At 43.5% G+C, this 72089-nt stretch overlaps 2 long non-coding RNA genes across 2 annotated transcripts; one reads left to right on the top strand and one right to left on the bottom strand.

The window, feature by feature from the left end:
• Nucleotides 1–17534: 17534 nt before the first annotated feature.
• Nucleotides 17535–50388, bottom strand: LOC138851711 (uncharacterized). The gene is made up of 5 exons (XR_011391361.1): nt 50244–50388; nt 49533–49714; nt 46032–46224; nt 23263–23337; nt 17535–18787 (listed from the first exon to the last, which is right to left on the bottom strand). It is a non-coding gene; the product is annotated as an uncharacterized lncRNA (long non-coding RNA).
• LOC138851712 (uncharacterized) lies at nt 23097–46250 on the top strand. The gene is made up of 2 exons (XR_011391362.1): nt 23097–24471; nt 46088–46250. It is a non-coding gene; the product is annotated as an uncharacterized lncRNA (long non-coding RNA).
• Nucleotides 50389–72089: the final 21701 nt, after the last annotated feature.

The following is a 72089-nucleotide window of genomic DNA, read 5'->3' as shown; positions in this document are numbered from 1 at the left end:
TGGTGATGTGGAGGAGTTAGTGGAGGAGCACAGGGAAGAGCTGACCACTGAGGAGTTACAGGAACTTGAGAAGGAGGAGCACAAGTCTAAGATGGATGCACTCTCTTCAGGCTCAGAAGAGGAGATAGAGGAAGTACCTACTTCATTAATCAAGGAAATCTTTGCCAAATAGATGGACGTCAAAAACTTTGCAGAGAAGTACCACCCCAACAAATCCCAAACAAGCCATAATAGCATTGTCTGGAATGATCACTCCCCTCAAGGGAGGTTCCTTGATGCTGGTGAGGGGCTCTTGATCTAGGGAATTGGATCTGTGCTCCAGTTCCCTGAATTGAGCCTGAATACCTTCCATCCCCCCACATGCGCTGTATAATCCTATGGGTTTAGCGCTCCTGTCATTATAATAATAATAATAATAATGGAATGACCAGACTATGTCACATTTCCAAAACATCCTGAGGAGAAGGCAGAAGCAAAGTTCTTTGGTGAGCTTCAACCAGGTCGAAATAGGGAAAAGAGAAGGGGACTCTCCTTCCAAACAATAACATTTCCTCCTCCCTTCTCAGCACTATCCTGGTAGGCACTCGACTCTTTTCAGCAAAATAAAGTGAGGTTAAATTTGCATTTATTTCATCTAATTCTTTTGTATTTACATATTTTAGTATTAAGCAGTGTTTAAATTATTTTTACAACCCCATCATTGTATAATATGCCAATAACAATAGGATTTTTTTCATGGGAAATGATTAATCATTTTCCCTATACAATGGAACCTCGGCTTATGAATGCCCCACCATGCGAACTTTTCAGGATACGAACCGTCATTCAGTCGATTTTTTGCTTCTGGATACGAATGAAATTTGAAGGTGTGTACTTCCTCCTCAAGGGAGGTTCCTTAAATGAATAAATAAATAAAATATTTATTTCCCTGCAAAGGTTACAATGTGTGTTTACATATAACATGATTGGAGCAAAGAAAGCCACTATCATGCCGAGGCATTTCAGGCAGACTTAACCTAATACTTATAGACTACTTAAGTCTAGACAGGTGAAAAGTAGTGGTTACCAATGTTTTGCTGATGGTGGTGCCAAGTACTGGCAGCCTTTTATTATTATTATTAGTAGTAGTAGTAGTACGTACATGGTGAGGGGCTCTTGATCTATGGAATTGGATCTGTGTTCCAGTTCCCTAAATTAAGCCTGAATCAATATAATAATAATACGTACATAATAATAATGTACTATAATAATAATTTTAAGACGGCTTCAAAAGGCCGTCACTAGATGGCAGTGAATACCACAACAATGCGGGAGCAGTTATAGCCGCCTCCACTTGTCACATAATGACATATTTTATTCTAGAGTATATATCAGGTTTCTATGTTATTTATATTGTTTATTATGTCATATTAGAGCAATTGTGATAGATAAATAAGCTGTAGAGTTGATATTAGCTCTATATTTAAGTGTATTTTTCCTCCCTCTGAGAGCAGGAATTCCACTGGAAAGGATTAATGGCTTTTCAGTTAATTTAAATGAAGAAAACTGACTCAGCATACGAACAAATCAGGATACGAACAAGGTCACGGAATGGATTAAGTTCATAAGCCGAGGTTTCACTGCATTTGAAAGTGCTCGTATAATGATAATAATCTTTGGCAGTTTTCTATTAGTTTTATATTCCATTTTTTGTGACTTTTTTTTTTGTATTGTGGTCTTTATGAGTAACAATGTTAAAGTTATATAATACAGGTACTCCTCATATAACAACCTACCTGTTTAAAGATCACTCAGACTTATGACCAGCTCTCCAACCAGTCAGTATTGTAAGCTGTACCGGAAGTTTAGTCGTGGAAACGGCAAAGCATCTCAGTATCAAGCATCTCATTTCTCATTGACCCTTAGTCGGTCAGTACTCACTAACTATAGTTAGTCAAGTCAGTAAGTCACTTAGTCCAGTCAGTAAGTCAAGTCACTATAGTCAGTCAGTCCCATCCCTGGCAACACCCCTCCCCCCCACTCTTCATAGATCTAAACTTACTCCCTGTTCAGAACATCCACATTTACTACTGTGCAATCTAAATCTACAGGACCTTAAATTCCAATATTAACCTTGACCTAAAACCCTTTCTTGATAGTTGTGACAGGACCCACAGGCATAACACCAGACACAAACATCTCTATGACATTCCCCGTGTCCGACTAAACCTTTACAAAAATTCAGTGTATGTCAAAGGCCTTAAAATCTGGAAAACACTACCTGAAAACTCTAGAACTGCAGACACATTCATCACCTTCAAAACTACCATTAGAAAACATAAGTGTCTCAATTCTTCAACTTGTCGGTTTTCTAAACCATTCATCACAACTGCATGTAGTTAATAAACACATAACTGACACTACTGTCACTGACAGTAGTGTCAGTGTAGGTTACTGAGCAGTGGACGTGGAAAGGAATTTAAGCAGAGGTGGCTCATGCGGGGGTTCTGCAGCACCCCCTATTTTCTTTAACTCTTTGATTATATAATGTACAAGTATAAAGAAAGATTTAAAGGAAAAAAAAAAAGACATATTTAATGTTAGCGATAATACTGAGTGAAAATAGTGGGTGCTGCAGTTCCACAGCACCCTCGTATGAGCCGCCACTGAATTTAAGCCTGACATCTCTTTCAGTATAAATGTTACAAACCTCGACTTTTATTCACTATGCACACACACACACACATCTTTACTTTCCTTGGTCCAGGTTTAATGCTTAGTTTGACAATATTATTATTACAGGAGGTCCCTGTTTTCATAGCTGTTATGTTCCTGACCCTCACTGATAAGTGATAGTTGTTGGCGAGTGGAAAAGTTTTTTTTTTATCGAAAGGGTCAATATCGAAAGGGTCCGAAATGCCCGATAACATGTTTACACTATAATATATTAAGTGCTCAGTACAGCTTGGCATAAAAAAATCACATACAAAAGTAAAATAAATACAAAATACATATAATACTTAAAACATGACACCGGTAACTCTTCCCTGACACAACTGTTGTGCAAAGAAGCAGAAAAAGCACCAAACAATAACTAAATTGAAAACTGCTGAAAAATTGAGAGCAGTAAAGAGGGGGCAGAAAACACAGGGCTTTCCTATATTACTTTCCTTTGTGTTTTGTAATACATAGTTCTTAATCCTGTAATATTTCCTTTCCTACCTAAGAGGCCTGGTCTGTGACCGAGCCCAGGGGGAGCCTAGGAGGCCTGGTCTGTGACCGAGCCCAGGGGGAGCCTAGGAGGCCTGGTCTGTGACCGAGCCCAGGGGGAGCCTAGGAGGCCTGGTCTGTGACCGAGCCCAGGGGGAGCCTAGGAGGCCTGGTCTGTGACCGAGCCCAGGGGGAGCCTAGGAGGCCTGGTCTGTGACCGAGCCCAGGGGGAGCCTAGGAGGCCTGGTCTGTGACCGAGCCCAGGGGGAGCCTAGGAGGCCTGGTCTGTGACCGAGCCCAGGGGGAGCCTAGGAGGCCTGGTCTGTGACCGAGCCCAGGGGGAGCCTAGGAGGCCTGGTCTGTGACCGAGCCCAGGGGGAGCCTAGGAGGCCTGGTCTGTGACCGAGCCCAGGGGGAGCCTGGCCCTGGTCTGTGACCGAGCCCAGGGGGAGCCTAGGAGGCCTGGTCTGTGACCGAGCCCAGGGGGAGCCTAGGAGCCTAGGAGGCCTGGTCTGTGACCGAGCCCAGGGGGAGCCTAGGAGGCCTGGTCTGTGACCGAGCCCAGGGGGAGCCTGTGACCGGCCCAGGCCAGGTCTGTGACCGAGCCCAGGGGGAGCCTAGGAGGCCTGGTCTGTGACCGAGCCCAGGGGGAGCCTAGGAGGCCTGGTCTGTGACCGAGCCCAGGGGGAGCCTAGGAGGCCTGGTCTGTGACCGAGCCCAGGGGGAGCCTAGGAGGCCTGGTCTGTGACCAAGCCCAGGGGGAGCCTAGGAGGCCTGGTCTGTGACCAAGCCCAGGGGGAGCCTAGGAGGCCTGGTCTGTAACCAAGCCCAGGGGGAGCCTAGGAGGCCTCCTGGAGGCCTGGTCTGTGACCAAGCCCAGGGGGAGCCTAGGAGGCCTGGTCTGTGACTGAGCCCAGCCTAGGAGGCCTGGTGGTGTGACTGGTGACCGAGCCCAGGGGGAGCCTAGGAGGCCTGGTCTGTGACTGTGACCGGGCTAGGTGTCCCAGGGGGAGCCTAGGAGGCCTGGTCTGTGACCAAGCCCAGGGGGAGATAATCTCCACAACCACCGAATAATTTCCAACTTTTTTTTATTCAATTTTAGTGAATAATTAATGAGGCTTCCAGGCATTTTTGACATTGAAAGTCATCACAGGACACAACTTTAGATGTAATATTGATGGTAGAATTACCAACAGTATGTTAGATAAATGGACACAAGTGCAACTAATGTGACATTTTATTGTGGCAACATTTTGCTCTCCAGGAGCTTTGTCAAACCCATTACAAACAATACATGGACACAGAGAGTATATATAGGTATATTGTGAGGTGCAAAGCATAATATAATCATTGTAGGTGGTGGTAGTAGTTGTACTATTACTACCACAAATACTACTGCTATTACCTACAATGATTGTATTATGCTTTGCACCTCACACTATACCTATATATACTCTGTGTCCTTGTTTGTAATGTCTTAACAAAGTTCCTGCAGAGTGAATTGTTGCTACAATAAAATGTTGCATTAGTTGCACTTGTGTCCTTATATCAAACACAACCTTAGACCTGTCCACTACATTATGTGGTTGTCACTTGACTTCATAGGTTACCTGATGCTGTCTCTTACCTCACTGTCATGTCATCACCTTTCTTGCCAGTATGTGTTGTTCTCAAACCTGTGTTTGTTAGGATCATAGTCCCAGAACACAAATATTTTCTAGATATTCACATTTGCTCGTGTCTCTTTCTCGACCACTTTCCTGCGTCTACTGAAGTTGATGCTAGTGTTGGGCACTTGATGCAAGGAATTGGACTTTTTCCTCTCTTAGATCCTCTCAAGGAAGGTTCCTTGATGCTGGTGAGGGGCTCTTGATCTAGGGAATTGGATCTGTGCTCCAGTTCCCTGAATTGAGCCTGAATACCTTCAGTCCTCCCCCCTACATGCGCTGTATAATTCTATGAGTTTAGCGCTCCCCCTTAATTGTAATAATCCTCTCTTGGATTGAATTGGCCTGCCTCTCATTGACCCTTGTGGATTTAGCTCTTAGTTATGATTATAACTAGCGCTGTATAGCCCTTGTGGCTTAGCGCTTCTTTTTTATTATAATAATATAATTGCCTCCCATTTCCCAGGCACACTATGACCTCTGTGGGTTTTGTGCTTCACCCTCGGTAACAGAAAAAGTAAAAGTTAATGAAAATGGCACCAGGCTGCCATCTACTGTAGGGAGAATAAATTAGTTAATTTTTTGCATAATAGATGGCACTAAAAATTTATAAAAATGACACTGATGCCATCTATTGTTGGAATAGCTGTATAGTCCTTGTGGCTTAGCACTTCTTTTTTTATTGTAATAATAATAACCCTTAAACTGTCCAAACAGATCCATGTTCACATGCGTAGTGCTCCAAAAGTAGATCTACATTTTTTTTACATATTTTCCAGTATAAAAAAATGTAGATCAAAGTTTTTTTTTTTTTTACACATTTTCAAATGTAAAAAAAGATTACTTTTTTTACAGTGAAATGTTGAAAAAACGTAGATCTACGTTTGGACAGTTTAAAGGTTAAATTAGTTCATTTTTTGCTTAATAGATGGTACTATAAGTTAATGATGGCTTAGCGCTTCTTTTTTTTTTATTATAAGTTAATGAAAATGGGAGGAGAGAGTAAATATTTTTTTTTTTTGCACACTAGATGGCACTGAAGATGAGAAGGGCACTTGGATGCCATCTATTGTTGGAATTAACTAAATCTTTAGTTCATTTTTTGCATAATAGATGGCACTAAGTTAATGAAAATGGGAGGATAAATTAGGGGAAACTGAACTAAATATTTTTTAGTTCACTTTTTGCTCAATAGATGGCAAAAAAAAAAATTTGAAAATGGGAGGATTAATTAGGGGAGACTAAACAAAATATTTTTAGTTCATAATTCTCTCACTAGATGGCATCCAAGTGCCATTTTCATTAGTAATTTTCAGTGCCATCTATTATGCAAAAAATGAACTAAAAATTTAGTTCATAATTCTCACAATAGATGGCGTCAAAGTGCCATTCCCATTATTAATTTTCAGCGCCATCTGTTGAGCAAAAAATGAACTAAAAATATTTAGTTTAGTCTTCCCTAGTTTATCATCCCATTTTCTAATTTTTTTTTCGCCATCTATTGAGCAAAAAGTGAACTAAAAAAAATTTAGTTTAGTCTCCCCTAGTTTATCATCCCATTTTCTAATTTTTTTTTCGCCATCTATTGAGCAAAAAGTGAACTAAAAAAAATTTAGTTTAGTCTCCCCTAGTTTATCATCCCATTTTCTAATTTTTTTTTCGCCATCTATTGAGCAAAAAGTGAACTAAAAAAAAATTTAGTTTAGTCTCTAGTTTATCTTCCCATTTTCAATAACTTACAGCGCCATCTATTAATCAAAAACTGAACTAGATTTAGTAAACAATTCCAACAATAGATGGCATCCAACTGCTATTTTCATTAGTAATTTTTAGTGCCATCTATTGTGCAAAAAAATTAACTAATTTAGTTTAATCTCTCTTCAATAGATGGCAGCCTAGTGCCATTTTTCATTAACTTTTAGTGCCATTAGCAAAACTAAGTGCTAAACCCACCTGGGTCACACAGGGCTGTCTCCCTGCACTAGATGGCACCCCAAATGCAGTGTAGTGACTTAATGACTCCAAGCACTATTTTCCTTATACAAGATGGCACCAAAGTGCAATGTTATAGGTGCCATTTGTAGTACTATTATAATCAAGGGGAAGCGCTAAACCTGTAGGACTATACAGCGCCTGTGGGGGATGTGGAAGGTATTCAGGCTTAATTCAGGGAACTAGAGGTCAAATCCAATTCCCTAGATCAAGAGCCCCTCACCAGCATCAAGGAACCTTCCTTGAGGGGATCTGTAGTTGTAGACACACAGACAGTAACTAACTTTATTAAGACAATAATCTTGTATCAGAATTTGTGATGGATCATATCTGGTATACCTGGAGAGTGTTCTGGGGGTCAACGCCCCCATGACCCGGTCTGTGACCAGGCCTCATGGTGGATCGGGCCTGATCAACCAGGCTGCTACTGCTGGCCACACGCAATCCAACGTACGAACCACAGCCCGGCTGGTCAGGTACTGACTTTAGGTGCCTGTCCAGTGCCTGCTTGAAGACAGCCAGGGGTCTATTGGCAATCCCCCTGATGTATGCTGGGATGTAGTTGAACAGTCTTGGGCCCCTGACACTTACTGTGTTCTCTCTTATAGTGCTAGTGACACCCCTGCTTGTCATTGGGGGGATGTTGCACTGTCTGCCGAGTCTATTGCCTTCATAGGGAGTGATTTTCATGTGCAAGTTTGGTACTAGTCCCTCTAGGATTTTCCAGGTGTATATAATCATGTATCTCTCCCTCCTACATTCTAGGGAGTACAGGTTTAGGAACTTCAAGTGTTCCCACAGTTTATAGGCTCGTGCCCACAGTTTATAGGCTGGAGAAACATATAAATATTAGAGAAATATGGCAGTAGGCCTACTGGCCCATGCTAGGGTAAATCTTGAGGCACATTAACATGTTAGGTAGTGATGGTAGTAGATAATGGTGGTAATGGTAGTTACTGGTAGTGTATCTGTTTCAATATTTATATTACGTATTTGTATTGTGCAGTGAAGAGTATTATTATTATAATCAAAAAGAAGCGCTAAGCCACAAGGAATGATATACAGCGCTGCAGGGCAGGAAGGAAGCGAGGGTTATCAGGTGGCAAAAGGGAGATGGATGAGGGAAGCTAGGTTACGGATAACAGCGGGGCAGTGGATGGTGAAAGGGGGTAAAGGGCAGCAAGAGACTGAACAGAGAAAGGGCTGAGGGGAGTGCGAAAAGGGCTATCATCAGAGTTTGTGGAGTAAATCAGTCGTTGTCAAGAAGTCAATGAGAGAGTCAGGATTAAAGGAGGGTCCATCAGCAAGAAGGGAAGGTAAAGAGAGAGTAGTAGAACGAAGACGACGTTGGAGGTAAATTCTGCGTGCTCGTTGATAGAGAGGGCAGTCTAACAGAATGTGGCTAATCGATACTGGAACTTGACACTGCTCACAGAGAGGAACAGGGTGCCTCTCCATGAGATACCCATGAGTAAGACGAGTGTGGCCAATGCGAAGGCGGGAGAGAGTGGTCTCCCAACCTCGGCACTGATGACAAGAAGACGGCCAGTAACCTATGCTCGGTTTAATAGAATGAAGTTTGTTACCGAGCAGAGTTGACCAACGTTGTTGCCAACGGGTGCGAAGGTGGGTAGCTATTGCAGCAAAATAGTCCAGAAATGGAACACCTCGATAGGAAATTGGTAGGTCATGTACTGCTGACCGCGCAGCAGTGTCTGCCTGTTCATTGCCCTGTACGTCGACATGACCAGGGACCCAACAAAAAACAATATCTTTATGTTTGGTAGAGATACGGCGTAGCCAAAGTTGGATACGGAGAACTAGGGGATGAGATGTATCAAATTTTCGTATAGCCTGTAGAGCACTAAGGGAGTCTGAGACTACTACAAATGATGACACAGGCATAGATGCGATACGAATAAGTGCTGCAAGAATGGCATACAGTTCAGCAGTAAAAATGCTAGCTGAAGATAGTAAATGCCCTCGTACGACGCTGTCCGGAAACACTGCTGCGAATCCGACGCCGTCTGAAGACTTAGAGCCATCTGTGTACACAGCGGTGGCATGAGAATGGGAGTGGAAGTGATCAAGAAAAAGAGAGCGGGAAGCCACCGTAGGCAGTTGAGCTTTCGAGCAAGGGAGTGAGAAAGAACAGACCCGAACAGCTGGAACTTCCCAGGGGGGTAGGGAAAAGTGAGATGCTACATGAACATATAAAGGTGGTAACTGAAGGGAAGACAAGAGTGAATGTAGGCGAAGAGAAAAGGGACGGAGCAAACAGGGGCGGCGAACGAATAAAGAATGTCTACTAATATCGGTGACCATTCTATAAATGGAAGGATTGTGTAGATCGTGAGAGCGTACATAGTAGCGAAGGCAATGGGCATCACGGCGATCAGACAAGGATGGAACATTCGCTTCTGTATAGAGGCTCTCAACAGGGGAAGAGCGAAAAGCACCAAGGCACAAACGTAATCCTTGGTGATGGATAGAGTTAAGGCTAGAGAGAGTAGCAGGAGAGGCCGCGGAATAAATCTGGTCACCATAATCGAGTTTCGATAAAACGAGGGCTGAATGTAGGCGAAGCAGAGTTCGACGATCAGCTCCCCAGGAAAGATGAGCAAGGGTTTTAAGAAGGTTTAGCCGGCTGTGACAAGTTGCCTTCAGAGAGGTAATGTGAGGTTTCCAGGATAACCGACGGTCAAAGAGAAGGCCTAGAAACCTGACTGTATCACGTTCGGGGATACGGGAGCCATAGAGATACAAAGGATGATCGGAGATAACAGAGCGTCTAGTGAAAGTAATTTGGTGAGTTTTGGTACTTGAAAATTTAAACCCCTGTGTGGTGGCCCAAGTGGAAACACGGTCGACCGCATGCTGGAGAGAAACTGCAATAAGGTGACAGTCAGCGCCTGCACAAGCAATAGCGAAGTCATCAACATAGAGTGATGACCAAATATTGGGTGGAAGAACAGAGGCCAAATCATTTATAGCAAGGAGAAAAAGTGTTGTGCTTAGAACACATCCCTGAGGGACACCTTCAGCTTGGACGAAGTCCGGGGAAAGAACATTATTGACTCGAACACGGAAATGTCTGTCAGTTAAAAAGTTCTTAAGGAAGGATGGTAGATTGCCTCGGAGGCCTAAGGAATGGGCCTGGGCCAAAATATTATACCTCCAAGTTGTGTCATATGCCTTCTCAAGGTCAAAAAATATGGCAATAACTGAGTGATTATTCGCAAAGGCATTACGAACATACGTATCCAAGCGTAGTAAGGGGTCTATGGTAGAACGACCCTTACGAAAGCCATATTGACTAGCGGAGAGACTGTTGTGTGTCTCTAAATACCACATTAAACGTCGATTTACGAGGCGTTCCATCACTTTGCAAACTGCACTAGTAAGAGCGATGGGGCGATAGTGGGAGGCATCATGTCCTGTAGTACCCGGTTTGCGGAAAGGGAGAACAATGGCAGATTTCCACAGCTGGGGAAGAACTCCTTGTGCCCAAATAAGATTGAAGAGGTGTAAGAGGACTACAAGGGCTGACCGATGTAAATGTTGTAACATACGAATATGAATGTCATCAGGCCCAGCTGCCGATGATCGGCAAGCTGAGAGCGTTGCCTCCAGTTCTTGAAGTGTAAAAGGCACATTATACTGTTCTTCTCTGAGAGAAGAAAAGTCCAAGGGTACTAACTCTCTGGCAGACTTTGAGGAAAGAAACGAGGGGCATAGATGGAGCCCTCGGGAAATACGGACTAGATGTGTGCCAAGTTCAATGGCAACGTCGAGAGGGTGTGTTATATCAACACCAGCGACCCGTAGAACAGGAGCCGGGTCAGGAGAGTATTTACCACTCAATTTCCTCACTTTTTTCCAGACTGCACTCATAGAAGAAGCAGAGGTGATGGTGGAAACATAGTCTCGCCAACAAGTGCGTTTAGCTTCACGGATGACACGGCGAGCGATCGCACGCTTCTGCTTAAAATCAAGAAGTCTCTCAGCGGTTCTATTGTACCGGTACCTGCCCCATGCAGCACGTTTCAAACGTACTGCACGAGCACAAGCAGGAGACCACCAAGGCACGCACTTCTGAGAATGCCTGCCTGAGGTTTGGGGTATAGAATGAGAAGCTGCGGTATAAACTGACGTCGAGAAGATGTGTAGGAGCTCATCAATGGAGGATGAAGAAGGAACCTCACTAAAAGCAGTGAGGTGTGAGTAAAGATCCCAATTTGCCCGATCAAATTGCCAGCGAGGGCTACGGAAAGGTGGTGAATAGGAAGGAGAAGTAAGAATGATCGGAAAATGATCGCTGTCATGTAAGTCTGGTAGAACAGACCAGGTGAAGTCTAGTGCAGTGGAGGAAGAGCAGACTGATAGATCGATGCAAGAGAGAGTATGAGTACGAGGATCAAAATGGGTGGGAGTACCCGTATTTAAAACATGGAGGGGGTGAGAGGCAAGAAAAGCCTCCAACTGAATGCCACGTGAGTCACAATGAGACCCCCCCCAGAGGAAATGGTGGGCATTAAAATCACCAAGTAACAGAAGTGGTGGTGGTAAGGATGAAACAAGAAAGGCAAAGTCTGGGATAGAAAATGCTCGAGAAGGAGAGAGATATAAAGAACATATTGTAAACCACTTATTCAAGTGGATACGGGCTGCAGTGTAATGCAGCGAGGTATGGACAAATAGTTGACAGTACGGAATATCATTGCGTAGAAGAAGGGCACTTTCATTAAAGGTCCCATCTGAGAAAGGATCCGAAGAATACAATAAATTATAGCCTGAGATAGGTTGGAAAACAGCCGAGTGTAATTTTGGTTCTTGTAAGCAAGCACCAACAGGGGAAAACCTGGAAAGCAACATCTGAAGCTCACCCCGATTACCCCTGAGGCCGCGGATATTCCACTGTAAATAGGCCATGATTGGCGATGAAGAAAATATCAGGAATCTGTAGGTAAAGGCACCTACGGACGAGAGGGGTTAGAAAAGTCAACGTGTGGTGGCATTGGAAGATGTTCAAGTAGCGAAGGAACGGAGCGTTGCGAAGAATGGGGTTGTGAAGATGGAGGAGAGGGAAGAGAAGGAACAGGAAGTGAATCAGTGTCCATTGAAGGTTTAGTCTCTGCAATATATTCTGAAATGGCTTCAAGTGTTTCTGAATTCAAAGATGTATGGGAGACCATATTGGAGATAGGAGGAGGAGGGTGAGTAAAGATTGGGACAGTAATGGACTGTACCAAAGTAGAGGGGGAGGGAAAAGTGTAAGGGACTGGAGATGAAGTGTGGGGGGGGACAGAAGAGGCAGAAACCTGGGAGGTGACAGAAGAGGGAGAAACTTGGGAGGGGACGGGGGTGGAAGGCATAGTACGAGGAGGAGGGTGAATCTCCACACTTGTAATAGAGCCAGAGAGAGGGGAAGAACTAGGTACAGAGACTGGAAAGGTAAAGTGTGGAGGTGGAAGAAGGGAAGGAAGGGGCAAAGAAGATTTGAGCAATGTGGATTTTTTGGACTTCTGAGTAGAGGGGCGATTGGTATTAGGTGTCGTACGAGGTCTTGTCGATACTGGGGCTTGTGAGGAAGGACGCGAAGATGTGAGAACAGACTGAGTTGTAGTCGGGACGTCAGAGCCAAGGACAGCAAAAGGATTAGATGCCGTAGTGGCTATGGGAGGGGTAACAACAGAGGAGGCTGCAGAAGATGGGACCCCAGAAGTGGGGGGATGTTTGGAAACACGAGAATAAGAAACACGGGGTAGTCTCCCTTGGAGGCGGAGATGAGTAACTGCCATAGCATAAGGGAGACCTTCTGCCTCTTTGAGGCAACGGATTTCACGTTCATTTAAGTAGACCTGGCAACGGCGGGAGTACGAAGGGTGAGCTTCATTACAATTAAGGCAAGATGGAGGTTGACTGCAAGATGTATTAGAATGGTCGTCGGCACCACAGACTGGGCATTCGGCCATAGATCTGCAATATTTCGCTGGGTGACCAAAACGCCAGCAATTTCTACATTGTTGCGGTGTAGGTATCACCTTTCGAACTTGTAACCGATGTCCCGCGACATATACAGAGGACGGGAGTTCTCGGCTGTCAAAAGTTAAACGAGCCACATTGCAAGGGTAACGTCTCCGCCCCCGGGCAGGAAGGACATAAGTGTCTACTTTGAGGATTGGGAGATCCTGGAGTTCCAGCTGTTCAAAAATGTCATTGCCACATGACTGGAAATTCTGTTGGACTATGGTATGGGGCAGAATGACAGTACCACTACAAGAATTGAGAGAAAGATGTTTTTCAATAGTGATAGGAGTAGTATCGATATTCGAAAGGAGAGAAAGATCATGAGCTTGGGTAGCATTCTGGACAGTGACGATGCGCGTACCGCTCTTGAGAGCGTGAAATGAAATATCTCTGCCAACATGACGCAGGAGCGCTTTGGCAATACTATGGTCAGAAAGGTAGGCAGAAGAAGAAGTTGGTCTTAAAGTAAAGAATTTAGTCCATTGTGTGGTCCGAAACTGAGCGTGGAGAGGGAGTGCTTGACGTGTCGGTCGTTTCCGAGTAGAATGGGAAGGTAACGACGGAGCATCATCAGGAGATTGACGTTGGCGTTTAGGAGTAGGACCGGAGTTGGTCCGGCATGAAATGGGTGGGCGATTCGAAAATTGCCGTACCGTAGAGGGAGAAGCCGGAAGCATAGTCAAAGGAGAGCGGAGTTCAGACAAATCGAAGGAGTCAGTCGAAGCCCCGGTACCTGAAGCGGGTGAGGAAACAGCACCAGCAAGAGGTACAGGGGCATCAGGAGTGTCCGAAGAGTGGTCTAAACACAAGGCAGGGTCAGAATGGGGTGCGGTATCAAGAAGGGGCCCGGGGGTAGTGGTTTCATGGACTAGGGCTGCCATGGTTAGGTTACTCCTTTGCTTTTTGTTTTTAAGAAAAAAAAAGAAAGAAGAAAAGAAAATAAAAACAAAAAAAAGAATAAAAAAAGGGGGGAGCGGGGAGGAATAGTTCCCAGGAGGAATGAAAGGGCCGGAAATCTCCCTCCGCGCCCAAGAGGACTCGACACCGCTAGTAGCGCAGATGCAGCATGGAACCCGTGCCATACCCTACCCTTCATGCCAGTAAACCAGCAATCCGGGATAGCAACCTCACATCTGCCGAGCTACCTCGGTGGACAAAAGAGAGGGCGGCCGGATATCCGCCACAAAGCATACCTCCTTCAGCCACCACCCCCGGAATCCGAAAGGTGGCTTCCAGAGATACACCCGTCGCCCAAAAGACACCCAAAGCTACTCCGGGATACCGGAGAGGGATCGGGACATCCCCAGGCAATCCAGATTCCACGGCAAACTACGCCACCGCCAAGAAACCTCAACGGAATGGGATGGACCCCGGTGTCCTTTCCCCTACCTAGGAACTAGCGCGCCTGTGGGAGAAATCACGAAGGCCAAAAAGAGGAAGGGCAAAAGGGAGGGGTGAGGAGGAGGAGGAGGAATGGAAAAAGGGGAGGATGGGGAGGATGGGATAGGGGAGGGGAGAATGGGGGGTAATTAGGTTCGGTCTGAGGAAGAAGACCGACAGGGCTAATTCCTCAGACCAAGAGCCTCTTCACCACGCCAAGGAGCCCCCCTTGAAGAGGAATCTGAGGAATCAGCCTTTTGAGAGAGGAAAACTTGCACTAGAACATAAAGAGAATAAACTGACTTTTTAAATGACATCAAAGGTGATGAGGGAATCAAATTTAAAAGAAAATGGATATCACACTAGGTGAAAATCTAATTTTCAGATATCTCGAGTAACTTATCCATGCATACCTCATAACAAGGTAACCCTTGAAGGGTGGGTGGTCATCTTATCCAAAAAGAGCCAGTGGATTATTATTATTATAATCAAAAAGAAGCGCTAAGCCACAAGGACTATACAGCGCTGCAGGGCAGGAAGGAAGCGAGGGCATCAGGTGGCAAAAGGGAGATGGATGAGTAATAGGTTACGGATAACAGCGGGGCAGTGGATGGTGAAAGGGTAAAGGGCAGCAAGAGACTGAACTAGAAAGGGCTGAGGGGAGTGCGAAAAGTATCATCAGAGTTTGTGGAGTAAATCAGTCGTTGTCAAGAAGTCAATGAGAGAGTCAGGATTAAAGGAGGGTCCATCAGCAAGAAGGGAAGGTAAAGAGAGAGTAGTAGAACGAAGACGACGTTGGAGGTAAATTCTGCGTGCTCGTTGATAGAGAGGGCAGTCTAACAGAATGTGGCTAATCGATACTGGAACTTGACACTGCTCACAGAGAGGAACAGGGTGCCTCTCCATGAGATACCCATGAGTAAGACGAGTGTGGCCAATGCGAAGGCGGGAGAGAGTGGTCTCCCAACCTCGGCACTGATGACAAGAAGACGGCCAGTAACCTATGCTCGGTTTAATAGAATGAAGTTTGTTACCGAGCAGAGTTGACCAACGTTGTTGCCAACGGGTGCGAAGGTGGGTAGCTATTGCAGCAAAATAGTCCAGAAATGGAACACCTCGATAGGAAATTGGTAGGTCATGTACTGCTGACCGCGCAGCAGTGTCTGCCTGTTCATTGCCCTGTACGTCGACATGACCAGGGACCCAACAAAAAACAATATCTTTATGTTTGGTAGAGATACGGCGTAGCCAAAGTTGGATACGGAGAACTAGGGGATGAGATGTATCAAATTTTCGTATAGCCTGTAGAGCACTAAGGGAGTCTGAGACTACTACAAATGATGACACAGGCATAGATGCGATACGAATAAGTGCTGCAAGAATGGCATACAGTTCAGCAGTAAAAATGCTAGCTGAAGATAGTAAATGCCCTCGTACGACGCTGTCCGGAAACACTGCTGCGAATCCGACGCCGTCTGAAGACTTAGAGCCATCTGTGTACACAGCGGTGGCATGAGAATGAGAGTGGAAGTGATCAAGAAAAAGAGAGCGGGAAGCCACCGTAGGCAGTTGAGCTTTCGAGCAAGGGAGTGAGAAAGAACAGACCCGAACAGCTGGAACTTCCCAGGGGGGTAGGGAAAAGTGAGATGCTACATGAACATATAAAGGTGGTAACTGAAGGGAAGACAAGAGTGAATGTAGGCGAAGAGAAAAGGGACGGAGCAAACAGGGGCGGCGAACGAATAAAGAATGTCTACTAATATCGGTGACCATTCTATAAATGGAAGGATTGTGTAGATCGTGAGAGCGTACATAGTAGCGAAGGCAATGGGCATCACGGCGATCAGACAAGGATGGAACATTCGCTTCTGTATAGAGGCTCTCAACAGGGGAAGAGCGAAAAGCACCAAGGCACAAACGTAATCCTTGGTGATGGATAGAGTTAAGGCTAGAGAGAGTAGCAGGAGAGGCCGCGGAATAAATCTGGTCACCATAATCGAGTTTCGATAAAACGAGGGCTGAATGTAGGCGAAGCAGAGTTCGACGATCAGCTCCCCAGGAAAGATGAGCAAGGGTTTTAAGAAGGTTTAGCCGGCTGTGACAAGTTGCCTTCAGAGAGGTAATGTGAGGTTTCCAGGATAACCGACGGTCAAAGAGAAGGCCTAGAAACCTGACTGTATCACGTTCGGGGATACGGGAGCCATAGAGATACAAAGGATGATCGGAGATAACAGAGCGTCTAGTGAAAGTAATTTGGTGAGTTTTGGTACTTGAAAATTTAAACCCATGTGTGGTGGCCCAAGTGGAAACACGGTCGACCGCATGCTGGAGAGAAACTGCAATAAGGTGACAGTCAGCGCCTGCACAAGCAATAGCGAAGTCATCAACATAGAGTGATGACCAAATATTGGGTGGAAGAACAGAGGCCAAATCATTTATAGCAAGGAGAAAAAGTGTTGTGCTTAGAACACATCCCTGAGGGACACCTTCAGCTTGGACGAAGTCCGGGGAAAGAACATTATTGACTCGAACACGGAAATGTCTGTCAGTTAAAAAGTTCTTAAGGAAGGATGGTAGATTGCCTCGGAGGCCTAAGGAATGGGCCTGGGCCAAAATATTATACCTCCAAGTTGTGTCATATGCCTTCTCAAGGTCAAAAAATATGGCAATAACTGAGTGATTATTCGCAAAGGCATTACGAACATACGTATCCAAGCGTAGTAAGGGGTCTATGGTAGAACGACCCTTACGAAAGCCATATTGACTAGCGGAGAGACTGTTGTGAGTCTCTAAATACCACATTAAACGTCGATTTACGAGACGTTCCATCACTTTGCAAACTGCACTAGTAAGAGCGATGGGGCGATAGTGGGAGGCATCATGTCCTGTAGTACCCGGTTTGCGGAAAGGGAGAACAATGGCAGATTTCCACAGCTGGGGAAGAACTCCTTGTGCCCAAATAAGATTGAAGAGGTGTAAGAGGACTACAAGGGCTGACCGATGTAAATGTTGTAACATACGAATATGAATGTCGTCAGGCCCAGCTGCCGATGATCGGCAAGCTGAGAGCGTTGCCTCCAGTTCTTGAAGTGTAAAAGGCACATTATACTCTTCTTCTCTGAGAGAAAAATACACTATATTATTTTATTCTACTGTGGGTGTATTCATCATGATTATTATAATCGTGGGGAGAGGAGTAAACCCAGAGGATTATAAAGCCCCTCTGGGGAAGGTTGGTACAAAGTATTCAGGTAACCAGACCATAAATCCAATGTCTCTTGAAGGATATAAACATTTATTATATAATTTTCACAAAAAATACCATACATACATTAATCAAAATGTCTATATTAACGTTTAATGTGCCTATTCTATTATCATTAATATGGCATCTTCAAAATTAATAAACCACTATTACTGATTTTAACTTGTACCTGCATGCCAGCACATTTTATTAAAGTACAATTACAGACAGACAACTATAGTTATCATAGTATACATCAGATATGACATTTTCGAGAAGCTTCCAAACATAATGCAGAGTCGTCCTCACCGTTAACAAACTAAACAGACATGTTAAAACATATCAATTTTTGTTCATAATTTCAAGTATCCATATTCTCTACAGGCTTCAACAAATTATTTCTCTCTAAACATAACATGAAATACAACTAACAATACTCCATTGCAAATCCTTTCAGTAAAGCACTTTCTCCAAAAATATAATTAATACTAATTTAAATAAATTCATTTAATGAAATTATTTGTCAATGTCTGCATGGTTGTTTAATACATTTATAGATAAAATTATAAAACAAACAAACAAGTCAATGCTGCTATACAAGGTGTCGGCGACAGGGATGCGATTAAAACTATGGGCAATAAAATACTACTGGCAACACACACACACTCACACACACTCACACACTCACACTTACACTTACACTCACACTCATATTTCTCTTAATTTATTCTAATGTGGATGTATTTATCATGGGGGAGCATGGGCCAGGAGGCTTTCTGCAGTGTTCCTTCTTTCTTATGTTGTTCCTAGTAATACAATGTTTACAGCTTTCAAAGAAAGTCCCTTGTATATCAAGCACTTGGCCCTTACTACAAATACTTCAGGATCTTGTCTGAAGAGGCAAGTGTTATCAGATCCTGCCATAACAGTTGCAGATCTCGAGTAAAAAACAGGTGGGACTGAGGCAGCTGCTGCTTTCCCGAGGTTGTAAATTGCCATGCTCGTCACCTTCAGGTCTGCAGCTATGCGTATCACAGACACGCCTTGCTCTAACAGGGTAAGTGCACGGGTCTTCTCTGCAACCGAAAGTTTAGTTTGACCCATTCTGACCACTTGGAGCGGAGGTATAGCGTGGCAAATTTCATGGTCGAGTGAAAAAAGGGGCAATGAGGAACAACATAGCAGGCCTCCTTCCTCACCCAACTCTGGCAGAGCACTGACGCGTGCCATGGAGGAGAACGATGGAGGAAGACGGGCTCCAGTACACTACGTCGTCACACTTTTCCTATGGCGGAAACGCAAGTGAAATGTACCAATATTTTTGTGTACATATTTTTTTTGTGTTGGACATCTACAGATTTTTTTGGCATGCACTGTACAATGAATATTTACAATATTACAATTATTTATACTTAACAAAACATGGAAATTATTCACACAGTTTGACTTCACTGGGTTATACACCTAGTGTGCTTTGTGGCTGAGTTCCACTGATTTTTTTTTTTTTTTTTTCAACAAGTCGGCCGTCTCCCACCGAGGCAGGGTGACCCAAAAAAAGAAAAAAAATCCTCAAAAAGAAAATACTTTCATCATTCAACACTTTCACCACACTCACACATTTTTTTATTATCACACTGGCCGATTCCCACCAAGGCAGGGTGGCCCGAAAAAGAAAAACTTTCACCATCATTCACTCCATCACTGTCTTGCCAGAAGGGTGCTTTACACTACAGTTTTTAAACTGCAACATTAACACCCCTCCTTCAGAGTGCAGGCACTGTACTTCCCATCTCCAGGACTCAAGTCCGGCCTGCCGGTTTCCCTGAACCCCTTCATAAATGTTACTTTGCTCACACTCCAACAGCACGTCAAGTATTAAAAACCATTTGTCTCCATTCACTCCTATCAAACACGCTCACGCATGCCTGCTGGAAGTCCAAGCCCCTCGCACACAAAACCTCCTTTACCCCCTCCCTCCAACCTTTCCTAGGCCGACCCCTACCCCGCCTTCCTTCCACTACAGACTGATACACTCTTGAAGTCACTCTGTTTCGCTCCATTCTCTCTACATGTCCGAACCACCTCAACAACCCTTCCTCAGCCCTCTGGACAACAGTTTTGGTAATCCCGCACCTCCTCCTAACTTCCAAACTACGAATTCTCTGCATTATATTCACACCACACATTGCCCTCAGACATGACATCTCCACTGCCTCCAGCCTTCTCCTCGCTGCAACATTCATCACCCATGCTTCACACCCATATAAGAGCGTTGGTAAAACTATACTCTCATACATTCCCCTCTTTGCCTCCAAGGACAAAGTTCTTTGTCTCCACAGACTCCTAAGTGCACCACTCACCCTTTTCCCCTCATCAATTCTATGATTCACCTCATCTTTCATAGACCCATCCGCTGACACGTCCACTCCCAAATATCTGAATACATTCACCTCCTCCATACTCTCTCCCTCCAATCTGATATCCAATCTTTCATCACCTAATCTTTTTGTTATCCTCATAACCTTACTCTTTCCTGTATTCACTTTTAATTTTCTTCTTTTGCACACCCTACCAAATTCATCCACCAATCTCTGCAACTTCTCTTCAGAATCTCCCAAGAGCACAGTGTCATCAGCAAAGAGCAACTGTGACAACTCCCACTTTATGTGTGATTCTTTATCTTTTAACTCCACACCTCTTGCCAAGACCCTCGCATTTACTTCTCTTACAACCCCATCTATAAATATATTAAACAACCACGGTGACATCACACATCCTTGTCTAAGGCCTACTTTTACTGGGAAATAATTTCCCTCTTTCCTACATACTCTAACTTGAGCCTCACTATCCTCATAAAAACTCTTCACTGCTTTCAGTAACCTACCTCCTACACCATACACCTGCAACATCTGCCACATTGCCCCCCTATCCACCCTGTCATACGCCTTTTCCAAATCCATAAATGCCACAAAGACCTCTTTAGCCTTATCTAAATACTGTTCACTTATATGTTTCACTGTAAACACCTGGTCCACACACCCCCTACCTTTCCTAAAGCCTCCTTGTTCATCTGCTATCCTATTCTCCGTCTTACTCTTAATTCTTTCAATAATAACTCTACCATACACTTTACCAGGTATACTCAACAGACTTATCCCCCTATAATTTTTGCACTCTCTTTTGTCCCCTTTGCCTTTATACAAAGGAACTATGCATGCTCTCTGCCAATCCCTAGGTACCTTACCCTCTTCCATACATTTATTAAATAATTGCACCAACCACTCCAAAACTATATCCCCACCTGCTTTTAACATTTCTATCTTTATCCCATCAATCCCAGCTGCCTTACCCCCTTTCATTTTACCTACTGCCTCACGAACTTCCCCCACACTCACAACTGGCTCTTCCTCACTCCTACAAGATGTTATTCCTCCTTGCCCTATACACGAAATCACAGCTTCCCTATCTTCATCAACATTTAACAATTCCTCAAAATATTCCCTCCATCTTCCCAATACCTCTAACTCTCCATTTAATAACTCTCCTCTCCTATTTTTAACTGACAAATCCATTTGTTCTCTAGGCTTCCTTAACTTGTTAATCTCACTCCAAAACTTTTTCTTATTTTCAACAAAATTTGTTGATAACATCTCACCCACTCTCTCATTTGCTCTCTTTTTACATTGCTTCACCACTCTCTTAACCTCTCTCTTTTTCTCCATATACTCTTCCCTCCTTGCATCACTTCTACTTTGTAAAAACTTCTCATATGCTAACTTTTTCTCCCTTACTACTCTCTTTACATCATCATTCCACCAATCGCTCCTCTTCCCTCCCGCACCCACTTTCCTGTAACCACAAACTTCTGCTGAACACTCTAACACTACATTTTTAAACCTACCCCATACCTCTTCGACCCCATTTCCTATGCTCTCATTAGCCCATCTATCCTCCAATAGCTGTTTATATCTTACCCTAACTGCCTCCTCTTTTAGTTTATAAACCTTCACCTCTCTCTTCCCTGATGCTTCTATTCTCCTTGTATCCCATCTACCTTTTACTCTCAGTGTAGCTACAACTAGAAAGTGATCTGATATATCTGTGGCCCCTCTATAAACATGTACATCCTGAAGTCTACTCAACAGTCTTTTATCTACCAATACATAATCCAACAAACTACTGTCATTTCGCCCTACATCATATCTTGTATACTTATTTATCCTCTTTTTCTTAAAATATGTATTACCTATAACTAAACCCCTTTCTATACAAAGTTCAATCAAAGGGCTCCCATTATCATTTACACCTGGCACCCCAAACTTACCTACCACACCCTCTCTAAAAGTTTCTCCTACTTTAGCATTCAGATCCCCTACCACAATGACTCTCTCACTTGGTTCAAAGGCTCCTATACATTCACTTAACATCTCCCAAAATCTCTCTCTCTCCTCTACATTCCTCTCTTCTCCAGGTGCATACACGCTTATTATGACCCACTTTTCGCATCCAACCTTTACTTTAATCCACATAATTCTTGAATTTACACATTCATATTCTCTTTTCTCCTTCCATAACTGATCCTTCAACATTACTGCTACCCCTTCCTTTGCTCTAACTCTCTCAGATACTCCAGATTTAATCCCATTTATTTCCCCCCACCGAAACTCCCCTACCCCCTTCAGCTTTGTTTCGCTTAGGGCCAGGACATCCAACTTCTTTTCATTCATAACATCAGCAATCATCTGTTTCTTGTCATCCGCACTACATCCACGCACATTCAAGCATCCCAGTTTTATAAAGTTTTTCTTCTTCTCTTTTTTAGTAAATGTCTACAGGAGAAGGGGTTACTAGCCCATTGCTCCCGGCATTTTAGTCGCCTCATACGACACGCATGGCTTACGGAGGAAAGATTCTTTTCCACTTCCCCATGGACAATAGAAGAAATAAGGAAGAACAAGAGCTATTTAGAAAAAGGGAGAAAAACCTAGATGTATGTATATATATATGCATGTGCGTGTCTGTGAAGTGTGACCAAAGTGTAAGTAGGAGTAGCAAGATATCCCTGTTATCTAGCGTGTTTATGAGACAGAAAAAGAAACCAGCAATCCTACCATCATGCAAAACAGTTACAGGTTTCTGTTTCACAGTCATCTGGCAGGACGGTAGTACTTCCCTGGGTGGTTGCTGTCTACCAACCTACTCTGAAAAAAACCATACCCCCGGCCGGGATTGAACCCGCGGTCATAGAGTCTCAAAACTCCAGCCCGTCGTGTTAGCCACTAGACCAGCTAGCCATAATAAGATTCATCCAACTAGGTATATTTCTACACCATAGGAAGGTTAGCATAGGCACACCACTGTGACCACTAAATGCAAGTTTTGCCGTCACATGACGGCAGTGAAGGGACTTGAGCTAGAGTTCGTCACGGCCACTCTAGCTGGAGATTCGTCTGTAAAAACTTGCATTTGTGGTCACAGTGGTGCCTGTGTTAACCTTCCTATGGTGTAGAAATATACCTAGTTGGATGAATCTTATTGTGGCTAGCTGGTCTAGTGGCTAACGCGACGGGCTGGAGTTTTGAGACTATGACCGCGGGTTCAATCCCAGCCGGGGGTATGGTTTGCAATCGTGTCATTACGGTTTCTTGAGTCAGTTACAATGTCTGCACTTTAGAAGAGAGGTTTGGGATATTTGCTGTTTAGAGTGACATCTCACTGTCATATCTGCAGGCTTCTGCAAAGATAGTATAGGTGACTCACCAGCACAATCCTGGGCAACATAGATGCAGATTTTGTAAACCAGGAATGTACTTGGAGCCCATTTCAACAGCATCTCTGAAAGGCAAAAAAATCATTCAATTTATTTGGCATTACTTTTTATGCCTCTAATGTATTTCTTGGTTTTTATCCATTTCTCCTTTCTTCATCCACTAACCCCTTCCACTCTTTCATCATCCACTGTCACCCCTTCCACTCTTTCTTCATCCACTGTCACCCCTTCCACTCTTTCATCTATAGTTCAGCATTTTTAAACATTTTTGGGAATATTTTCAAAATTTCTTATAATACCCCACGGGTAATATTTTTATGCTGATTAAGAACATACACTTAAAAACATAAAAAGAGAAACATAGTTTTTAACATGATACATGGCTTTTTTTTCCCTTGTGATTTCTTCAATGTCATACCATCCTCTGTTCACTCTCACTCTCTCTCACTTCTTCCTCCTGGGATTCACACATTATCTGTAAATTGTTACACATTTTGTAAATTGTTGTTATGATTCTCACTATTTCATCTTGTGTAAGTTACCTTATTAATGTCTTATAAGGTCTAGGGGGAATACTGTACTTACATTCATGATTAGTCCTTCACAGTCTCTGAAACCCTGTTCATCCATCCTCACAGTCAACATGCTATTTAAACCAATATTACAAAAATAACATTATACGTATTCTAAAGTTAGGTAATTACAATTTATACACGTTCAGCATTCTGGCACAGTCTTCCCATTCATAGCAAGAGATACCTACTCTGGTCTGAGCCTGACCAGTACAATACATGGTACCTATTTACATGGTCTAATTTGAAACAATTATTACTCCAATCTCCTTTGTGGCCTTAACCCAGAATGTTCACAACCTGTAGCCACTTTGGATATAATGGTTACAACATCAAATATTAATTAATCACAAATGTTAGCTCCTGGACACACTCAAGAGGTAGAGTGAGGCACTTCCTTCCAGCCTGAATACACAACAGTGAGCCAGGCTCTCTCCTGCTTGTATACCCATAACAAACCATCACCATGCACAGTTCCTTAGCTACTACCATAGTTTTTCCCATTACTACACCTTATTTTACTTTTCAAATACTGTCTTTATAATCTACTTATTGTAACTTTCTTTTACAGGAGTGGACCCATCTGCCCTGTCTACATAAGTGATCAGTTCTCAGGACAGAATTAAGGTATTTGTGCATCCCAGCACTTTATAATAATTAGGAACTTCAAATAATGAGTCTAACTGCAACTTAGTTTCATATACATTTTGGGTCCTATAACCACAAACTAAACAACCTTCACATATATCAGCTTTTGTTTTAATCTTATCCATTACCTTTATTCTTATTTCTTTATCAAGTGTTGATCTTTTCAAAAATATTTTTTAAACAACATTCAATTACTGTATCATTTTATAATTGTGTACGCCTATCTTTGTGTAGGCCTATCTGTCAAGAACACCCAGCAAATAGGCAAAACTGGATTGAAGTTCATACTTTTTTTTCAACAAACCGTTAGTCTCCCACTAAGGCAGGATACCCCAAAAAGAAGAAGAAACACTTTCACCATCACTCACTCCATCTTCCCAGAGGTGTGCCTACACTACACTTCCCTCCTTCAGAGGTGTGGCTGCACTACACTTCCCTCCTTCACAGGTGTGGCTACACTACACTTCCCTCCTTCAGAGGTGTGCCTACACTACACTTCCCTCCTTCAGAGGTGTGGCTGCACTACACTTCCCTCCTTCAGAGGTGTGGCTACACTACACTTCCCTCCTTCAGAGGTGTGCCTACACTACACTTCCCTCCTTCAGAGGTGTGCCTACACTATATTTGCACCACCAATACACTGTAGCACAAGTTATGTTTGTCTCTTAGAGAAAGTTTTTTTTAGTTGTGCCTGGAAAAAGCTCTTAAGAGTGAAAGAATGTGCACATGAAGGAGTTCTAGGAGGAGCATTTATCACTTGTCATAACACTTTCTCTCAACAGTCGGCATCTCAACTTTAACCTCATTTTATTTCATTATCATGATCATATTCGAGCTATATGATACTGATGTATACTATGATAACATTTTATATATAGTACATGTATTATTATTACAGGCTGAGTATCCCTTATCCAAAATTCAAAAAGCTTCATCAAACTGCTTTCTTGACCCCACAAAAGGAAAATTCAAGTAGGTTGTGGGGAGGTTCCCAGGCACTATGAAGGTCACTGTGTACCCAGACACTTGCAAGTGTGACCTTACATACCCTGGGTCACCCTCTGATGCCCTCTTTGTGCCAGTTTGTTATAGTTATCACTGTCAGACCTTAGTACAATACAGCCTCTCCTCACTTAGTGACGTACTCATTTACTGACGTCTCGGACGTGATAACAAATACAGTGGACCCCCGCATAACGGACGCCTTGCATAGCGGACAATCCGCATAGCGGACGCTTTGTTCGCTAAAATTTTGCCCCGCATAGTGGACAAAAACCCGCTCAGCGGCCTTCGTCCGAGACGCGTCCAATGTGCGCCCTCAGCCAGCCTCACATGTGCCGCCCGTGCCATTGTTTACCAGCCAGCCTCCGCGGTAACATTCAAGCATACACTCGGAATATTTCGTATTATTACAGTGTTTTCGGTGCTGTTTCTGGAAAATAAGTGACCATGGGCCCCAAGAAAGCTTCTAGTTCCAACCCTACAGCAATAAGGGTTAGAATTCCCATTGAAATGAAGAAAGAGATCATTGATAAGTATGAAAGTGGAGTGCGTATCACCGACCTGGTCAGGTTGTACAAGAAACCCAAATCAACCATCTCTTCTATTGTGGGCAAGAAAACGGCAATCAAGGAAGCTGTTGTTGCCAAAGGTTTAACTGTGTTTTCGAAACAAAGATCGCAAGTGATGGAAGATGTTGAGAGACTCTTATTGGTGTGGATAAATGAAAAACAGCTAGCAGGAGATAGCGTCTCTCAAGCGATCATATGTGAAAAGGCTAGGAAGTTGCATGAGGATTTAATTAAAAAAATGCCTGCAACTAGTGATGATGTGAGTGAATTTAAGGCCAGCAAAGGTTGGTTTGAGAGATTTAAGAAGCGTAGTGGCATACATAGTGTGATACGGCATGGTGAGGCTGCCAGTTCGGACCACAAAGCGGCTGAAAAATATGTGCATGAATTCAAGGAGTACATAGAAACTGAAGGACTGAAACCTGAACAAGTGTTTAATTGTGATGAAACAGGCCTGTTCTGGAAGAAAATGCCAAGCAGGACCTACATTACTCAGGAGGAAAAGGCACTCCCAGGACATAAGCCTATGAAAGACAGGCTTACTTTGTTGATGTGTGCCAATGCTAGTGGTGATTGCAAAGTTAAGCCTTTATTAGTGTATCACTCTGAAACTCCCAGAGCGTTCAGGCAAAAGAATGTCCTCAAGGATAATTTGTGTGTGCTGTGGAGGGCAAACAGTAAGGCATGGGTCACTAGGGAATTTTTCTATAACTGGTTACACCATGCATTTGCCCCCAATGTGAAAGATTACCTAACTGAAAAGAAATTAGAACTTAAGTGCCTCCTGGTGTTAGACAATGCCCCTGGTCATCCTACAGACGTGGCAGAGCGACTTTATGGGGACATGAGCTTCATTAAGGTGAAGTTTTTGCCTCCTAATACCACTCCTCTCCTGCAGCCCATGGACCAGCAGGTCATTTCCAACTTCAAGAAACTGTACACAAAAGCTCTGTTTCAAAAGTGCTTTGAAGTGACCACAGACACTCGATTGACTCTAAAAGAGTTTTGGAAGGATCACTTTAATATCCTCAATTGTGTAAACCTTATAGGTAAGGCTTGGGAGGGAGTGACTAAGAGAACCTTGAACTCTGCTTGGAAGAAACTGTGGCCAGAATGTGTAGACAAAAGGGATTTTGAAGGGTTTGAGGCTAACCCTGAGAGGAGTATACCAGTTGAGGAATCAATTGTGGCATTGGGGAAGTCCTTGGGGTTGGAGGTTAGTGGGGAGGATGTGGAAGAGTTGGTGGAGGAGGACAATGAAGAACTAACCACTGATGAGCTGATAGATCAACTTCAAGAGCAAGAGGCCAGACCTGGGGAAACTGGTTCAAAGGAGGGGAGAGAGAAATTGAAGGAATTGCCTACTTCAAAGATTAAGGAAATGTGTGCAAAATGGCTTGAAGTGCAAACCTTTTTTGATGAAAATCACCCTCACACAGCTATTGCAAGCCGTGCTGGTGACTGTTACAATGACACTGTTGTGAACCACTTTAGACAAATCATAAAGGAACGAGAGGTACAGGCCACTATGGACAGATATGTTGTGCGAAAGAAGTCCAGTGACTCTGAAGCTGGTCCTAGTGGCATTAAAAGAAGAAGGGAAGTAACCCCAGAAAAGGACTTGCTACCTCAAGTCCTAATGGAAGGGGATTCCCCTTCTAAACACTAACACTCTCTCTCCCCTCCTCCCATCCCATCAATCATCACCAGATCTTCAATAAAAGTAAGTGTCATGTAATTGTGCATGCCTTTTTCAGTTTGTGTGTACTAAAATTAACATTTTTTTGTGGTAAAAAAAATTTTTTTTCATACTTTTGGGTGTCTTGCACGGATTAATTTTATTTCCATTATTTCTTATGGGGAAAATTAATTCGCATAGCGAACATTTCGCATAACGGCCAGCCCTCTTGCACGGATTAAGTTCGCTATGCGGGGGTCCACTGTACTACATTGTAAAACTACCGTATTTTGCGGCTTATGAAATGTCTCCAAAAATCAGCCTGCGTCGTATAAACTGAAGGTCAGTGATGGGAGTTACAAGTCTAGGGTTTGGGGTGGGCTGTAGCTCTCCCAGTTACGTCTGATGCTGAGCCACTCAAACTAAAACGAGTGTAGTATTTCGCGTCTTATAAGCTGCAAAATACGTTATGTGCTTTCAGGACGTGTGTAATAACCTGGATTTTTTTTTTTTATTAAGACACCTGCCATCTCCCATCGAGGTCGGGTGACCTAACAAGAAAAATGCAAGTTTTCCTTTTTACTTTTAGTAATAACCTGCATATAAAGTATAAATGGGTTTAGTCTTTAGACTTGTGTTCCATCCCCAAGTTATTTCATTATATTACAAAATCCAAAACATTTCAAAATCATACGCACTTTTTGAAAAAACCATTTTGAACAAGGGATTCTCAACCTGTATTGTTATTATCATGTTATTGTTATATTGAAGAGGTGGAGTAATACATCACCAGGGCCATATAACATTACCAGGGCCATACATCACTAGAACCATACATCACCAGAGCCATACATCACTAGAACCATACATCACCAGGGCCATACAACACTAGACCCATACATCATCACCAGGGCCATACATCACTAGAACCATACATCACCAGGGGCTTTCTGCATGCTCAACCAAGTGTCACCCATCACTGTACATTCTATCATGTGGAAATAAATCAATGACTGAGTATTGGGAATTAACTTCATTCAATGTAAGACAAGAATACCTTGAATGTCTTCCAGAATTACTCACTCTCATAAACATGCCTCCTCATCCCTTAATTTTTTTTTAACAAATCAGCTGTTTCCCACAGAGGCAGGGTGACCCAAAAAATAAAAAACATTTTCATAATCCCTCACTGCCTTGCCAAAGACATGCCTACACTACAATTCAAAAACTGCAACATATCTCCATCCCTTCTTCAGAGTGCAGGCACTGTACCTCCCATTTCCAAGACAAGTCCAGCAAACCAGTTTCCCCAAATCTCTTCATAAATGTTACCCTGCTCACACTCCAACAGCATGTCAAATATAAGACCATTTGCCTCCACTCTCTCCTAACACACTCAGGAGTGGAGGAAATGGTTTTTATGACTTGATATGCTGTTGGAGTGTGAGCAAGGTAACATTTATGAAGGGATTCAGGGATACACTATTATATGTGTAACTAAATACCTATCATCAACTATTATATTACTGAAGGGGGTAGGGGAGTTTTGGTGGGGGAAAATAAATGGGATTAAACCGAAGTGGCTAGTTTATTGTGCACCCCATATCCATCCTGTGGACGGTAGCGCGAGAGCATATGGATACACAAAAGGCCTAGGAACTAGGCCCCAAAGGGTTAACAGGAATACATATGGATTTATATCTACATATCTATAGTTCACTTATCTGTTACAAGCAAATTTAGGAAATTTGCTTAGTATATCTGGTATCTTATTTTCATTAATAAGATATCTTGACATGTCACATAGGTTATTATACTGTCTGTCTCTGTATTCCTCAATAAGTGGACAATTAAGCACATAGTGTTCAAGAGAGTGACCATATGCCTGATCACATAATTTACATTTAGTTTGATCATCATCTGTGTGTCTCCCAAACTGCCAGAAGTACTTGTAACCAAGCCTAAGCCTGGCCACTACAACATCAGTCAGTCTGTTCACATTGCAAGTTGCTCCATAAACATACTTATCTACGTTCATGTTATCATAGTGGGTTATAGATCTACTCAGGCTTCTAACTGCATTCCTATAACAATCATTTTCATTATTTACTTCTCTCCTAATATTATTCCTAATGCTAGACACAGTTATACCAAAGTTATATTCTACATTCTCCTTCTGGATACTCTTCTTGGCTAACATATCAACTTTATCATGAAGGAGTAATCCAATGTGTGATGGGATCCATAGCAATTGTACATTAATTCCTTTGTCCCTAATTTTTGAGTATCTATACCTGGCTTCCCCAATGAGCATGTTGTTGGAGTCATTATATGAGTCAAGAGCCTTCAATGATGACATAGAATCAGTAATGATGATAGAGTCAAGCTCAGTGTCATAGGTTAGCTTTAGCGCCATTAGGATTGCAAACAATTCAGTTTGCAGTGTAGACGCCCAGTTGTTAATTCTTATGCCTAACTCAACAAATTTATTATCGTTCTTAACTAGGGAGGTGGCAACAAGAGCAGATGCAGCCCTGCCAGAAGACTCCTGTTTAGATCCATCAGTGTATATAACTTGTGATAACTTATTACTACCAGCTAGGTGAGAAATTTCTTCTTGAGCAGTTGCTCTAACAAGAGATTTAAGGAAGGGATTACTAGCAATGAGCTTCTTGGGAGGGACTTGTAGGTATGTGATATTAAATGAACACATCTTCCATGGAGGGGTGAAATGCTCTTGTTGCCTACAGTGATACAGTTCATGCAGGTTATAAAACTTAATGCAATTGCATTTTCACAATCCATTTAGATCTGTGTGTATTTACCTCTAGACACTTGGTAAGATTCACTGTGACAGTGTCTGGTTCGTTTCTCAACATTCTAATACCGAGTACAGTGTTAATTTCAAATCCTATCACTGATACTAGAAATACCAGCGAACTTTTGTAGATCTGGGACAGCCAAGAATAGTCTATTATTATTATTATAATCAAAAAGAAGCGCTAAGCCACAAGGGCTATACAGCGCTGCAGGGTAGGGAAGGAAGCAAGGGAATTGGATGGCAGAAGGGAGGGGGGATGATCAGCAGGTTACAGAAAACAGCGGGGCAGGGGATAGTACGGGGGTAGAGGGTAGCAAGAGATTCAAGTAGAAAGGGCTGAAAGTATCAGAATTTGTGAAGTAAGTCAGTCGTTGTCAAAAAGTCAATGAGAGAGTCCGGATGAAAGGTGGGTCCATCAGCGAGAAGGGAAGGTAAAGAGAGAGCAGCGGGGCGAAGACGACGACAGAGGTAAATTCTGCGTGCTCGTTGATAAAGTGGGCAGTCCAACAGAATGTGGCTGACTGATAATGGAGCTTGGCAATTCTCACAGAGAGGAGCAAGACGCCTCTCCATGAGATATCCATGAGTAAGACGAGTATGGCCAATGCGAAGACGGGAGAGAGTAGTCTCCCAACCTCGACACTGGTGATAAGAAGACGGCCAGTAACCTATACTCGGTTTAATAGACTGAAGTTTGTTGCCGAGCATAGTAGACCAACGTTGTTGCCAACGGGTGTGAAGGTGGGAAGATATTACAGCAAAATAGTCCGTACATGGAATACCTCTATAAGAAACTGGTAGGTCATGTACTGCTGACCGCGCAGCAGTGTCTGCCTGTTCATTGCCCTGTACGTCAACATGACCAGGGACCCAACAAAAAACAATATCTTTATGCTTAGTAAAGATGCGGCGTAGCCAAAGTTGGATACGGAGGACTAAGGGGTGAGGTGTATCAAATTTTTGTATAGCCTGTAAAGCACTAAGGGAGTCTGAGACAACCACAAATGATGACACAGGCATAGATGCAATACGGATAAGTGCTGTAAGGATGGCATATAATTCAGCAGTAAAAATACTAGCTGAAGATAGTAAATGCCCTTGTACGACGCTGTCCGGAAACACTGCTGCGAATCCTACGCCGTCAGAAGACTTAGAGCCATCTGTGTACACAGCAATGGCATGAGAATGAGAGTGAAAGTGGTCAAGAAAAAGAGAGCGGGAAGCGACCGTAGACAGTTGGGCTTTCGAGCAAGGGAGGGAGAAAGAACAGACTCGAACAGCTGGAACTTCCCAGGGGGGTAGGGAAAAGTGAGATGCTACATGTACATAGAAAGGTGGTAGTTGAAGAGAAGACAAGAGCGAATGAAGGCGAAGAGAGAAGGGACGGAGTAAGCAGGGGCGGCGAACAAATAAAGAATGTCTACTAATATCAGTGACCATTCTATAAATGGAAGGATTGCGGAGATCATGAGAGCGTACATAGTAGCGCAGGCAATGGGCATCACGGCGATCGGATAAGGATGGAACGTTCGCTTCTGCATAGAGGCTTTCGACAGGGGAAGAGCGAAAAGCACCAAGGCATAAACGTAATCCTTGGTGATGAATGGGGTTAAGGCTAGAGAGAGTAGCAGGAGATGCCGCTGAATAGATCTGGTCACCATAATCAAGTTTCGATAAAATAAGGGTGGAATGTAGGTGAAGGAGGGTTCGACGATCAGCTCCCCACGAAAGATGAGCAAGGGTTTTAAGAAGGTTCAGCCGGCTGTGACAAGTTGCCTTCAGAGAGGTAATGTGAGGTTTCCAGGATAACCTACGATCAAAGAGGAGGCCCAGAAACTTGACTGTATCACGTTCAGGGATACGGGAGCCATAGAGGTACAAAGGATGATCGGAGATGACAGAGCGTCTAGTGAAAGTGATTTGGTGGGTTTTAGTGCTGGAAAATTTAAACCCATGTGTGGTGGCCCAATTGGAAACACGGTCGACTGCATGCTGGAGAGAAACTGTAAGGAGGTGACAGTCAGCGCCTGCACAGGCAATAGCGAAGTCATCAACATAGAGTGATGACCAAATATTTGATGGAAGACTAGAGGCCAAATCATTAATAGCAAGGAGAAAAAGTGTTGTGCTCAGAACACATCCCTGGGGGACACCTTCAGCTTGGATAAAGTCCGGGGAGAGCACATTATTAACCCGAACACGGAAATGCCTGTCAGTTAAAAAGTTCTTAAGGAAGGATGGTAGATTGCCTCGAAGGCCTAAGGAGTGGGCTTGGGCTAAAATATTATACCTCCAAGTTGTGTCATATGCCTTCTCAAGGTCAAAAAATATGGCAATAACTGAGTGGTTATTCGCAAAGGCATTACGAACATACGTATCCAAGCGCAGTAAGGGGTCTATGGTAGAACGTCCCTTACGAAAGCCATATTGACGAGTGGAGAGACTGTTGTGTGTCTCTAAATACCACACTAAACGTCTATTTACTAGACGTTCCATTACTTTGCAAACTGCACTGGTAAGAGCAATGGGACGATAGTGGGAGGTTTCATGTCCCGTAGTGCCTGGTTTGCGGAAAGGGAGAACAATGGCGGATTTCCACAGCTGTGGAAGAACTCCTTGTGACCAAATAAGATTGTAAAGGCGTAATAGGACTGCAAGGGCTGACTGATGTAAATGTTGTAGCATACGAATATGAATGTCGTCGGGCCCAGCTGCCGATGATCGACAAGCTGAGAGTGTTGCCTCCAGTTCTTGAAGTGTAAAAGGCACATTATACTGTTCTTCTCTGAGAGAAGAAAAGTCCAAGGGTGCTAACTCTCTGGCAGACTTTGAGGAAAGAAATGAGGGGCATAGATGGAGTCCCTGAGAAATACGGACCAGATGATTGCCAATTTCATTGGCAACATCTAGTGGGTTTGCTATATCAACACCGGCAACCCGCAGAACAGGAGCCGGGTCAGGAGAATATTTACCACTCAGTTTTCGTACTTTTTTCCAGACTGCACTCATAGAGGAAGCAGAGGTGATGGTGGAGACATAATCTCGCCAGCAAGTGCGTTTAGCGTCACGGATGACACGGCGAGCGATCGCACGCTTCTGTTTAAAATCAAGGAGTCGCTCTGTGGTTCTATTGTACCGGTACCTGCCCCATGCAGCGCGTTTCAAACGTACTGCACGAGCACAAGCAGGAGACCACCAAGGCACGCATTTCTGAGAATGCCTGCCCGAAGTTTGGGGTATAGAATGAGAAGCTGCGGTGAAAACGGAGGACGAGAAGAGGTGTAAAAGCTCATCGATGGAGGACGAAGAAGGAACCTCTTTAAAAACAGTCAGGTGTGAGTAAAGGTTCCAATTTGCCCGATTAAATTGCCAGCGTGGGGTGCGAAGAGGTGGCGAATATGAAGGGGAAGTAAGAATGATTGGGAAATGATCACTGTCATGTAAGTCCGGGAGAACAGACCAAGTGAAGTCTAATGCGGCGGAGGAAGAGCAAACTGAGAGATCGATGCAAGAGAGAGTATGAGTCCGAGGATCAAAATGGGTGTGAGTACCTGTATTTAAAACATGGAGGGGGTGGGTGGCAAGAAAAGCCTCTAACTGAATTCCACGGGAATCACAGTGAGACCCCCCCCAGAGGAAATGGTGGGCATTAAAATCACCAAGTAACAGAATCGGTGGCGGTAATGACGAAACAAGGAAGGCAAAATCCGGAATAGATAATGCCCGAGAAGGAGAGAGATATAAAGAACAGAGCGTATACCACCTATGTAAGTGGATACGGGCTGCTGTGTAATGCAGCGAAGTATGAACAAATAGCTGATGGTACGGAATATCAGTGCGGAGAAGAAGGGCACTTTCATTAAAGGTCCCATCAGGAAAAGGATCTGAAGAATACAATAAATTATAGCCTGAGATGTGAGAAATAACAGCAGAGTGTAATTTTGGTTCCTGTAAGCAAACACCAACAGGGGCAAACTGGGAGAGTAACATCTGAAGCTCACCCCGATTACCCCTGAGGCCGCGTATATTCCACTGTAAAAAGGCCATGATTGGCAATGATAAAGATACTTGAAATCCGCAGGTAAGGGTTCCTACGGACTAGAAGGGTTAGAAAAGTCCACATGCGGAGGCAGTGGAAAATGTTCAAGCAGCGAAGGAACGGTGCGCTGTGAAGAAAGGAGTTGCGCAGATGGAGCAGAGGAGAGAGAAAGAGCGGAAGGTGGATCAGTGTCCATTGATGGTTTGGTCTCTGCAATATATTCAGAGATTGCTTCAAGTGTTTCGGAATTCAGAGATGTCGTATGGGAGACAATATTGGGAATGGTAGGGGGAGGATGAGTAAAGATTGGAACTGTATTGGACTGTACCAAGGTAGGGGGGGGCGAAAGGGTGGAGGGAACTGGAGAAGCGTGGCAGGGGACAGAAGAGACAGGAACCTGGGAGGTGGCAGAAGAGGAAGAAACTTGGGAGGGAACAGGGGAGGAAGGTACATTACGAGGAGGAGGGTGAACCTCTGCACTTGTAACTGAGCCAGTGAGAGGGGAAGAACTAGGGACAGAGACAGGGAGGGTAAAATGAGGAGGTGGAAGATGGGTAGGAGGTGTTACCGGACCTTTTTTTGACTTTTGAGAAGTAGAGGGACGATTGGGAAGAGGTGTCGTACGAGGTCTCGTCGATACTGAGGCTTGTAAGAGAGAACTCGAAGAAGCGAGATTAGACTGAGGCGTTGAAGTAGGGACGTCTGAGCCGAGGACAGCAAAAGGATTAGATACAGGAGTGATTATGGGAGAGGTAACCACAGAGGTGGGTGTAGAAGATGGGATACCAGAAGTGGGGGGACGTTTTGAAACACGGGAATAAGAAACACGTGGGAGTCTCCCTTGGAGGCGGAGATGAGAAACTGCCATGGCATAAGGGAGACCTTCTGTCTCTTTGAGGTAACGGATTTCCCGCTCGTTTAAATAGACCTGACAACGGCGAGAGTACGAAGGGTGAGCCTCATGACAGTTAAGGCAAGAGGGAGATCGATTGCAAGACGTATTAGAATGGTCATCGGCACCACAGACTGGGCATTCGGCGATAGATCTGCAATATTTCGCTGGATGGCCAAATCGCCAGCAATTTCTACACTGTTGTGGTGTAGGGATCACCTTTCGAACTTGTAACCGATGTCCTGCTATATAAACTGAGGATGGGAGTTCTCGGCTGTCAAAAGTTAAACGAGCCACATTGCTAGGGTATCGTCTCCGCCCACGGGCAGGAAGAACGTAAGTGTCTACCTTGAGGATTGGGAGATCTTGGAGTTCCAGCTGTTCTAGAATGTCGGTGCCACATGTCTGGAAATTTTGTTGAACTATGGTATGGGGCAGAATGACGGTACCACTACAAGAATTGAGGGAATGATGTTTTTCAAGGGTGACAGGAACAGTATCTATATGGGAAAGACGAGAGAGCTCACGAGCCTGGGTAGCATTCTGTACGGTAATGATGCGCGTACCGCTCTTAAGAGCATGAAAAGAAATATCTTTACCAACATGGCGTAGGAGTGCCTTGCCAATACTATGGTCAGAAAGATAGGCAGTAGAGGAAGTTGGTCGTAAAGTGAAGAATTTAGTCCACTGTTCAGTCTGAAACTGAGCGTGGAAAGGTAGTGAAGGACGTGTCGATCGTTTCTGAGAAGAACGAGAAGGTGAAGGTGGAGAAGTATCATCAGCAGGTAATTGTCGTTGACGTTTAGGCGTGGGACCAGAGTTGGTCCGACGTGGAACGGGTCGGCGATTTGAAAATTGCCGCACCGTAGAGGGAGAGGCCGGAAGCATAGTCAGAGGAGAGCGAAGGTCTGATAAATCGAAGGAGTCAGTCGAGGCCTCAGTACCTGAAGCGGGTGAGGAAACAGCACCGGCAATAGGTACAGAGGCATGAGGAATGTCTGAAGAGTGGTCCAAAGACGAGGCGGGGTCAGAACGGGGTGCGGTATCAAGAAGGGGCCCGGGGGTACCAGGTTCATGGACTAGGGCTGCCATGGTTAGGTTACTTCTTTCTTTTTGTTTTTAAGAAAAAAAAAGAAAGAAGAAAAGAAAATAAAAATAAAAAAAAGAAAAAAAAAAGGGGGGACCGGGGAGGGATAGTTCCTAGGAGGAATGAAAGGGCCAGAAATCTCCCTCCGCGCCCAAGAGGACCTCAGCACCGCAAGTAGCGCAGATGCAGCATGGAACCCGTGCCATACCCTACCCATCATGCCAGTAAACTAACAATCTGGGATAGCAACCTCACATCTGCCGAGCTACCTCGGTGGACAAAAGAGAGGGCGGCCGGATATCCGCCACAAAGCATACCTCCTTCGGCCACCACCCCCGGAATCCGAAAGGTGGCTTCCAGAGATACACCCGTCGCCCAAAAGACACCCAAAGCTACTCCGGGATACCGGAGAGGGATCGGGACATCCCCAGGCAATCCAGATTCCACGGCAAACTACGCCACCGCCAAGAACCTCAACGGAATGGGATGGACCCCGGTATCCTTTCCCCTACCTAGGAACTAGCGCGCCTGTGGGAGAAATCCCAAAGGACAAAAAGAGGAAGGGCAAAAGGGAGGAGTGGGGAGGAGGAGGAGGAAAGGAAAAAGGGGAGGATGGGGAGGATGGGATAGGGGAGGGGAGATTGGGGGGTAATTAGGTTCGGTCTGAGGAAGAAGACCGATAGGTCTAATTCCTCAGACCAAGAGCCTCTTCACCACGCCAAGGAGCCCCCCTTGAAGAGGTTGGGGCTTAGGGATAGGCACAATGAGACTATTGGTCCAGGAAGTAGGAAGAACGCCCTCAATGTAACTGAGATTATACAGTGCCAACAAAGGGTTATCAGGCACGTGCCTTAGAGTTCTGAGAATATCATAGGTTATACCATCCTCTCCAGGAGCAGTTGATCGACCTTTGGTTAATGCATTATCTAATTCATACTCGGTAAAGAGGCAATCACTCTCATCAATATTTTGGCTCATAAAATTAATCAGTTTCAACATTTCTTCAGAAGTACTCTCTAAATTTTTTCTAATATGAGATGGAAGGCTTTCATGCCTGGATGTTTTGGACCAGTCATTTATGAGGTCATTTGCTTTTTCAAGAGGAAAGGGATGAGCAACATTGCCAGTCTTTTTCCTGGTTATTTTATTTATACCTTTCCAAGCCAAACTCAAAGGGGTGGACCTATTTAATCCACTAACAAACTGTTCCCATTCCTGTTGCCTAAGTTCTTCCTTTCTATGTATTGTAGTGATACTGGTCCTGTGGGGAGCAGCAGCAGGATAATACTGCACCACCTCTAGGGGCCCTTAACAACAACAACAGTTTGGTGTGTGTCATGGGCACCAACACATGGTGTGTGATTCTCTCCTACTTTATCCATTTATCAGCGATGCAGATTACATGGTGAGTTTAAATATGTGGCCTGTAGTTATAACTTTTCTCTTGACATATGCAAGACATCACCATCCCTGTAGAAGCCATTATTAGATGTACTAGTCATTATATTTTGTTGTTGCAGAAGTACTATGAAGATTCTATGTTCAATAAAGCCTAGAGATAAGGCCTGTGTTTCTATCACAACAATTTATTGAACATAGAATCCTGGGCTACCTGGTGGTGATCCTGCGCTAGACTACATCACAACATGGAGCGTTTACTGAAACCTGAGAGGCTAGACTGTGACCCCAGCTTATCAACGGCTGCTCAGGAATGGAAGCACTGGTTTAAGACTTTCGAAAACTTCTTGGGAGCCCTTCCTAAAGAAGATCTAGATAAACTAAGTCTGCTCATCAATTTTGTGTCACCTAAGATATATGAGGCTATTTCTGAGTGTAATACCTACGAAGATGCTATCAAAACCCTCAAGTCTCAGTATATTAAACCTACAAATGAAATCTTTGCACGCTATCGCCTTGCAACTCGCCGCCAGCAGATTGATGAGTCCTTAGAGGAATACTTTCAAGCACTGAAAATTTTAGGTAAGGACTGTCACTTCCAAGCAGTGACAGCTGCTCAGTATTGTGAAGAGTCCATCAGGGATGCTTTTATCAGTGGCCTGCAATCACCAATAATAAGGCAGCGTTTATTGGAGAATAAAACTCTCGACTTAGCCGCTGCCTTTGACCAGGCAAGAGCTCTAGATTCAGCCCAGAAGAATTCTGAAGTATACAGTACCACTCAGCCTTCTCGAGTGGTAAGTGCTGCAATTCCTGACCAAGACTCTTGCAATGAAGTTACTGGGGAACCTGCCTCAGTGACAGCAGCAGCAGGTACGGTGTGTTTCTTTTGTGGTTTTTCAAGACATCCACGTCCAAAGTGTCCTGCTCGTGAAGCAATGTGCCATAAATGCCACAAGAAAGGTCACTTTGCTAAAGTATGTCGTGCTAATGCATCAACAAGAGCTAGTGCCTCCACACATTCCAGTGATCATGCGACTCTAGCAACAGTGACTTCTGCGGCTACTCCAAATTCACTGTCAAAGGCAGTTGTGAAAGTATTCATCAAAGGAACAGAAGTAGATGGTCTTATTGATAGTGGCAGCTCAGAGAGTTTCATCAACCTTGACTTAGTTAAACGGCTCTCCTTGACTCTACATCACTCATCAGGTACCGTTTCCATGGCATCAACATCTCTCTCTATTCAGACCTTAGGGTTTTGTAAGGTAAATCTCAGAGTTAATGGAAAGGATTATCAAGATGTACATTTAGCTATTCTGCCACAACTGTGCTCTGATGTTATCCTTGGTCAGGACTTTCAGAAGCTGCATGGTAGTGTCACCTTAACATATGGAGGTGAACTGCCTCCTCTTGTTGTCTGTGGACTTAGCACTTTAAGGGTAGACCCACCAAAGCTGTTTGCAAATCTTACCGCGGATTGCCATCCTATATCAGCTAAGTCACGCCGCTATTCTTATGAGGATCGGATGTTCATTGAGAAAGAAACTCAGAGGCTGCTGAAGGAGGGTATTATAGAACCGAGTGATTCCCCTTGGCGTGCACAGGTTGTTGTTGTTAAAGATGGTTATAGGAAACGGAGACTGGCTATCGATTACTCTGAGACAATCAACAAATTTACACTTCTTGATGGGTACCCTCTACCTCGAATTGACGATACAGTGAACAAAATTGCTCAGTACTACGTGTTTAGCACAATTGATCTGCAGAGTGCCTATCATCAAGTCCCTATAAGGAATGAAGATAAACCATACACAGCGTTTCAGGCTAGTGATGGCCTGTATCAGTTTACCAGAGTCCCTTTTGGAGTCACCAATGGGGTAGCCTGCTTCCAACGAATTATGGATTCACTCATTCAGGAAGAGCAACTCATGGGAACCTACGCGTATTTAGATAATGTTACCATTTGTGGCAAGACCCAGGAGGAACATGATGCAAACCTTGATAAGTTTTTGGAAGCCGCCAAGAAGAAAAATATCAGTTACAATGAGGAAAAGTGCACTTTTTCAACTAAAAGGCTTAGCATCCTTGGTTATGTAGTGGAAGGAGGTTCAATATTCCCAGACCCTGAACGACTACGACCTCTACGGGAACTTCCAATGCCTCAAGACAAAAAGTCACTCCGAAGAACTCTTGGTCTCTTTGCTTATTACTCACAATGGATCTACAACTATTCAAGTAAAGTCCGCCCATTGAGTGCTACCACATTTCCTGTGACAAAGGAAGCAGAAGCCGCTTTCCATACTCTCAAACAGGACATTGAAAACTCAGTAGTTCAAGCCATTGATGAGTCCCTACCATTCGAAGTGGAAACGGATGCATCTGACATTGCCATTGCTGCAGTCTTATCTCAGGCAGGACGACCAGTAGCCTTCTTTTCGAGAACTTTTCAAGGATCAGAGAAATGTTATGCTGCTGTAGAAAAGGAAGCCCAGGCCATCATAGAAGCAGTTCGCCACTGGAGGCATTATTTAACTGGTAGACATTTCACCATAAGGACTGACCAACGGTCCGTGATGTATATGTTCGACAAGAGGCACAAAAGTAGGATAAAGAATGACAAGATATTACGCTGGAGGATGGAACTATCGTGTTATGACTTTGATATTCTGTACCGACCGGGTCAAGAGAACATCTCACCTGATGCATTCTCTAGGTCCCACTGTGGAGCAGCATGTCATGATTTGCAATCACTCTCAGCTCTCCACAAGGCTTTGTGTCACCCAGGAGTTACACGCCTGTACCATTTTGTCAAATCAAAGAACATGCCCTACTCAGTGGAAGATGTGCGACAAGTGATCAGAGCATGCAGAGTATGTGCAGAGTGCAAGCCAAACTTTCATCAGCCAGAGAAGACTCATCTCATAAAATCCACCCAGCCTTTCGAAAGATTGAATATAGATTTCAAAGGACCTCTACCAAGCACAAATCAGAATAGGTATTTCCTTAACATAGTAGATGAATATTCAAGGTTTCCCTTTGTATTCCCCTGTGCAAATATGGCTGCTTCAACTGTTATTAGTTGTCTTTCACAGTTGTTCTCTATTTTTGGTATGCCAGCTTATATCCATTCAGACAGGGGATCCTCGTTCATGAGTAACGAACTTCAGGAGTTTTTGGCTAGCAAAGGTATTGCCTGCAGCAGAACAACAAGCTACAACCCTCAAGGCAATGGTCAAGTGGAGCGGTTCAATGGTACTATATGGAAGGCAGTTACAATGACATTAAAGTCGCGCAATCTACCTGTTCAACACTGGCAAACTGTCCTACCTGATGCTCTTCACTCTATTAGATCACTGCTGTGCACAGCTACTAATGCAACCCCTCATGAAAGACTCCTCAACTATTCACGTCGTTCCTCTACGGGAGCCTCCGTGCCCACTTGGTTATGTCATCCTGGACCCGTTCTCCTGAAGAGTCACCGTAGGATGAACAAGACGGATCCTTTAGTGGAAGAGGTAGAGCTCCTGCAAGCTAATCCACATTACGCCCACATTCGCTACCAAAATGGTGAAGAGACTACAGTATCTACAAGACATTTAGCCCCAGTTGAAATCCCTATTAGTGTGGAATCTCAAGATACACCAATAGATGTGAAAGATGCTTCGTTTTCTCCTGGAAAGCCCCTTGAGACTACCCCTATGGAAATAGAGGATTCTGCTCCAGCAGTTAATCAAACCCCGCTGGAAAATATCGAACCTGGTGAAGAGGCTCAAGGGCTACGAAGGTCGGGACGTGTACGTCGCCCACCTAACAGTTTGGGAGATTACTGTCTCTGATATTTTAGAAGGGGGAGATTGTAGTGATACTGGTCCTGTGGGGAGCAGCAGCAGGATAATACTGCACCACCTCTAGGGGCCCTTAACAACAACAACAGTTTGGTGTGTGTCATGGGCACCAACACATGGTGTGTGATTCTCTCCTACTTTATCCATTTATCAGCGATGCAGATTACATGGTGAGTTTAAATATGTGGCCTGTAGTTATAACTTTTCTCTTGACATATGCAAGACATCACCATCCCTGTAGAAGCCATTATTAGATGTACTAGTCATTATATTTTGTTGTTGCAGAAGTACTATGAAGATTCTATGTTCAATAAAGCCTAGAGATAAGGCCTGTGTTTCTATCACAACAGCATCAGGTCGAAGCTGGTTCGCTGGGGCATAGAGATTAAAAATGTTTATGGAAAAATCGCCTGCATATACTTTGACACCATGATACTGCATGTTAACTCGACTCTGCAAGGAAAGGAGTGAATGTGGCAAGTTCTTTCTGACATACATCACACAACAGTTGGTTGACCTTAGGTTATAAGCTGCATATCCAGGCAAGTTTGGTGGAGGTGCTCCATCTTTCAATCTACATTCCTGCAAACAGATGACATCAATATTCTTGGTTGCACTAATATGATGTAAGTCAGGCAACCGCTTCCTGATGGAAGCAATGTTCCATGAAAAGATTTGTAATGTATCCATTGTAGTGAGTTATTACAATCTCTTGCTCATAAGATGGTAAAACTATTATGCTTTGACTACAGTGTGCAGATACTTAAGAGCAAATAGCATAGTTTGTACGTCTTTATCTTCAGGACCTTTATTTTTAAGCATTTTTCGGCATCTTGGCAGCCAGTTAAAAGGCAAGTTTTGAAGGCAAGAGTTATGGGCTTCTTTCTCACAAATTGCTGGAAGCTGAACGGAGATTGCTGAATGCACAGGACCTAAAGTAGGAGAAACTTGTAACCATGGTAGAGGTGATAGGTGTGTGGTAGGTAAGTTTCTTGAACAGGGTGCCAGGTGTAAATGATAATGGGAGCCCTTTGATTGAACTTTGTATAGAAAGGGGTTTAGTTATAGGTAATACATATTTTAAGAAAAAGAGGATAAATAAGTATACAAGATATGATGTAGGGCGAAATGACAGTAGTTTGTTGGATTATGTATTGGTAGATAAAAGACTGTTGAGTAGACTTCAGGATGTACATGTTTATAGAGGGGCCACAGATATATCAGATCACTTTTTAGTTGTAGCTACACTGAGAGTAAAAGGTAGATGGGATACAAGGAGAATAGAAGCATCAGGGAAGAGAGAGGTGAAGGTTTATAAACTAAAAGAGGAGGCAGTTAGGGTAAGATATAAACAGCTATTGGAGGATAGATGGGCTAATGAGAGCATAGGCAATGGGGTCGAAGAGGTATGGGGTAGGTTTAAAAATGTAGTGTTAGAGTGTTCAGCAGAAGTTTGTGGTTACAGGAAAGTGGGTGCGGGAGGGAAGAGGAGCGATTGGTGGAATGATGATGTAAAGAGAGTAGTAAGGGAGAAAAAGTTAGCATATGAGAAGTTTTTACAAAGTAGAAGTGATGCAAGGAGGGAAGAGTATATGGAGAAAAAGAGAGAGGTTAAGAGAGTGGTGAAGCAATGTAAAAAGAGAGCAAATGAGAGAGTGGGTGAGATGTTATCAACAAATTTTGTTGAAAATAAGAAAAAGTTTTGGAGTGAGATTAACAAGTTAAGGAAGCCTAGAGAACAAATGGATTTGTCAGTTAAAAATAGGAGAGGAGAGTTATTAAATGGAGAGTTAGAGGTATTGGGAAGATGGAGGGAATATTTTGAGGAATTGTTAAATGTTGATGAAGATAGGGAAGCTGTGATTTCGTGTATAGGGCAAGGAGGAATAACATCTTGTAGGAGTGAGGAAGAGCCAGTTGTGAGTGTGGGGGAAGTTCGTGAGGCAGTAGGTAAAATGAAAGGGGGTAAGGCAGCCGGGATTGATGGGATAAAGATAGAAATGTTAAAAGCAGGTGGGGATATAGTTTTGGAGTGGTTGGTGCAATTATTTAATAAATGTATGGAAGAGGGTAAGGTACCTAGGGATTGGCAGAGAGCATGCATAGTTCCTTTGTATAAAGGCAAAGGGGACAAAAGAGAGTGCAAAAATTATAGGGGGATAAGTCTGTTGAGTATACCTGGTAAAGTGTATGGTAGAGTTATTATTGAAAGAATTAAGAGTAAGACGGAGAATAGGATAGCAGATGAACAAGGAGGCTTTAGGAAAGGTAGGGGGTGTGTGGACCAGGTGTTTACAGTGAAACACATAAGTGAACAGTATTTAGATAAGGCTAAAGAGGTCTTTCTGGCATTTATGAATTTGGAAAAGGCGCATGACAGGGTGGATAGGGGGGCAATGTGGCAGGTGTATGGTGTAGGAGGTAGGTTACTGAAAGCAGTGAAGGGTTTTTACGAGGATAGTGAGGCTCAAGTTAGAGTATGTAGGAAAGAGGGAAATTATTTCCCAGTAAAAGTAGGCCTTAGACAAGGATGTGTGATGTCACCGTGGTTGTTTAATATATTTATAGATGGCGTTGTAAGAGAAGTAAATGCGAGGGTCTTGGCAAGAGGCGTGGAGTTAAAAGATAAAGAATCACACATAAAGTGGGAGTTGTCACAGTTGCTCTTTGCTGATGACACTGTGCTCTTGGGAGATTCTGAAGAGAAGTTGCAGAGATTGGTGGATGAATTTGGTAGGGTAAGCAAAAGAAGAAAATTAAAAGTGAATACAGGAAAGAGTAAGGTTATGAGGATAACAAAAAGATTAGGTGATGAAAGATTGGATATCAGATTGGAGGGAGAGAGTATGGAGGAGGTGAATGTATTCAGATATTTGGGAGTGGACGTGTCAGCGGATGGGTCTATGAAAGATGAGGTGAATCATAGAATTGATGAGGGGAAAAGGGTGAGTGGTGCACTTAGGAGTCTGTGGAGACAAAGAACTTTGTCCTTGGAGGCAAAGAGGGGAATGTATGAGAGTATAGTTTTACCAACGCTCTTATATGGGTGTGAAGCATGGGTGATGAATGTTGCAGCGAGGAGAAGGCTGGAGGCAGTGGAGATGTCATGTCTGAGGGCAATGTGTGGTGTGAATATAATGCAGAGAATTCGTAGTTTGGAAGTTAGGAGGAGGTGCGGGATTACCAAAACTGTTGTCCAGAGGGCTGAGGAAGGGTTGTTGAGGTGGTTCGGACATGTAGAGAGAATGGAGCGAAACAGAGTGACTTCAAGAGTGTATCAGTCTGTAGTGGAAGGAAGGCGGGGTAGGGGTCGGCCTAGGAAAGGTTGGAGGGAGGGGGTAAAGGAGGTTTTGTGTGCGAGGGGCTTGGACTTCCAGCAGGCATGCGTGAGCGTGTTTGATAGGAGTGAATGGAGACAAATGGTTTTTAATACTTGACGTGCTGTTGGAGTGTGAGCAAAGTAACATTTATGAAGGGGTTCAGGGAAACCGGCAGGCCGGACTTGAGTCCTGGAGATGGGAAGTACAGTGCCTGCACTCTGAAGGAGGGGTGTTAATGTTGCAGTTTAAAAACTGTAGTGTAAAGCACCCTTCTGGCAAGACAGTGATGGAGTGAATGATGGTGAAAGTTTTTCTTTTTCGGGCCACCCTGCCTTGGTGGGAATCGGCCAGTGTGTTAATAATAAAAAAAGAAAAAAGTGCTAATTCTAGACCTATTGTGGATAATTTATCAATTAAACTTTATCATAGGTATACATGTAAACAAAAAATGACATGTATATATGGTTTGCTACTATCCACGGTTTCAGGTATCCATGGTAGGTCTTGGAATGTATTTTCTACAGATATGGTTGACTACTGTATACTGTTATAAAAATAACTATCATGGACTATTATAGTGTTGTATAAGAGTAAACTCTCCATGAGCAAGTGGAACAAAATTATTCTTCTGTAAGTCATGCATGTCATAAGAGGCGACTAAAATGCCTGGAGCAAGGGACTAGCAACCCTTTTTCCTGCATACATTACTAAATCTAAAAAGAGAATCTTTCATTTTTCTTTTTGGGCCACCCTGCCTTGGTGGGATACGGCCAGTTTGTTAAAAGAAGCAGCTAAGAGTAAACTAAATCATTACAGTATATCACTACATATCAAATCCTCTATCAGTTTCATATAAACTAATTCAAGTAGGACAACAAGCTGACTCACTTAAATATGTAAGCTACAGATGCAGGTCCATACCAATCACCTGCTTTCTTTCCCAGCTTCTGTCCAGAATGAACAACCAAGTTATGTAGAGAGAGTAGACAGTGTGGAGGAGGACAGTCACCTAGCCATTGCATGATACAGCAATGAATCAGGTCATCTGCTCCCTGCGTTGAATTCTTGTTATATCTCCAGTCTGTAAAATAATATACACTATCACTTGTACATTTTTAAATAACCTAACCTATTATATGCTACAGTACATCATTTACCATCTTTGTAAAATGTAAATCATAAGTCAAGATTAATATTATTCAGTAAATGGACATGTAATTAATGTGGCATATTACTGTGACAATGTTTTGCTCTTCATGAGTTTTGTCAAGCTATTATGTCTGACAACAGATCTGTCAAGCTGTTATGTCTGACAACAGCTTTGTCAATTATTATTATTATAATCAAAAAGAAGCACTAAACCACAAGGGCTATACAGCACAGCTTTGTCAAGGTGTTATGGTTGACAAAGTTCCTGGATAGCAAAATATTACCACAATAAAATGTCACATTAGTTGCATCTGTCCATTTACCTAATATTTTGTAGGTAATTCTACCATTATTAGTATGATTAACATTATTAGATTCATGGCAGTGCTAAACCCACTCTGGACTGACTACAAAAGACAAAGGCACAACACCACGACTGGAACAATACACAAATAACCCACACAGGAGAGAGAGGCTTACCATGAAGTTTTGATCCCGCTTGAACCACTGAAAAAGTCAGTGTGACTTTGTCAGTGGTCCAAGTTAGACCAAAATGTCACCATAAGCTTCTTTCCTGTGTGTAGGTTGTGTAATAACTACAAAATGCACGTCCCATGTGTGGTTTTGTCTAACAAAGGTCTGAAATGCACTGTATGCTGGTGGCTTTCTTTGTGGCTAACAATATTTTATTACATGTAAACTACATTACCTGAACACTGCATAAAAGAAATGAAGTACAGAAGGGCCCCACATATACAGCACAGGAGGGCCCCAGATATATAGTACAGGAGGGCCCCACATACACAGCAAAGGAGGACACCACATATATAGTACAGGTGGGCCTCAGATATATAGTACAGGACAGGGCCCCACATACAGAGCACAGGAGGGCCCCACATACACAGCACAGGAAGGCACCACATATAATACAGGAGGGCCCCAGATATATACCTGGAGTTTACCTGGAGAGTGTTCCGGGGGTCAATGCCCCCGAGGCCCGGTTTATGACCAGGCCTCCTGATGGATCAGAGCCTGATCAACCAGGCTGTTACTGCTGGCTGCACGTAAACTAACGTACGAGCCACAGCCCGGCTGGTCAGGTACCGACTTTAGGTGCTTGTCCAGTGCCAGCTTGAAGACTGCCAGGGGTCTATTGGTAATCCCCCTTATGTATGCTGAGAGGCAGTTGAACAGTCTCGGGCCCCTGACACTTATTGTATGGTCTCTTAACGTGCTAGTGACACCCCTGCTTTTCATTGGGGGGATGGTGCATCGTCTGCCAAGTCTTTTGCTTTCGTAGTGAGTGATTTTCGTGTGCAAGTTCGGTACTAGTCCCTCTAGGATTTTCCAGGTGTATATAATCATGTATCTCTCCCTCCTGCGTTCCAGGGAATACAGGTTTAGGAACCTCAAGCGCTCCCAGTAATTGAGGTGTTTTATCTCCGTTATGCGCGCCGTGAAAGTTCTCTGTACATTTTATAGGTCGGCAATTTCACCTGCCTTGAAAGGTGCTGTTAGTGTGCAGCAATATTCCAGCCTAGATAGAACAAGTGACTTTAAAGCATAAAATTACTTGGCCAGGTCCTCTACAGCCTACTGAAAATAAGATGTGGTTAAACATTTCTGAGGAATTATTGATTTTCTGGTTATAATATATTATGCTTAAGGAAATTTATCCCGTCATGTGAAGCCAAAACTTTGGTTGTGTAGCTTTAAAAACAGGTCAGACAAATGAGTGGTTGAGTTGGACCTGCCTAGCATGAGTCAATAGGCCTGCTTTAGTGCTCTTTATGTCTTAATGGATATGCCTGATATAATAGGCTGTTCTTACACCCGGCATCAAGACCTGTCATTACCCTCATTACACTAAACTCTTAGTATAATTATTAACCCGGTAGATTAACACAGAATTACCCAATCAAGTATGTCCAGTATGGGCCAGTATACCTACTGCAGTGTTCCTCCTTTCTTATGTGAGGAGTGCCAATGGATATAAAGGAACATGCCCATTTGTTCCCGGGATCGAATCCCGGTTCTTCAGTTGACGCCACTACCAACTGAGCCATGAAACATCACTTACACATTTCATCTCTGCTTCCAACAATCTTGCAGGATGGGTAAGTAAGTAAGTAAATTTATCAGGTATACACAATACAGTTACATAGAATTATCATACATAGCAGCATATGTGTAGAGAACCTAGGATAACCCAAAAAAGTCAGACAGAGTGACTTATTTCCATTGGGGTATAGGCTGCACGATGGGTATTGGACTAACTAAAGCTTCATAAAATCTAATCAGTCTTCAGTTCTAAGCTTTACAACCCATTTCTCCAATTTTTATCTCCACCCCATTCAAGGTAATTTATAGAATAAATTCCTCATTATTTCCTGGCCAGAGGTTTCATCTCTGGTTGGGAGATAAGCTAATACTCCCCACCTGGAGTTTACCTGGAGGGGGTTTCGCGGGTTAACGCCCCCGCGGCTCGGTCTGAGACCAGGCCTCGTGGTGAATCAGGGTTTGATCAACCAGGCTGCTACTGCTGGCCGCACGCAAACAACACGTACGAACCACAGCCTGACTGGTCAGGTACCGACTTTAGGTGCCTATCCAGTGCCTTCTTGAAGAAGGCCAGGGGTCTATTGGTAATCCCCCTTGTGTATGCTGGGAGGCAGATGAGTCTTTGGCCCCGGATACTCATTGTGTTCTCTCAGTGTACTCATGGCGCCCCTGCTTTTCACCTGGGAGAATGTTGCATCTCCTGCCGTCTTTTGCTTTCATAGGGAGTGATTTTCGTGTGCATGTTTGGTACTAATCCCTCTAGGATTCTGTGTGTATATCATGCATCTCTCGCCCGCGCTCCAGGGTATACAGATCAAGGGCCTACAACCGCCTTCTCATACTTGTGTGTGCCATGAAGTTCTTTGTAGATTCTCCAGGTCAGCAATTTCGCCTGCCTTGAAGGGGGCAGTTAGTGTACAGGAGTATTCCAGCCTAGAGAGAAAAAGCGATTTGAAAAGAACCATCATGGGCTTGGGGACCCTAGTTTTGAAGGTGGTTCTTATCCATCCTATCATTTCCCTAGCTACTTTCCTAAGCTACTTTTGATATTTATTCCTTACAATCTTTCTTAAACTCTCCCCATCACTTTCCCACCTAATACAATTACTATCTGCTTCAATAACCAAACTTTAGTGGGCTTTTAACCTGGAAATACGTTACAAATGGGGCCCCTCTCACCTCTGACGACGTCTCCAGCTTCTGCATCTCCACATACCTGGAGTAATCCTCTTCAGGTATAAAACTAAATGTTATCGGTCAGACCATTTACCAGTGTGATTGTCTACACTCCCCAGACTGGTCAATATTGCTGTGCTGATCACTGTTGCAGGAGAGACAGCCAGGCACAGTAATTACCACACCTGGAACATTATAACCAACATTACACATATATACACAAGAAACATTACAAACATTACCATGAAATATAAACTAATAACATTACTGCCTGATATACTCAATGTTTAACATAGTAAAACTATCTATTTTCTTTAATCAATATTTCTTACACATTAACCTGATGATTAACAATTTGTTTACAGGTAAGTCTATATCTGGACCACAAGGCACAAGTTACTTCGATCAAGAGACCTTCACTAAGTTACTTTTCAATAATGGAAAAATATCCCAGAACTACATACACTATTAAAGGTTATGTAACGCCTAGTGAGAGTAATTGTCTGAATAGAGGAAGGGGAGTAGCTCCAGTTCCTCGCATCAAAACCCCTCCGCTAAAGTCAATCCCCCCCCCGCCCCACTTTCAAGACATTAGACCCCCAAAGAAAATTAATATTAAAATAATAATTTAGTGACCAAACTGGTGGCAGGTACCAGGAGCTGCAGCTCAACTCTGTTGTTGTACTTAAAAACACGTCAGTAGACAATACTTACGTTATTTAAGTGTATTAAGAGGACGAGGAAGCGGTAAAGCGGGCGGGGCGATAGAAGGAGGAGCAACACATTTCTCCCGTACGACTACCGAAGGTTAACTGACCATTTGTGGCCTTGAGGTTGATCACTGTCTTGTCCTTCACTATAACACCATCACTGATAACTGACTAACTCTGACTACCACCACTAGATGGCACTACTACACCATCACTGTCAGTACTACTCATGGTGGAGTGCTAAATCCGTGGGGGTCATGGACCACCTGGGAGGATAAGTTCACTCCCAGGTGGCATAGATCACATTCCTTGGAGCAAGAGACCCTCACCACCACCTTCAAAGAACCTCTCTCCAGGTCACCACTCTCACCACCAGAATACTAGTGGTACTATTGTACCACTAGTATTCTGGTGGTACTATTGTACCACTAGTACCCTACATGAAGGGCAGACTATTTTACCACTAGTACTCTGCATGAAAGGCAGATTATTTTAACATTCACGGAAGTGCTAAAACCGTACTGGTCATAATAATAACAAATTGGTATATGGGTCGTACTCATTTTTCATCATATACAGTATTATATTCATATGTGGAGCAAATCCAGTAGAAACAGTCCTATTTAGGACTTTTTCTGCTGGCCTATAGGCAGGGCCGGATTAAGAAGTCTCCGGGCCCTAGGCTATTCAGATTGGCGGGGCCCCTTTGAGTTACGGGTAAGCGAAGCAACCCCTTCCAGCTTGGGGGTGGGAGGGGGGTCGATGTGAGCCTGTTTAAGGTCTAATTAAATACATTCTGGCTATTTAGATTAAATTTAATAGGGAAAGTACATCAAGACAACCAAAACCATTTACCAACAGCCATTATAACTATCTTGTTAAATCATGCATTTTAAAGAGAATAAACTCAAGACAGCATAGTATTATTACTAGATTAGGCTATTAAAGTAGTGACATCATGTACCTATTATATTCAGCATAACCACTACAGCACTATTATTCCCTTTATAAATCACTGACCATTATTGTTATCATTATTGTTAGCATTTGCGACGGAAGTGATGTAGAACATCAATCAATTGAGATCTGTTATTGAAATGATAAACACTTAAAGACAGGACAAAGTGCTTTTAAAACCTACAAACAGAAGTCAGTTTGCGTTTTTAGGTTTTTCTTTATAGTATTTTTACCAAAGATGCGTCTTTACTGGTCCATGCGTCTTTACTGGTCAAGTAACCCTATCAGGTACCTCCCTTAACATTTAGAGGCGAAAACAAACATTTATCCATACACATCAATGTCTATCAACAACACTTCAGTTAATTTGTCACAGTACAAGTCTAGATAACGTGTAATTACTACAGAAAACTGGAGAGGAATCTCCCATACTCACCCATTAGCGGGAAAACAGCTGTTCTGACGTAAACAAAGGCGTGTTGAGTGTTGCCATCTATGGTTAGCTTTATTTATTTTTATTTTATTTTATTTCATTATTTATTTTTGTTTTGATTAATTTTTAAAAATCAATTTTACTCTCCAAACACTGAACTTTTTAGGTAGGGACCCCTTTACACTTGCACCATGTGCACAGTCTTGGATGAGCCCCTGAACCCCTTGGACTGCGGGGCCCCCAAATGCGCGGGGCCCTAGGCAAATGCCTCGTTTGCCTATGCGGTAATCCGGCCCTGCCTATAGGTCAGTGTTAAATTCATGTGGGAGATTTAATCCAGTAGGGATAGGCCTATTTAGCCCTTCACCGTGTGCGGACTGGCCACCTTCGGGACCAAGACTACCACCGCCGTCGCCTGCAAAACCCCCAGCTCACCCCTTTTTTTCATCTCATTCAACAACCTCACCAAGAACTCCTAAAGTATGTCCCAATTTTGTAAGTAAAACTCACATGGCAGACCGTCGATTCCCGGGGATTTATCCCTACTCATACTCGATAATGCCCTCCACACCTCCCCTTTTTCAATGTCCCCTCCTAGTGCCATACGGTCCCCCCTGCTCAGGACATTGACCGCATGCCTTCCCAACTGCCCTAACGCTTCCCCCTGCACACTTACACTCCTCAAAGAAGTCCTGAACCATTCATCCGCATAACAACCCATCCCTTCTGTCGTACGAAGCACCTGCCCCACACGAAACCCTCCGACCTCCTCTTGCACTAACAAACATTCCATCTCTGTGGCCGCCTGACGCTTCCGCTGCCCCCACAGAACACACGCCGACGGCCTGTCACCCCACAAAACTTCCTCTAACCCTTGGAGGTTGAATTAGAGAAGGTCTGTTTCGGTGTTCATCCTCTGTAATGTGTTTGTGTAGCATTAGCAGGAGAGACCATGTGATGGCAGGGTTTACTGTTTTCAGGAGGATTCTTGCTAAGACTTCAGAGATGGTGAAGCTGCATTTGTTTTCTTTAACGGTATTACAAACAGCGATTAGTGATGATTCAAGGCACTTGCGTCTGCGGAAATTAGTTTCTTTGATCACTAATTGGGCATCCCTGAAATCCATGAGATGATTGCACCTCACTCTAAGCCTATATATACCCTCTGTGTCCATATATTGTTTGTAACGGCTTGACAAAGCTCCTGGAGAGCGAAACGTTGCCACAATAAAATGTTACGCTAGTTGCACTTGCGTCCTTTTACTTTAAAATAAGGTAGATGCAGATAAAAAGTTTAGAGCAACAACTTGGGTTTCCAGACAGCACAGTATGACCCTTGTGACTTTTAATTGTAACAATAATAAATAGGTTACCAGGGAAAGCTCTGAACCAGCAGAAACAGATTTAAATAAATCTATCCCTCCTGGTATTAAGGTCACTCACAAGCAGTTTCATGGTAATGTTTGCATACGTAATTCTTAACATTATTAAAATCAAAACTAAGCGCTAAACCTACTAGGGCCATACGGAGCTGCAAAATTCTTACCAGCCTCCTAAGAAAACCCATGGCATGGATTAGCTTGGGTTAACCTATGGAGGCATCTAGTCTGTGAAAGCTTTCAAGAACCTCTGTACACCCTTCTTAAGAGTCCTCTACCCTCCCAGAATCCCAGTTATGCATCTGGTAGGGGTCATACACCCCTGTGAAGCCCCCCTACCAGGATCCCGGCTATGTCACTGGTAGGAGTCATAGGCCCAGGTGCAGCCCCTCTATCAAGATCCCGGCTACATCACTGGTAGGAGTCATAGGCCCAGGTGAAGCCCCTCTACCAAGATCCTGGCTACGCCACTGGTAGGAGTCATAGGCCCAGGTAAAACCCCTCTACCAAGATCCCGGCTACGTCACTGGTAGGAGTCATAGGCCCAGGTGAAGCCCCTCTACCAAGATCCCGGCCACATCACTGGTAGGAGTCATAGGCCCAGGTGAAGCCCCTCTACCAAGATCCCGGCTACGTCACTGGTAGGAGTCATAGGCCCAGGTGAAGCCCCTCTACCAAGATCCCGGCTACGTCACTGGTAGGAGTCGTAGGCCCAGGTGAAGCCCCTCTACCAAGATCCCGGCTACGTCACTGGTAGGAGTCATAGGCCCAGGAGAAGCCCCTCTACCAAGATCCCGGCCACGTCACTGGTAGGAGTCATAGGTCCAGGTGAAGCCCCTCTACCACGATCCCGGCTACGTCACTGGTAGGAGTCATAGGCCCAGGTGAAGCCCCTCTACCAAGATCCCGGCTACGTCACTGGTAGGAGTCGTAGGCCCAGGTGAAGCCCCTCTACCAAGATCCCGGCTACGTCACTGGTAGGAGTCGTAGGCCCAGGTGAAGCCTCTCTCCCAAGATCCCGGCTATGTCACTGGTAGGAGTCATAGGCCCAGGTGAAGCCCCTCTACCAAGATCCCGGCTATGTCACCGGTAGGAGTAATAGGCCCAGGTGAAGCCCCTCTACCAAGATCCCGGCTACGTCACTGGTACAGGGTCATGGGTCATACGCCTCGTACAATGAAAGACATTCAGGCTCGATTCAAGGAAATGAAGCATAGGTCCAATTCCTTAAATCAAGAACCCCTCACCAACGTCAAGGAACCTACCTTGAGGAAGGGAGGTAATTGGATTATTATTATTATAATCAAATCTAAGCACTAAAACCACAAGCGTCATACATCAGGAAAGTGCCACAGCTCCCCCGGGGAATGGCTTTTAATAAAGTGTGATCCAAGGCAAGGGTAACCCCTACTCATTGAATTTTACTATTATTATAATCAAAACCAAGCGCTAAACCTACTAGGGTCACACATCGCTGTCTTGAATTCTATTAATCAGGAGAAAATGCTAAACCCATAGGTCACATAGCATCTTATTCCGTGGATTAAGATCCCTTTAACAACATCAAGGTACGAGCCTTCAAGATAATGATATTAAGTGGTAAATCCGTATGGGTTCTGCACCACTGCCCAGCCTTCAAAACATCCTACACAATCAATTATTTTTTTTTAAATTGGAGACGTAACTAGTATTTTGCTACACTGTTATTACATTCATGGGGAGCACTAAACATACTGGAGTAATAGTGACTCAAGGAATGGAAGGCACTCAGGCTTGATTCAAGGTACTGGATTATTATATTATTATGGGGAGCGCTAAACCCGTAGTGTATAATCATAACTAAGTGCTAACCCATCAAGGTATTGAAGCATTGGTCCAACATCAAATTATTACAGTCATAACTAAGCGCAAAACCCACAAGTGTCACCAAGATGGTAACACCTTCTTGGAGGGTCCCTGCTTCACTACTATGATGGTAACACCTTCTTGGAGGGTCCCTGCTTCACTACTATGATGGTAACACCTTCTTGAAGGGTCCCTGCTTCACTACTATGATGGTAACACCTTCTTGGAGGGTCCCTGCTTCACTACTATGATGGTAACGCCTTCTTGGAGGGTCCCTGCTTCACTACTATGATGGTAACACCTTCTTGGACGGTCCCTGCTTCACTACTATGATGGTAACACCTTCTTGGACGGTCCCTGTTTCACTACTATGATGGTAACACCTTCTTGGAGGGTCCCTGTTTCACTACTATGAGAGTCACACAGTGCCAACAAAAGTTATATTTTACTATTATATTACTCTAACAGCAGAATATTATATTTCAACGCCTTGCAAAAGCCCCAACTTCACAGATTCATATTATTTTCCAAAGTCAACATCTTTATTAATATCACAGGTAATCTGACCACAGAACGGGTGGGGTTAGAACCCATGGTGGGTCGTAAAACTCTTGGCCATGGGTTCAAGCCCCACCCATCCCTAGTTTGTTTGCTGTCATGTTATACAATTTGGTGAGTCACAGGTAATATGCCTTATTTTTTTTTTTTAAAGGGAAGTGCTAAACCCCATAGGGGGTCACACAGGACATGGGCAATGGGAGGCTCTCGTTCAGTCCAAGGAAAGGATATATCCACTTCCTTAGATCAAGATTCTCATAATTAAGACGCCTCGTTAGGTGCACAAATCTACCTGGAGTACACCTGGAGAGGGTTACGAGGGTCAACGCCCCCGCGGCCCGGTCTGAGAACAGGCCGGGTGGTCAGGTATTGACTGTAGGTGCCTGCTCAGCGCCTTTTGAACACAGCCAGGAATCTATTGGTAATCCCCCTTATGTATGCTGGGAGGCAGATGAACAGTCTTGGGCCCTTGACACTTATTGTGTTGTCTCTTAGTGTACTCGTGGGGCCCCTGTATTTATAATACAGTTTTAACATATAAGGTTACTTTATAGAGTTATGTGTTTTCCCGGACCATGACAGCTGTATCATTCACTAAAAACCTGCCCTTACGAGACCAACATTATGACAACGTTTCGGTACATCCTGGGTCATTGTCAAGTCACAGTTGGACAAGTAAATAATCAAGCCACTTATAATGAACTGTTTTAGTGAAACGTTTCAGCAATAAAGAAAATAAATTTTTGTACATGTGTCTTATTCATCATCTTGTCTATTGTATAAAATTCATAATTACAGAAGCCCCCCTTCCCCATAAGGGAGCTTCCCTTATACTGGTGAGGGGTTTCTTGAAGCAAGGAACTGGAGCCCTTAAGGTATGTTCCTTGATGCTAGTGAGGGGCTCTTGATCTAAGGAGCTCCAGCTCTTTAGATCAAGATGAATAATCCTGTGTTTATATATTGCTTTTGTAGTGTTTGTTCTAGTGTTTTGTACTGTTTTTACCGATTTTGTAGTGTTTTGTACACTTTTTATAGTTTTTGTGTTTTTGAGTTTTTATAGTTTGTGAAGTGGTTTTGGATTTTTAATATGTTTTGTAGTGATTCTGTAGTGTTTCTGTATTTTTTTGCGAGTGCGTGTGCTCACTTATTTGTACTCATCTATTTGTGGTTGCAGGGGTCGATTCATAGTTCCCGGCCCCGCCTCTTCGCTGGTCGCTACTAGGTTGACACCCTGCTCCATGAGCTTTACCATACCTCTTATTAAAGCTATGTATGGATCCTGCCTCTACTACATCACTCTCCATACTGGACTGTTCCACTTCCTAACAATTATATGACTGAAGAAGTGCTTCCTAACATCTCTACGACTCATCTGAATTTTCAACTTTCAGCTGTGACCCCTTGTTGTTGTGTCCTATCTCTGAAACATTCTATGCCTATCCGTGTGTGTACTCACCTAGTTGTAGTTGCAGGGGTCGAGTCATAGTTCCTGGCCCCATGTGTGTGTGTGTGTGTGTGTGTGTGTGTGTGTAGTCACCTAGTTGTACTCACCTAGTTGAGGTTGCAGGGGTCGAGTCACAGCTACTGGTCCCATGTGTGTGTGTGTGTGTGTGTGTGTGTGTGTGTGTGTGCTATATAACGTAAAGATGATGAAACTCAAATGGAAAAACAGGAAGAGACACGTGGTCCTTACGTCTCTATCTAAACATCCTCACTTGGTAAGGAAGAGAGAGAGAGAGAGAGAGAGAGAGAGAGAGAGAGAGAGAGAGAGAGAGAGAGAGAGAGAGAGAGAGAGAGAGAGAGAGAGAGAGAGAGAGAGAGATACAGACAGACAGACAGAGACAGAAATCTTTCACGGAGAAGCGAATGAATGATGTGTTGTAGCAACCAGGCTTCCTGTTAGCCAAAGTCGAGTGCTGTTCAGATATATATATTTTTCCGTTAAGTTCAGGGGATTTTTTTGCGAAATTATTGCATACACAATATTTCGTTTGCCTTATTCGGCAAGAAGAGCGTTGTTATTTAACAACATTCGAGTACCCCAGAGCAGGACATTTAAACGGACAAAAAGTATATTGTATTCTTTCCTTTTATTATCTGAAAAGGTCACACAGAATAATAACTATCCATGTCTACAGTATCTAACGAGAAATTTATTTTCTCAAACCATATGACCTGTTATAAACGATTATAAAAAGCTTGGGGCTGGCTTTTTATCTTACAATTTCCTACTTGACATCTCAGAAACCCTCCTACCCCATATGGGATATCAGATCTTTAAGCAAGCATTACGATGACCTCCTAGCATTACTAAATTCCTTGCATGCCAATATGTCCATCATTACACTAACTGAAACCTGGCTAAAGCCTGATACTACAGATGTCTATGCCATTCCTGGTTACACAGCCATACACAACTGTAGGCCAGACCAACAAGGGGGTGGCACAGCTATATACTACTCAGACCAACTAGAATGTATCACTAATACTTGCACAAGGGATGAACATGGGGAATATATAATAGCTAAATTCAAATCCAAATACCTACAAAAACCTCTCACAGTGATAAACATCTACAGAGTTCCACAGTCAAACATTAGCCAATTTAGTCAAAATCTAGGAAGTATGATAATAGCAAACATTGACTGGCACACTGAGATAGAAATCTATACAGATATTGACGAATGTTTTATAACAAGCACTGCCCTAAAAAAACTAAACAGATGACAGCTAAGAGACTGAACAGTCCCTGGCTAACACCCAGCATTCTCAAATCCATAAATACAAAACACCGATATGAAAAACAGTACAGAATGGGTCACATAACCAGAGACCAAACAAAACGTTACTCGTCAATCCTAACCAGCCTGATAAGAAGGGCAAAAAAATTGTATTATGAGAACAGATTATCCAACTTACGAGGTGATATAAAAAAGACCTGGAAAGCCCTATCAGAAATTCTAGGAACAAAAAAGATATCACGAAATAGCGAAATAAAATTAGCAAAATCAGATGAACCCCAACTCCCACCAACAGAAACAGCAAACAGACTCAATGATTTCTTCTCCACTATAGGACAAAACCTTGCCAATAAAATCCCAAGCTCAGATACCCCACCAAATGACTACCTCACTGGCAACTACCCGAACACACTGTTCCTAGCTCCGACTAACCCATACGAAGTCTCCCTTATTATCAACACACTAAAAAACAAGGCAGGAGATTTAAATACCTTACCACCCTTTATATACAAAAAAGTGTCACAAGTGCTATCACCAATCATTGCAACACTCTTTAACAAATCCATTGAATCCTCCACCTTCCCTACAGTTCTCAAAATAGCAAGGGTCACCCCGATCCACAAAGGAGGAGACCAAACAGAGTTGAATAACTATAGGCCAATATCCAACTTACACCCTCTCTCAAAAATCTTCGAAAAATTAATTCATAAACGAATCTACTCCTACCTCATCTCCCAAAACATACTCAACCCCTGCCAATTTGGATTCAGGCCTAATAAAAATACTAATGATGCTATTATACACATGCTAGAACATATATACACTGCAATAGAGAAAAAAGAAGTCCCACTGGGGATCTTCATTGACTTACGTAAAGCTTTTGATACAGTTGACCATGACTTGCTCCACGTAAAATTGTCACACTATGGTATAAGAGGGCACTCCCTCAACTACCTCAAGTCATACCTCAGCAACAGAAGCCAATATGTGTACGCAAATGGGGCAAACTCTTCCGCACAACCAATTACAGTTGGTGTCCCACAGGGAAGTGTCCTTGGCCCTCTTCTCTTTCTCCTATACATAAATGACCTACCAAATGCTTCGCAATTACTCAAACCCACACTATTTGCAGATGACACTACATACGTCTTCTCTCACCCGAGCCCAGTCACGCTAGCCAATACTGTAAATACCGAATTACAGAAAATATCTACCTGGATGAGGACTAACAAACTTACACTAAACATTGACAAAACCTACTTCATTCAGTTTGGTAACAGAGCTACAGATGTCCCTCTTAACATAATGATAAACGGATCACCTGCTAACAGAGGGAAAATTCTTAGGACCACGGTAGTGTGCGGTACGTACTATGCTCTGCACCCCTCTGCTGTCAACAACAATTGTAGGCGAGCGCCCCCTTGTCAGTTACCTGGCTGCAGTGGTGTGAAGTGGTGCTGTCACACCTCGGCTAACAACTTAGGTGCACTGTGATCGTCAAGATGGCGGTTAGTCTGAGACGAAGGATAAATACTGTAGGCATCGAGCTACTTAAAGGAACGATAACGCCCAGTTCTGCGCAAGTCTTATTGCCAAAGATCATACGGGAGACTTATGGAGTACAAGATAGTGACTTGTATGGTGTAGCATTGAACGGAGGACAACGAATTTTCGTCAAACTGCTATCAGCAACGGTTTATGAATCGTTAGTCACCAGGTTTCAGGACGTGAGTCTTAACGTCACACCAGCTGTCACTGTAAGAATGATAGATGTTTCACGGTATTATACGTGGATCAAGTTACGCAACGTTCCCTTTGAGGCGGACGAGGCGGATATAAGGAAAGTTTTTGAGAAGTATGGGACGGTGCATTATGCTCAACATGGTACGTGGGCGGCAGGAGCCTATGCTGGTTTTCCAGAGGGTTCTTTCAACCTCAAAATGACTTTGAGGCACCCAATACCATCCTATGTGTACCTACAAGATTTCAGGACGCAGGTAATGGTAATGTACCCAGGACAACGACGTACGTGCCGCCTATGTGGTGAGTATGATCACATAGCGGCGACCTGTGACAAGCGAAGACATGTGCCTGGACCTGTGGTGGACGTCGCAGCCCCTGCTTCAAAGGTGGCAGGTGAGGAACAAACATCGGATGGAGGGCGTGGTGTTTTGTGGAGCGAGATAGTGGATCGGGCACACAGGACTGGTGGTGAGTTGGAGTCCCGCCCCCAACTGCCTGATCAGGTGTCGTCTCCTGTGGATAAGGAGGAGCAGCAAGTACAAGAGAAGGTTCTTGAGATTGAGGAGGAATTGGTGGAGGTGTTGAAGACGTTGTCACCACCAGAGAGGGATGTTACATCTGAGCGTGGTGTCATTGGAGAATCGTCGCTTCCAGAAAGTCTGAGACATGATAATTTGGGACGTGATGGTGGTTTGGAGTCGTCCATTGACTCATTAAACCATTCTCAGGTGGAGGTGGAGGTTCATCGAGAGGTAACATCTGATCAAGATATGTGTAACATGACTGTCACGAGAAAGAGGGCGGCTACATCAGATTCTGATGACGTCCTTACGCCTGCACAAAGGCCTGGGAAACAGACTGAGGTGAAGTGTGAAGGTAGTGGTGTAGGTGGTGGTAGCCATGATAGGAGGCACCGGAAGAAGGGGGGAGGGAAAGAGAGCACTCTGAAGGTGTTGAACGTAAATTCAAGCTCTGGAGTTGTAAAGAGTGATGAGAGGAAGCAGGGGTGGAAACTTTAATAGGCCTTAGGTGTATGTCTGTAAATGTTAATGGGTTATGTAGCGGTATGAAGAGAGATTGGTTTCGTAATTTTCTGAATAAATCTAGAGTGGATGTTGTGTTCCTGCAGGAGCACAATTTCAAAGAGGGTAGGGTGTTGGAGGTGGCAGGATTTCGGGTAGTTACCCTGCCATCTCCCCGTCTAAAAGGTGGTGTGGGAATTTTAATAAGGGAGACGAGCCCGTTTGTTTTGCAGAGAAGCGAGGGAGGAGGGGGAGGGAGGGTGTTGCGTGTGGATGGGTGGTGGATGGGTAAGCGTGTGTCTTTTGTGAGTGTGTATGCGCCGGCAGAAAATAACATAAAGGTAAAGAATGATTTTGTGTGTGAGGATCTTGTGTTTTTCTTAAGTGCACTGCCAGAGGTGGCGATAGTTGGTGGGGACTGGAATAGTGTAATCAGGGTGGCTGATGTGGACCCAAGAGGGGCTGGATATATGTCTGTGGCTCTTAGGGATTTATTAAGGGATGTTAGGTTACGTGATGCCTTTGGGGGAGCGGTGTGGGAGACTGAATATACGTTTGTTAGGAGTGGTTATGCTGCGAGACTAGATAGAGTGTACCTTTCTCAGGGAGTGGACGTGAAATCTTTCAGTACTGTTGAGGCTACAATGTCAGATCATAGGGCAGTGGTGGTGGAGGTTGGGTGGGGGACGCTCGCGGACATATATAGAAGTTATTGGAAATTAAATATAAGTGTGTTAGGTGATGAGGAGGGGTTGGAGGGGTTTTCAGTCCTATGGAGGGAGCTTAGTGTGGAAGAACAGGGAGTGGATGACATTGTGACATGGTGGGATAGTGTCGCAAAGGAAAGGATTAGAAAGTTTTATGTGAGAGAAGGAAAACGTATTAATAATTTAAAATATGGACTGGCTAACTATTTAGAGGATAGGTTAAGAGGTTGCTATGGGAGGGGGGTGGGTGGGAATAATTTTCCTATGGATGAAATAGCTGAAATAAAGGGGAGGTTGAGGGTGTTGCAAAATGAAAGGTTTCAAGCTGTAAGGATGCAGGCAGGGGTGGAGGAAGTGCTTTGGGGCGACAAGCCGTCAGCGTGTGTTTTGCGGCATCAAAAGCAAAGGCAGGCGCTGACGGCTATACCATGTTTAGAGGTAACGGAGATGGTTGGGAATTATAGAGTAGGGCAGGAGATACGAACCACGAAGGGGATGTGTGCGTATGCGGAGGCTTGGTACGAGAAGTACTGGAACAGTGGGGGGGTGGGTGACGGGGCATTGGACAAGGTGTGTACGTATGTGACGTGTAATTTAGGAAATAGTGATCGAAAGGCTTTAGGTGGGACGATTACGGCAGAGGAAATAGAGAATGCGTTAAGGGGAATGAGGAAGGGGAAAGCTCCCGGTATTGATGGTCTCCCGGTAGAATTTTATTTACAACATTGGGCGTTGATAAAGGAATTTATAGTTAGGTTATTTAATAGTATGAAGGAGAAGGGTAAGTTGGGGGAGAAGCAGGAAACAGCAGTAGTAGTGTTGGTCCCGAAGGTCAAGGGGCAGCCCACCCTTCGGGAGTACCGAGCCATATCACTGATGTGTGCAGACTATAAGGTGTTTGCAAAAATTTTAGGTAATAGGTTCAAATGTGTAGTGGAGAGGGTGGTGTCAAAATCTCAGTTCGGGTTGCCGGGAAGGTCGATGATTGAAGGACATGGGATACTGAGAAGTTTTGTGGAAGCTAAGGGTGGGGGTGGAGGGGCGGCTTTGTTGGCTCTAGACTGGCAGGGAGCATATGATAGAGTGGAAAGGGGAGCTTTGCAGGTTATACTTAGGAGACAGGGTTTTGGGGAGGAAATAGTCGAGTGGGTAAATACGTTGTACAAGGGGGCGAAAATGAGGATACAGATTAATGGGTGTATGGGGAGGGAAATTGCAATGGGAAGAGGCCTTAGACAGGGATGCCCCATGTCCCAAATATTGTTTGCGTGTTTCCAGGACCCCTTTTATAGAATGGTTGACCGTAGCTTATGTACGCCATGTGAGGGAAGTGTGGGGGGTGGGAGGGCCTGGCCGGGGTTAATTGGATATGTTGACGACACCACTGTTCTCATTCGTGCAGGGATGTCAATGAGAGTGTTGGACGAGGTGGTGCAATTATTTGGAAGTGCCACGGGTATGCAGGTAAATAGTGCGAAGTCAAGGTGCATGGGGTTGGGTTCTTGGGTGGGGGGGGTGGGGGGGAGATGTAATGTTGTTAAAGAATGGGCGGTGTCTTTAAAGATTTGTGGTATTATTTATAGGGATGACATGGTTGCGGCGCGGGAGGAAAATTCGGATAGGTTATTGGAAAGGATCGTGGGGCGTCTAGGTGTTCTGAGACCCCAGCACCTAACTCTGATACAGCGAGTGATAGTCGTGAACATTTTATTGTATAGTAAGGTTTGGTATGTTGCAGCTGTGTTCCCAATTACAGGGACAGCGATTGCGGGGATACTAAGACGGGTGTACAAATTTTTATGGGGTTCACGTTGTGATTGGTTACGGAGGGAGGTTGTAATGTTACCTGTAAGTCAGGGTGGGTTGGGGTTGTTGGATTTGAGACGGAGGGCTAAATGTGTGTTTATTAAATGGGAAGTGTTGCGTGAGGGTGTGAACGCGGGGCGTTTGGGAAGGATACACGACAGGCTGGGTATGTGGTATCGAGGAATGGAGTTGAGGGAATGTGAAATAGTTTTGAGGGCTGTGATGTTGGTTAGGGAACTGAGAAAGGTTCGTATAAGGGTTTTGTGTAGGTTACTTGTAGGTAGGTGCGTTGTCCCAGTTGAGGGTTTGTTCCCCATGTATGCGTGGAAGAGTATTTGGTTTAGATTTAGTAAATTGAAGTTAAAACCTCGGGCGCGTGAGGTGATGTTTCGTTTTCTGCATGGGATCCTTCCGTCTGGTGAGATATTACGAAACAGACAGGTTGTAGAGGGTGGGGGGTGTGGTATCTGTGGAGGGGATGAGACAGCGTTCCATGTAGTTTACTTTTGTGAAGGGCTAGAGGAGGTTAGGTGCTGGTTAAGTAGGTTGGTACAGAGGGTGGGGGGCCGTGGGGTGTCGGTTTTGCGTGCTCTAAGTCTAGATATGGGTGGGTTAGACGAGGGTGTCATAAGAGCTTTAGATTATATCATGGTAGATTATATATATATGTCGTGGGTGATGAGGGGGAGAGGGGATAGTGAGGAGAGAAGAAAGGTTCTTGCGGTAACGTTCTATAGTACGAGGTGTCGTAACAGAGATTTGTATGGGAGGAGGTGGGATCAGGCTTTCTCAGAGGGGTATAGAATGCTAACGTTAGGGATTCTCGTAAATCTGTGATTGGATATGAGTGAGTGAAGGGGTTTTCATAGGTTGGAGGGAGTCAGGGGGCAACAGCGGGCTCGCCTCCCTGGGGGGGGGGGTGCTCGTGAGAGTGTTGTGAATGTGGGTTTGGAATGGTTTCCTGGTTTTCATTGGGACTTTATGGCATCCAAGTGTGGATGTAGAGCTCAAGGTCTCGTTATGGTAGATATAACACTTTTCAGAATGTAGGTATAATATAGTAGATTTTTTATGTATAATTATGATGTGTATCAGTCTTGTATAACATGATTCTTGAGAAATAAGTTATTTGCGACATGCAGTGTGTTTTAGTTTGTATTTATGTTACGTGCTGGGTTTTTGCACGATGAGAGATACTTATATCCTGTTTTGCATTGTGCATACAGTGCATATGATTAATGTGATTTTGTGAAAATTTTTGTGTACGTGTGGGTGTGTGTGTGTGTGGATGTGGGTGTGGGTGTGTGGGTGTGTATGTGTATATATATAAATATATATCTCTTTCTATTGTATTGAGCCTTTGTCATGGGTCAGACGTTATGTAATACTTTATATATGCATGATTGATTCTTTTTAAAGTTTATAATTATGGTCTGTACCCTGATACCGGTTTGGTGTTCATGCAAGTTCTTGATGTTAAGTTTTAGTCTGTATGGTATACAGACATATCTAGACAGTTTAGTGACGTAGTCCATTTGTCTGAAAGTTTTATATGGGTGTATTGTAACAGTATAGAGCTTGTTATTGTGTTCTAAGCTGTATTCTTTTCTGTTTATTTGTATGTTGGGATATGTTCAGCTGTATTGTTAGGGATAAGTATGTAGATTATCTAGTCAGATTATGATGTTAGGTTTTGGTTTTTTGATTAATGTGAAGGATGGGATTTAACTGATATAACTTCTTTGTATATTTTATGTTCAAGTGTATTGAACCTTTGTCAGATGTCATTTATATGTACAATTTATATATATGCAAGGTTTTGTATATATGTCAATTCATGACCCTGTGACATGTAATTTTGTTTTTAGTTATGTTCTTGATGTAAGTTTTTGTTGTAATATCTTGCGAGCATGTAGGTACAATCCGTTTGTCAGTTAATTTGATTAGGTTCCATACTGTTTCTTTATTTTTATGTTAAACTGTATTGGTTTTAAATAAAATATAAAAAAAAAAATTTTCATTACCTGTAAATATAAAAGAAACACTACCTGTTTATAAATTCAAGTCTCTTCTCAAAGATCACTTACTCACTCAAAACCAAATAAATACTGAATAACTGAACCTTATAAATTGCATATCCTATATGTTACTCACAATTATATCACACAAATGTTAAACCTAGGACCCAATCTAACTTTGTTATTTTTTTAAATACACTACCTAACAGAATACTCCATTCTACTGAATGTACAGCAATGCATGCAACCATATGACCTGTCTTTGTAATATTCATTTGTGTTTTATAGTTATCTGTTTACAATAATGTTTTATCACTGATTTCATCATTGGTTAGTTAATCTTAAGTTAATTTTAAGCCAGCCCGTAATGCTATGCATATAAGTGGCTTTGGCATGCTGCTCTTACCTGTATTTTTTGTACCTCTGTATGTATGCTAAAATTACTAAAATTACTAAATAAAATGGGTAGTGGGGGTATGATGGTAGGGTGAGGTTGGCATTGACCACTAACCCAGTCTAAGGGTAACCGTGGCCATTGACACCAACACTACTCTGAGACCTCTCTCCCTGCTTTGGTTGTTCCCTTGCAACATTGCACAGATCCTGAAGACGCACTGAGAAGTGTGAAAGTACTTGAGCTAAAGATTTCCACCCCCCCCCCCCGTGGCTTGTCCTGCATATATATATATATATATATATATATATATATATATATATATATATATATATATATGTGTGTGTGTGTGTGTGTGTGTGTGTGTGTGTGTGTGTGTGTGTGTGTGTGTGTGTGTAAAACTGGTCAAATAGCAAGAACTCATTTAAAATTAAGTCCTTTCTGAAATTTTCTCTTTGGTGGTTAACGCTCTCGCTTCACACGGTGAGGGCCTGGGTTCGATTCCCAGCCAGAGTAGAAACATTGGACGTGTTTCTTTCCACCTGTTGTCTATGTTCCCCATCAGCAAAATGGGTACCTGGGTGTTAGTCGACTGGTGTGGGTCGCATCCTGGGACACTGACCTAAGGAGGCCTGGTCACAGACCGGGCCGCGGGGGCGTTGACCCCCGGAACTCTCTCCAGATAAACTCCAGATATATTTTTTTCATTAATGTTAATGCAAAAATTTTTAGTTTTGCACCAAAAGAATCTTAGAAAACTTAGAACCTTATTGTAAAAAGAGCAATTTATTTTAGCCTAACCCAACGAAATATATTTTAAATACGTTTACAATAATTTAGTACTAAACAAGCACAATCAAATACATTTTTTTCGTTACGTTCAGAATGATTTTGGCGAAATTATTGCATATACAAATTTTCACTTGTCGTATATGGCAAGATGAGCGTTGCTATTTAAGCCAAGATCGCAAGTTCTGCCTATTCGGCACGATATACATACATACATATATATATATATATATATATATATATATATATATATATATATATATATATATATATATATATATTTATATATTTATGTATGTACCCGGAATCACTTAACACTGGTGTTGTTGGGTATATAAATAAATACAATGTATATGAGGTGCAACCTTCCCTATATATTCATGTTCTCCTTTCATTTATATATCTGCTGAATAGGGTCCCAAAGGGGAATCGAAATATACAGGTCAATTAATCTGAGTTTCTGTCTCAATGTGGGTTATTATTGAGCACTAACAAGTGTTCATACACGTTAGTTATCCAGTACAATGTATATACTAGGCTACACACCATGTATAAAACATCTATATGATACATCGTAATCTATAAACATTAGCGTTTATTATACATAATGAATTATTCATCACATTAAATATTTATAAAATTATCAATAATTACACATATCATGTCAACACAACAGAACACGTAATCATCTGTTATTTAAATAGTGGGTTTTAAAGCCACCAACTCCCAGACATGGGCTTGGAATCACCAAGCCCCAGCCATAGGGCTGGAATCAATGGGTCCCGGCAATGGGACTGGAATCAATGAGTCACAGACATGGGACTTGAATTAATGGGTCCCAGCAATGGTACCTGCAGCATACCTGGAGGGGGTTTAGGGGGTCAACGCCCCCGCTGCTCAGTTCAGGACCAGGTCTCGCAGTGGATCTGAGCTTGATCAACCAGTGTTATTGCTAGCCGCACGTAAATCACGTACGAACCCCAGCCCGGCTGGTCAGGTACTGACTTAAGGTGCCTGTCCAGCTCCCTCTAGAAAACAACCAGGGGTCTATTCTTGGACTGGAATCAATGGGCCCCAGACATGGGCTTTGAATCATTGGGTTCCAGCAATGGGATTGTAATCAATGGGTCCCAGCAATGGGACTGGAATGTCCCAGACATGGGCTGGACGCGCCGGGTCATCGTATTGGTAAGCTCAGAGTAAGAACGCTGTTCGCTCTCGTATGTGTGTCTGGGGGCGGGGAGGGGCTGTAGGAATCGAGTCTCAGCTCCTGGCACCACTTCTTTACTTAGCGATTACCCGATTCATCCCCTCCTAGCCTCGTGGGTCTTATCGGCTGCCTCCGTCATGTCTTCACCGAGATCATTCCACTTCCCGATCACCTTGAGAATAAAGAAATACTTCTTGACATATTGTGATACTTCTGTATTTAACTTCCAGTTGCGTTTCCCGAGTTCCTGTTTCTTGCTTTTCAAACAGCCTGTCCCTGTCTACGTTATCAATCCCTCTGAATATTTTTTGTTATCATATTGTGGCCCGGTGGCCTGGTGGCTAAAGCTCCCGCTTCACACACGGAGGGCCCGGGTTCGATTCCCGGCGGGTGGAAACATTCGACACGTTTCCTTACACCTGTTGTCCTGTTCACCTAGCAGCAAATAGGTACCTGGGTGTTAGTCGACTGGTGTGGGTCGCATCCTGGGGGACAAGATTAAGGACCCCAATGGAAATAAGTTAGACAGTCCTCGATGACGCACTGACTTTCTTGGGTTATCCTGGGTGGCTAACCCTCCGGGGTTAAAAATCCGAACGAAATCTTATCTTATCTTATCTTATCTTATATTTCCCTTTGTTCTTCTATCCTCCAATGTCGTTAGCTGCACGTCACAGCTCATACCTCTTAGCTCAGGAACAAGCCTTGTTGCGTACTTCTGCACTTTCTTCAGTTTCTTGACATGCTTCCTCAGGTCTGGGTTCCATATTGATGTTGTATATTCCAAGATGGGCATTATATAAGTTGTATAGTGTCCGGAAAGACTCTTTGTTGAGATTCCTGATTAGATTTGTCAGGCGAACATTGGCTGCAGAGGTCATTCGTTGATGGGAGCCTCCGATGATATGCTAGACACCATGCTCACCCCTAGGTCTTTCTCCTCGAGTGAGGTCTGCAGCCTTTGTTTCCCAACCGTGTTCGGTCTTCTGTCCCCTTCCCCCCCCCCCCTGTGTTCATCACCTGCATTTACCAGGGTTAAATTCAAGCAACTACTTATCCGGCCAATCTTACAGTCTGTCCAGATCAATTTTCAACATTTCCCTGTCTTCGTTTGTTTCTATTTTTCTCATCAATTTTACATCAGCAAACAGGAATACATCTGACTCTGTCTCATTTGGAATATCATTCACATGAACCAAAAACAGTACTGGCCCTAATACCGATCCTTACGGCATCCTGCTTGTTACAGTTCCTCAATGTGACGTCTCTTCCCTGACAATCACTCCTTGTCTCCTTCCTCTGAGATACTCTTTGATCCACCAGAGTACGATCCATGTTATTCCTGTCTGTACCTCGTGTTTTTACCCCAGTCTCATATGTGGCACCGAATGAAATGCCTTCTTGCAGTCTAAGATAATGCAAGCCACCCAGCCCTCTCTCTGTTGTCCCACATCCGTTACTTTGTCATAGAATTCGAACTGGTTGGTAAGACAGGATTTACCATCACCGAACCCGTGCTAGTTATTGTTTAAGAAAACACTTATCTCCAACTGCTCTACCGCTCCCCTTCTGCCTGTCCTCTCCATTACCTTGCAAGGTATGCATGTTAGCGAAACTGGTCGCCAAGGTAGTATTCTGGGTCCCTTACTATTCTTATGTTATGTCAATGATATGCCTATCAGTGTCAAGTGCAAACTCCTACTGTATGCAGATGACAGTGCTCTGTTAGTGACAGGTAAAGACCCACAAGATATTGCTAATGTTTTAACACTGGAACTGGAGTCCTGCAGCAAATGGTTAGTAGACAACAAACTATCATTACACCTAGGGAAAACTGAAGCCATTCTCTTTGGAACGAAACATAAACTGAGAAGGGTAAATAATTTTAATGTTCAGTGTAATGGGGAGTCCATCACTTTGGTTTCATCAGTTAAATATCTGGGAATCCCCTTTGACCCATGCATGTCAGGAGAATTGATAGGGAACAGTGTAGTAAAGAAAGCGAATGCCAGGCTGAAGTTCCTGTATAGACAAGCACAGTGTCTACCTACTGAGGCTCGCAGGACCCTATGTCTAGCCCTTATACAATGCCATATGGATTACGCTTGCTCTTCTTGGTACTCTGCCTTGACAAAAAAACTGAAAGATAGACTGCAAATCACCCAGAACAAAATCGTAAGATTCATCCTGGGGCTGGGACCAAGAGAACATGTAGGCCAGGATGAATTACAGCAGTTGGATATGCTGAATGTTGAAGACAGAGTAAAACAACTGAAGCTAAATCATGTTTATAAAATTGCTCACAAACAGTGTCCAGAATATCTTGCTGTCAATTTTGTCAAGGTTGGGAACCGCAGCAATCATAGTACTAGGGGGAGAGAGCACAACTTTGTAGTACCCACAGTCAGTGGCCAGGCTTCAAACACCTTTTATTGTACAGCAATAAAGGAATGGAACAGACTACCCACAAATGTCAAGGCCAGTCATAGCTTGAACCAGTTCAAGAAGACTGCCAAAAAGTGTCTGATGAATGAAGCAACAGAAAGGGAGGGGAATGATTTTCTATTTTTTAGCTAAAATACGTGTAAATTTTACCTTATCCCTAGTAATGACCCTCGTATTGTAGATAGTCGTAATGACCCTCGGGTAGTAGATAGCTTAATGACCCTCGTATTGTAGATAGTCTTAATGACCCTCGTGTAGTAGATAGTCTTTTTAGTATGATAATAAGATGTTATCTTCATTATAGAATAATAAGAAAATATTATAACCTTTATATTATAATAATAAGGTAAAAGGACCCCAATGGAAATAAGTCACTCTGTCTGACTTTTTTGGGTTATCCTAGGTTCTCTACACATATGCTGCTATGTATGATAATTCTATGTAACTGTATTGTGTATACCTGAATAAATTTACTTACTTACTTACTTACTAGTTCAACACCTTCTGCCTGTCTCCTTTCTTCAATATACGTACTTCATTCACTGTCTTCCAGATCTCTGGTAATTGTCCAGTGTTCATTGACTTGTAGATCTCAGCTACTAGTTTGGACAGTGATTCTGCTCCCTTTCACAGAATTTATGGTGAAACCTTTTCAAGTCTTACTGCCTTTGATCTTTGATGTATTCATCTGTGTGTGTGTGTGTGTGTGTGTGTGTGTGTGTGTGTGTGTGTGTGTGTGTTTTGTGCTGAGTCTAGTAAAACAAAACATTATGTTTTGAGTTCCGTAGTTATAAATGCCCCAATGTGATGAATCCCAAGCACCATGAAATTTTTTGTATTAACCTGGGAGGTCCGGTATGAGGTTGATCACCATTTCTTCTACTTGAGCATTCTACTGCCTCATGCTCAAGAAATTACCTCCAACATTTCCGATTTATTTTGTATCGGAGTTGTTGCATTCCTTGTATTAGTTTCGACTCTTGACTGTCTTTACTCACTTTGTTGTGACCATGATTGATGCTACGTTGTGACAATAATTTATGCTACGTTGTGACCATGACTGATGCTACGCTGTGACCATGATTGACGCTGCGCTGTGACCATAATTGATGCCACGTTGTGACAATGACTGATACTGAATAAATGGTTTACAAAACCAACAACTTGATAAATGAGACATTTGCACAACATTTGGGTATCTTTATTCCGGAATCGTTTCGCCAGCCAGTGAATTATTCCGTCCCATGCAGAAAAAGGTGGAAGATGAGGAGAAGTTTGAGGTAATCAGTCCCTCAGCTTAGGGTCGATGTGTTCATTGCATCAATCATGATAAAAGTGCAGCCTACCACTGCTCCAACTCATCTGTCCCCAGAATATAAGCTCCATCTCCGCGAATATGCTGCACTTTCATCAAGACTGACGGACTGAACGCATCGACTCCAGGCTGAGGGACTGATCACCTCAAACTCCTCCTCATGGTCCATCTTTCTCTGCATTGGACTGAAGAAGCCACTAGCTGGTGAAACGTTTCCAAAATAAAGATACCCAAATGTTGCACAAATGTGTACGTTTCCTTACATCTGCTGTTCCTGTTCACCTAGCAGTAAGTAGTTACCAGGGAGTTAGTCACCTTACACCTATTTTCCTGTTCACCTAGCAGTAAATAGATACCTGGGCGTTAGTCACCTTACACCTGCTGTTCCTGTTCACCTAGCAGTAAATAGATACCTGGGTGTTAGTCACCTTACACCTGCTGTTCCTGTTCACCTAGCAGTAAGTAGTTACCAAGGAGTTTGTCACCTT

The sequence above is a fragment of the Cherax quadricarinatus genome, unplaced genomic scaffold (genome assembly GCF_038502225.1).
Source record: "Cherax quadricarinatus isolate ZL_2023a unplaced genomic scaffold, ASM3850222v1 Contig1772, whole genome shotgun sequence".
NCBI classification, from domain to species: domain Eukaryota; kingdom Metazoa; phylum Arthropoda; class Malacostraca; order Decapoda; family Parastacidae; genus Cherax; species Cherax quadricarinatus.
Note: the sequence above shows the minus strand (reverse complement) of the source record. Positions and strands in the feature narration are given on the sequence as shown.